Consider the following 72,089-nt stretch of genomic DNA (forward strand, 5'->3'; position numbering starts at 1 on the left):
CTGTCTCTCCTTGGATTGCAATTACCTCTTGAGGAAAGGGAGACAAGGGGAAATAAAGAGGAGACGTGTAGGGACTGAGTAATAGGAGATTTAGACAGGCAGTGGCTTTATCTGGCGGTACAAGAGTTCACACCCATGCACACACACACATATATGCACACACACATACACGCATACACCCATACACGCACACACACATACATGTACACACACAAAATGGGATAAAACTTTTATTTTTTACAGTTCTAACACCTTGTTAGCAACCAGGCAGCCAAATAAATGTGTCTTGGTCAGGTCATTTCTCTCTCGCCCTCCTCTCTCTAACATTACTTCTCCGACTACAGTACGTAGCAATCAGCCATTCAATCTGATCTCTTCTGATATTCGCTCTCCCTCAACCACACAATCCCTTCAAACAAACGCCTTTTAATGAAAATGCATTCCAGAGTTGTGTGGATTTAACCGGATTTTCTCCACTCTTTTTCTAGGCTTCGGGGAAAGTGCTGAGGCTCCGGCAGCCCACTTTAAGAAGTGCTGACACCAGAGGATAGGAATGAGGACTACAGATCAGCTTAGGAGAACACCAGTCTACCCAGTCAGCCACGCGTTATGGAGCAGCAGCACAACCCACCAGAAAAATAGGGCCTCCTGTTGTGCATACCAAATGGCACCCTATTCCCTATAAAGTGAACTACTTTTGACCAGAACCTTATGGGCCCTGGTCAAAAGTAATGCACTACATAGGAAATAGGGTGCCATTTGAGACACAACCTTACTGAAATACCAGGATAAATTGTGCACCTATTTCGGGAAACTGGGATCGTGAGAGCTTTAACCTGGCACATTTGACATGCTCAAGTGTAGATCCAGCTCGAAGTATTACAAGCATCACAGGCAGTCGTCACACTGTGGCGTCGTCAGTATCGCCTCATTTCTGTGCCCTTGTCGAAAAATGTTACCTTTGAAATTAATGGATAACGAGTAAGAAAACATTTGATCATTTGACACGGTGTTCAAACAAACATTAGGACTTAAAGTGCTTCAAATAGTTAAACTGTGAAATATCACTCTGTGCATTTTATGCATTAGGTTATGTACATATAACATCCATTACAGACATTCAGGACGGGAGGGGTCAGCTGTACGGTATACATATGGACCTAAATGAAGTCTGGATTTCGAGACATTCCCAGACGACAATAATACCGTGCAGATGTATTGAGAGGACTTGGCGACACAGGCACATTAGTTCCATTGAAAGGACAATGGCTTTGATGGGAACCAATCAAGACCATGAGTCCTGATGAATGCCACACAAATCAATGTCCTTTTTATTCACAAAGCTGCAAGGTAACCATGATTGTTATGGACTGTTTATAAATGGTTTATAAAGACTTTATAAATGGACATGTCATAGAATAGGTACATGTGCTGGTAGTTATAGATAACTATACTGAAGCAGTAAGGCACGAGGGGGTGGGGTATATTAAAGCAGTAAGGCCCGAGGAGGTGTTGAATATGGCCAATATACCACTGCTAAGGACTGTTCTTATGCACGACGCAACAAGGAGTGCCTGGATAGAGCCCATAGCCGTGGTATATTGGCCATATATCACAAACCCCCAAGGTACCTTATTGATATTTTAAACTGATTACCAATGTAATTAGAGCAATTTTTTTAACGTCTTTATAACCAGGTGTGTCATAGTAACGGTACATTGATTAGGAAGTGAGGGGTTATGTCACATCGGTGGCCAACAGATCTCAACATTCCTCATGGTCTGCTGATATGAAGAGTGACAGGGGTTAATGCAGCAGCGACACATCGGTCCAAACCACAGTCCCCCACGGCAGCCAAACTAAACCCAGTTCAACCCTACTGCTGTCCCTGTCTCGCCCCTGCCAAATCCTCAAAGGCTCAGGCCTAGTTTGCAGTGTGGAGACGTCAGAATATTGACCTCCTACACAGCTGAGAGGGGATGTTCAACCCTGGAGGACTGTGGAGTTTGCACAACAGGGTCCGGGGTCTACCATTGACAGAGAACTAAACAAACTTCAAAGAATAACCCCCACAAAGGAACATTCACTGACAAAATTGGTTAGAATTATGAAAATGAAATGAAAATAAAGGTTCACATGAAGAACAAAACTGAAAAAAACTCAACTTTACAAGCCAATAATGAACTGAATATGAACAATAACACTCACGATACATCAACATGTTGACAACATACATTACAACATGCCAAGTCATGCTCTCAATAATGAGTCCTGGAGCGGGGCCTAAAGGGGGATTGGACAGTGAGATAAAAAAACTAAATGGAGGACACTAAAGGGAGAACATCACATCTTCATGCCTCTCACTTTCAAGATGGCCGATGTCGGTCTGGACAGAAAAAGTCAGTCTTCGACTGGTCCAGATGTTTTCTTGTCCCATTGTCATCCAGACGCAAGCCTGGTTCCTTGACAAGCCTCTCCAGACAGAACCCATTCCCATTGGTCCACACTGGACCGCTTCCAATCTTCTGACAGCTCCTTTCCATGGGTCAACATTAGAGTGGTCCTTTGAGCCATAGCCTGAAAGACAAAGGAAGAGAGCACATCCCCCTTGAGGTTAGTATAATTAAAGAACCTTTGGACACATCTTAGCTCCATAGGGAGCACTGGTGACATATATCCAGGTAGATAATATTCTAGATAGTTTATTATTCAGACCCTGCTAGGGCGTTAGTCAGATCTCCCTCATGATCGCTACAGTGGTCGTGGGTGAAAGGTCACATCAAATAGACAAGGCCTAAGATGACAGCAGAAGACGCCACCGTGCAATTCCCCAGAGTCTTCCATGAGCCAGGATCCCCCCCTATTCAAGGGTTTTCGGCAAGGGATTGGAAAGGTCGCCTGGCAACACAGGTCAACGCTTTGATCCGATCAGAGGAAATCTCAAGGCCTTTTTATGCATGAGAAGAAGTTGGCTGCCATTTTGAATTTCAGAGGTGAAAAGCTGGGCCAAAGGGTCCCGAAGGGAGCCGGCAGCTCTTCATTATTCAATCAGCAGCGTCGCTTAGATGCTGATGGACTAAAACAAGATGGGTGGAAACAAAAAAGGACCCATGATAACAGTTATTAAACTGCATATTTTATCAGGCCCCCCATTAGAAAGTCAATTGTCGGTTATGTATTCATGCAGGCAGCGAAAGGCTCCGAGAGAGACTGACCCCTATGCTTGACCTCTCTACGGCTTTGAACTTTTTTTTTTGTGGTGTCGACTCCCTCCCAGAATGAATGCTTTGATTCGGCATCCAGTTGCAGAAGTAAACCACATTACATTTTAGGAATGTAAATAATAGAAAGTGCTTTTGTGAAAAATTCATTGGATGCTCCGGCGTTGCCACATAATTATTTAGAGAGCATATGTAAATACCTCTTACGATTATGGAGGAATGCATGCCATTTCCTCTTCAAAGCCATAACCATTCATTTCGTTAGCGGAGATAGGAGTTCCATAAAGAAAAAATGCCGGACAACTATAGAAATTGGTTGCTCCATGGTTGTGAACTGCGGTGAGAGAACATTGTATTTTCAAGTGTTCCAAGTGCTCTTTAGCCCTAGTATAAAGGCCTATTTATCTTTCTATTAAGCATTGTTTAAGTCCATTTGTCTGAGAGCTTCAATTAAAACAGTTCTTGAGTTCTCAAATGAAAACGGTTTATTGAACCCAAACTTTCACAGGCTACTGTCTGGCCGTAGCCCACACCAAACAAACCCTTAAAGAAACAGCAACAAGTTATACAAGAAAAGAGAGAGAACAAAGAAAAAGCCTGGTCTTATAACTTGCAGTGCTCAACCCCCTGCCCAGCCCCCCCCCCCCCCCCCCCGTTCCACCAACCACAAGGACTCCTGGCACTAACACATTTCAGGCATTCACTTGACTGGCAGACAGCAGGGGGACTGGCATGCTGGACCCCGTGAAACCATGAGCAAATGGATAAATGGGTCCTAATTACCACAGAACAACAGCACATCAGAACACAGGCACATAACTGTCCAAGCGGATTGCTGCTATATAAAACAAAAAAACTGAAATGGGCATATTCTATCATATGAATCAAGATTTTTTTTTGCAGATCTTCACATGGTCTTTAAGACTGTCAGCTGTGTATGTTTTGACTCAGATATTCACATGATCTTTTTGCCTGTCAGCTGTGTATGTTTTGACTCAGATATTCACATGGTCTTTAAGACTGTCAGCGGTGTATGTTTTGACTCAGATATTCACATGGTCTTTAAGACTGTCAGCGGTGTATGTTTTGACTCAGATATTCACATGGTCTTTAAGACTGTCAGCTGTGTATGTTTTGACTTAGACCCTGTACGTCCTCAGACAGACACAATGACAGAGTGACTTTCTTCCCCTCTCTGGAGAAGGGGACGTGTTAGAGGAATGACTTGACTAGCGGGCAGCCTTGCTACTGCTTCTTCAAACTGTGTGTGCAGCATGATTGCGCTGGTGCACATATAATTAATTGTCATAAATCAAAGGTTATATGATGAACACTCTTTGCGCTAAAATCTACATTGAATAATTTGTCCAACCAATGGAGATGGTGTTATCCATTCCCATGTGACCAAGTGAACCGACGTTGACAAAAACATTTATAGAAAAACATTGTTTTTTACAAGGTACCATAATCATGCAAATGAATATGGTTTGATATAAACTCTGTCAAACATCAGTAGCTAGACCAAGACTACCGCAAAACAAGATAAAAATGCAAATAACGACAGTATTTTTGTTGAAGTTACCGAGGAAAATAATTAGCTAAGCACACAATAGGACAAAGATATACTACAAAGACAGCCCAACTATCCCTTGGGAGAGACACACGGCTTCAATTAACTGACAGATAAGGACAGCATTAGGAATTCTATAATGTGTTGGCTGTAGCCTCCACTGCTTTCAACCTCAACCATACAGCAGCTAGCTAGCTAGCGTGGCTTCCCATCAATCGTGTCCTCTGAGTGTTTTGATCTGCTGGATGGTATGTGTCCTTGGAGATACACGTCTCTCTCCTCCTCCAACCTCTTTGTTTCCAACACCTGATTTTCCTTCCTGCATTGAAGCCAGCTAGCTGATCTGCTCTCTGCTGCAGCGGCTTCCTGCATATGGCTTCCGGCTTATTATGCAGTGAAGGTCACATGACTGTGGTGACTTTAAAGATGCATAATGCTGAGTCCGTGGAAGGGGATGCACGCACACACACACACGCACACACACACTACGTCTTTGGAACCGGGTCTAACCTAACCATGTAATCTCAGAGCCTCCTCTTCCGGCGGCCCACAGCCAAGTCATTCCGACAGGCCGACAGAACTCCCCGACTGCCTACGTCAGCCGTTTACATGGTTCCCCTTGAACATGGAGGGTCGTTTCCTGTAAGCCAGACAATATGCATGAATGCCCCTTCGTACTCCTGCTCCCCCTGTGAAGTAGTGTTCAGGTTACATTCCTCCAGGCTTAGCCCCAGCCTTCCCCCAACCTGCCAGACCCAGACACACACACACACACATAGATCTGTAAACTGTTTACACCCCAGTTCTCCCACCTGGAGGAGGGCCAAGCCAAACCTCCCTCTAACCCAAACCCAGAGCTCCACTGAGCATCAAGGCACCTCGGATTTCACCGTCGGGGAATCAGGAATACTTGTGTTTGGAGACACTCTCCATGATAGGGGGAGATAGGAAGAGGGGAATAGGACATGGAAGTTATCTTCCTAAAAAAGGAAGAGAAAGCAGGAAGTTTGGTCTTCACAGTTTGAGCTTGTTTTTTCAGTAAGAGCTGGAAATGAATTCCATCATGTATTCTCAGGTTTGGAGGGTATCTGCCTTCCCAATGCTTTGATTTTGATGGAAGCTGCTGAGAATGGAGAGAGGCAACATAGGTGTTCCCTTAGACATCACTGTCTTCAAAGTCCCATAAGAACCTCATATACTGCATTTACCACCACTTTAAACATTCCGCTACGTCAAACCCTATTTGGTCCACCACATGGTAATGCATGTTGAATTCTTGACATATTGTGCAAGTGTGATGTAAATCTACGACGGAGAAATCTCCCTCCCATACTCCCTGCATAGAGTTTCTTAGAACGAGCTAAACATACACTATTACTAAAAGAGGGAGAGAGAGAGGGGGAGAGAGAGAGGGATGTCACGAGAGCACGGGAGTGAAAGAGTCAGAGAAAGAGGTATGTCGAGAGGGGGAGAAATAGAGAGAGGGAGGGACGGGGAAAGAGAAAGATAGATTTACTGAGAAAGGGAGGGTGAGAAGAAGAGAGAGATGGAGAAAGAAAGGGGGAGTGTGGAATCAGAGAGGGAGGAAGAGTCTTGCATACATGAGGAATGAAAATGACTTTTCTTAACACATTTGCAAGGCTGCCACTCCCTTAATTCTGTGTCCAATTTGCTGCATCTTTGTAATAACGAGGAACTGTGGCAAAGAAAGACATTTTTATGGCTGGGGAGTGGAATTAAGAGAAGAAAAGGGAAAAGAAAAGAGGAGAGAGAGAAACTAGCATGTCCTGCAGTGACATGTACACTACCGTCCAAAAGTTTGGGGTCACTTAGAAATGTCCTTGTTTTTGAAAGAGAAGCACATTTTTTGTCCATTAAAATAACATAAAATTTATCAGAAATACAGTGTAGACATTGTTAATGTTGTAAATGACTATTGTAGCTGGAAACGACAGATTTTCTATGGAATATCTACATAGGTGTACAGAGGCCCATTATCAGCAACCATCACTCCTGTGTTCCAATGGCACGTTGTGTTAGCTAATCCAAGTTTATCATTTTTAAAAGGCTAATTGATCATTAGAAAACCCTTTTGCAATTATGTTAGCACAGCTGAAAACTGTTGTCCTGATTAAAGAAGTAATAAAACAGGCCTTCTTTAGACTAGTTGAGTATCTGGAGCATCAGCATTTGTGTGTTTGATTACAGGCTCAAAATGGCCAGAAACAAAGACGTTTCTTCTGAAACTCATCAGTCTATTCTTGTTCTGAGAAATGAAGGCTATTCCAGGTGAGAAATTGCCAAGAAACTGATGATCTCGTGCAACGCTGTGTACTCCCTCTAACCAGAATAGAAAGAGGAGTGGGAGGCCCCGGTGCACAACTGAGCAAGAGGACAAGTACATTAGAGTGTCTAGTTTGAGAAACAGATGAACAGCTTCATTAAATAGTACCCGCAAAACACCAGTCTCAACGTCAACAGCGAAGAGGCGACTCCGGGATGCTGGCCTTCTAGACAGAGTTCCTCTGTCCAGTGTCTGTGTTCTTTTTCCCATCTTAATCTTTTCATTTTATTGCCCAGTCTGAGATATGGCTTTTTCTTTGCAACTCTGCTTAGAAGGCCAGCATCCCGGAGTCGCCTCTTCACTGTTGACGTTGAGACTGGTGTTTTGCGGGTACTACTTAATGAAGCTGCCAGTTGAGGACTTGTGAGGTGTCTGTTTCTCAAACTAGACACTCTAATGTACTTGTCATCTTGCTCAGTTGTGAACTGGGGCCTCCAACTCCTCTTTCTATTCTGTTTAGAGCCAGTTTGCGCTGTTCTGTGAAGGGAGTAGTACACAGCGTTGCACGAGATCTTCAATTTCTTGCCAATTTCTCGCATGGAATAGCCTTAATTTCTCAGAACAAGAATAGACTGATGAGTTTCAGAAGAAAGTGCTTTGTTTCTGGCCATTTTGAGCCTGTAATTGAATTCTCCAGATACTCAACTAGTCTAAAGAAGGCCAGTTTTATTGCTTCTTTAATCAGGACTACAGTTTTCAGCTGTGCTAACATAATTGCAAAAGGGTTTTCTAATGCTCAATTAGCCTTTTAAAATGATAAACTTGGATTAGCTAACACAACGTGCCATTGGAACACAGGAGTGATGGTTACTGATAATGGGCCTCTGTACGCCTATGTAGATATTCCATTACAAATCAGCCGTTTCCAGCTACTATAATCATTTACATCATTAACAATTTCTACACTGTATTTCAAAATAATTTGATGTTATTTTAATGGACAACAAATGTTATTTTCTTTGAAAAACAAGGATATTTCTAAGTGAACCCAAACTTTTGAATGGTAGTGTACATTGAATACAAATCAGAGGCATTGCCTGCTTTACTAGCTAGCTGTGGCGCTGCAACTCATTTGCAATGCATCAACTGGAGCTCAATCAGAGAAAGGCCCTGGTGCATAAAAAGGCGTGCTGCTCTCTGAATATTAGCTAATGTTAAATTTGCAAGTCTTGCGAGACAGAGAGAGACAGAGAGAGAAAGAGAGAGAAAGAGAGAGAGAGAGAGAGGGAGAGGGAAAGGGAGAGGGGGGGGATTTCTTGTGAAACCTCTCTATGAATCACTTTGTAGTGCTGGATTGATGGAAGTGATGCCTGGGTAGGGATTACTCTTTTCATTACAAACCCCCATCTGGTACCAAGACCACGTCTGTCCAGCCTTTTGCCTTTAAAGTGCCGGCTTGGGTTTCACATCAATCTATTCCTATTGCAGCTGTGCTGGGGAAATAAGACAGACCCACACACGCATATACACATGTATTTACACACACGCACGGATACACACACTCATACACACATGTATGGCGCACAAAAACCCATCCACCCCTTCCTTACACAAGCATCTGCACTCATACACACACGTGCACAGCATTTATAAACACACACCAAAACACAGACATATGTCCCCATCCCCCTCCCCACCCAGTCACAAAGACACAAAGGGAAAACACAAGAAAAGGACAGCACTGATTTTTGAACCGTGCCTATTTCCAACTTGAAAGAGGCAGCCATAATTAAAACCAATGGGCACCATCATGAAATAAATGAAAAGCAATCCATCCGCCATGCAGCCCCCCCATCCCTTCTTTTAACTGAAGCATTGGTCCAGAGCCCCACAGATGTTCTCTCCCCCTTCCTCTCTCAGATGTGTTAGGCAAGGCAGAGAGACAGACAGGAAGCTGTCATTAGGTCAGACCTCAGGGAATGGCCTCCCTATAGACCACTGTTTCTTTTTCTTCTCCACCCTGTCTTTGGTCATTCAAAATGGCCACCACTCTTTGTGTATCACGTCGCCCGGACAGCTCGACACTTCATTAAAACCCCACTTGTCATTAGATAAAGCGTTGTAATGGCTGAACCCTGCACCCCTAAATCTACGCTGCATGCCAAATTACACTCAATTCACTCAATTCCCTGAATGGCTCTGGTCAGAAGTAGTGCACTATGTAGGGAATAGGATGCAGCTATAGTCTCTGTTGTAAATGGCGGTATGACAACTGGAACATGACTATGAGGTAGTATACCAGGTGTCATCATCATTCACCACCAACTCTGCTTTCTTATTTCAAACAATAAACTGAATTCATCCGTCCATATAACAAAGGCAGATGGTTCCCTATACATGGAACCATGTAGTATCCTCCTAGTTGAGCCAGTTTTGAATTATTCACGATTCATATCAAGTGGGTGGGAGAGACGACTGATGCTGCTAAAGAATGGTCCTTATTGGTGGTAGTTACATGCCAATGTTTCAACATATGTCGGTTTAGAGAGAGAGAGAGAGAGAGAGAGAGAGAGAGAGAGAGAGAGAGAGAGAGAGAGAGAGATGCACCTGTTCTATAACTAACTTATAGTCATTGCACAGCTATGGGCCACCAATTAGCCTAATAACATGCTAGTAATTGAAGCAGGATGTAAATATTCGAATTGTTATTTTTACAATAAAGAGATCGAAACTGTCATGGAGCATTAAAGGAATATTGATGAGCAAGAGGGATGGGGAATTAAAATAACATTAATCGACAAAAATATGTGTTACACTGACTGACTTGCAAGTACTCGAAAAGGAAACATTCAGATCCCTCTAGTCTGCTCTGGCAATGAAAATTATTCACGAAGTAGAAGTAGTGTATTAGGCAAGACATCTACCATTTGTAACAAATGCTATTGGATTTCACACGTGACATTGGCGAGGCACAATTCCCTTTGTAATTCTACTGTCTAAATTGGCTGCTAGGGACGGGAGCTCTTTATCTTGAACTGTGTCATCATAGATCTATAGTCTCATCAGAAATAAGAACGTATCCATTATCTCATCATCTGCCTGTCCTGAGCAGTCCCAGACCAACTGGATATGAACAAAGAGCTTAATATTACATTCTGACTAGATAAAGGAAAGCCGATTTCATTACATTTGACATTCTTTTTAAATTCACTACAATTAACACTGCCTTTTGATTTGGTTTTCTATACATGGAGGAAATATTTTGTTAAATTCTTATTTATTAGGGTGTAGGTGAATGTGAGCTCTCGTTAGACCAATGCATCAGTTTTAAACAAAGTACAATTCTCTAGCCTTTCCCTGAAATAATGATTGGCGTAACGAGCAGGTACACCACTGGTCAATTGGAGCTACTAGCGTCTAGGCGCTCCTGTCTTTGTGGTGTCAGTGTTTGTCTCTTCACTGAACTGGACACCACAAATGGACACCACAGCGCTGTGGGCAACCATTAGTTAACAGGAGAAACATGCCTTAAAGAGGCAACCATCGCCATCACCTCCTCCCTTGTCAGGAGAGTCTGGACAGCCCCTTGGTGCTCAAACCGGTTTGCAATCTTGCTCGTTCTCTTTATGTCTGCATGTTAACAATGTGGACACATTGCACATAGTTGCTCTAACCATGCTCTCTCTGAGCTTCGTCTGTGGTCTCGCTCTATTAAATGAAATGGAAGAAATATCGTATGCATTCAACTGATGAGCAATTAGCCAGCCAGAAGAACCCCTCCCCTGCAATCTGCACGTGCAAGATGCATCAGGCATACGTCAAGCCAGGGGTTCAGAAACCAACCAACTCCTTCAAGGTGCGCTGGTATCACTGGCATCATCTGAAGTGTTCTTGTTTTGGTTTGTTCCAGGGAGGAATGTACATTAACTGTATGGAACACGATGTTCCCATTGCTTCCCATTGCTCTGGGGACTCTAGGTCTTTCTGATCATGTTTGGGTTCCTTTAAACACAGTAATTTACGGGGACCCCAGCCCTAGATCAGAGGTCTTTATGTGGGTTAGCTGGGGGGAACCGTGGGGTGGGTGGGGGAAACATGGTCGGCTACAGCGCTGGAAGTTCTGAATGAAAACAGCATGGCATTTAATGGGCTGACCTCTGGGTGGTCCAATCAACCTCAAGATGACATTTACTGACACATGGCGTCCATGGCGATTGATGATAGACTGGGTAATGGCTGCTTATTATCCGTCCTCTTCAGATGGTTCAAATGTTGATTTATCCAGATGACAACATCGCTTGATTACATGATGCAAATTAAGGAATTCCAAACAGGTTGAGCTGGTTTTCTCTGAGTTTTGTGGCTTTTTGACAGCTTCATCTAGGCTTGGATTCATAAGCCTTATGGTCTAAGGCTTAGGGAGTAAAACGGGTACAAATATCTCACACTCCCCAAACCAAAGACTTATGAAGAAGTTTGTGGTGAATAACTGAAATGCATATTGACTCCATATTTTCCATAAGATCTTGGTTCTGGCCGGGACATACCATTCTTTATTGCTAAAGGGGGACATTGGTGCATAAATCAGAAAATGTCTAAAAACAACTCACTTCCTCCTCAGACCCAAAGTCATGAGGTACATGCTGTGGAGTGCTGCTCACCACATCTGACCTCAAATCTCACAAACCTAGTGTTACTAATCTGCATCATAAGACACCTCTGGTCTTCCCTCCTATATGGGTTTCCTGGTAAAACCCCTCAGCGTGTTGCAATTGACCTGCTGCCCAGAGTTCGAAGCCTTTAAGACCATTATGAAACGTCCATCGTAAGAGACTGCTGTCAGTGCTTATTAACGTTGAGGGACCAAACCTGTTACACGTGGCACACAGCATCAAAGCAATTGAAAACCCATTTCCTGTAACAGGAATAACACTGAGTAAGCAATTCTTCAATGGAGTAGCAACCATTCTGGACATGAGTTTCAACTACTGGCCAGCATGCTTTCGTTTACAAAATGACATCTACAACTTGCTCTGTTGTATCTCTCCGCTACTGTTCAAGGTTATGTGTCAATCACTGGTGGATGGAACTATTTTTAAACTGTTAATAAGTTGAATGGAGGCTGAATGAAACCTGAATGGAGGTTGAATCAAGGTTGAAGCATGTTTTTCTGTCTTTGCCCTTGGCGACAGTGATTGCCATCTAAAACGACATAATAATCCAGCAATCAGCTCAGAGTGATAGCTATGGCTTTGGGGCTATTTCTCCAAAACCAACTTCCCATTATTGCAGTTATCTCCCGTGTCCAAATGGCCTCAGTATCTCTAACCGGAGGTCCAACTGACCAGCTTAGACTTAGCCTCATGCTGTTATGATGTGTTTTGTTGCGAGGCTGAAGAGAAAAGACTTGGGAGATAAGCTTAAAGTGACTTAGACTTTAAAACACACTGTTTTAAAAATGCTGAATTGGAAAAAAAAGTTATACCCTTGCTCTATCTCACCAGCAATGTGGCCTTCTTCAAACTCTAAAAACGTATAGGGAACATGTGCTCTACAATCATTTCAGTCACAAGATGTTCTTGCTAGTCAATCTATCAATCATTTGAAAGCATTTGAGAGACATTTTGAAGAACTTAATGAATGGGGTTACGTGGTCCAAAATGTTCAACATAATCCCAACTTCAAATAGAGTCTTCGGCTATCAGTAGAAAGCACCAGGATTTAAAATGTGTGTCAAATCACAAGTGGTTCGTGAAATGGCAGTCTGTAATTTCCTGGAACTCTGTGCTACTGAGCTCTCACCCACTTCAGAGAACCATCTCAGTGTGGAGCCACCGCCATTCGCAAAACTGTCCAACAACACAACATAAAAAAAATTATTGGGCCTCCCGGGTGGTACAGAGGTCTAAGGCACTGTATCGCAGTGCTAGCTGTGCCACTAGAGATTGTGGGTTCGAGTCCAGGCTCTGTCGCAGCTGGACGTGACCGGGAAAACCATGTGGCGCCGCACATTTGGCCCAGCATCGTCCGCGTTAGGGGAGGGTTTGGCTGGCAGGCATCTCCTTGTCCCGTCGTGCACTAGCGACTCCTGTGGTGGGCTGGGTGCAGTGCACGCTGACACGGTCGCCAGGTGCATGGTGTTTCCTCTGACACATTGGTGCATCTGGCTTCCAGGTTTAGCGGGCATTGTGTCAAGAAGCAGTGCGGCTTGGTTGGGTGTGCTTCGGAGGATGCACGGCTCTCGACCTTTGCCTCTCCCGAGTCCATACGGGAGTTGCAGCGATGAGACAAGACTGTAACTACCAATTGGATACCACAAAACTGGGGAGAAAAATGGGTAAAAGTAAAAAAATATATATATAAAAAATAAAACAATAGATCCACAGATATCCAGTCAGGATCCAATAAAGATGGTTTCTCCATGCTGACAATATCCATTTCATTTGGAGGTTTGAAGAGTCAGTCTGACAAATGGCTTCCCACAGAGATCCCATGATGGAGGGATTGGGGATGGAAGGGGGGAAGTCGAGGAGAGGGGAGGTCGGGCAGTATGGTGCTAAACAGACCTGCTTATGGAGAGAGTAGCAAATTGTTATCGTCTTATGACCAAGTCCGTATTCCAAACCCATTTCAAAACCTCCAAGGCGGCCGATATTTAATTGTGGGCAGCTGTGATTTAATAAGAAGAATACGAGGCGCGTTTTAAAAGGATGATGACAGCAATGGCTACCTGCAGTGCTCAGAGAAAAACAGAGGGCACCCCCCCTAAGCGCTCCATCTTTTACAAGGCTACAAACAGCTCAGCTTTGGCTCGGCCAGTTTTGAAGACAGCCCAAAGACGAAAAATAATAGGAAAATGTAGCCCAGGATTCTGAATAAAAGGCCTGAATCTCACTTCACTGGGATAGTTTTCTGTTCATTTGGCTACCTGTGGTTTCTGCATATTAGCCTATTATACTATAGCTTTACAACCCACTGTGAAACCAACACATACAGAATTGTGTAAAGTTTTTACCTGGTTTTATAAAAACATTTATTTTATTTTTCCATTCGCATCCGTAAAACCACCTGCAGGAGTGGTTTACGAATTTGGGAAAAGTACACCTGAAAAATCCCCACCAGAAACAATATTTCCACAAAAACATTCCCGCCAATACTCATAGCGATACACAGTGACCGCGCAGTATCTGTATTTTTACATAAGTCGATCATGAAAAGAATTGTAAACAACGCTTTGACCATCGTATTGATAGCAATGATGAATTATGACATGAACAGCATCAGACACGATATTGGACCCCCTACCTGGCAGCCCCTCATCCTCGTCCCCCGCTGGGTTGTGTTTTGTTTATCCATGGCGGCTCCATTAACTGCCTCCCCCAAATCGTCCATTTCGTCCGTAGGTGGTCCAGGATCGGGCTGTCCTTCTCGGCATTGTGCAACTGGAATAGGTGCGTCCTCTCCTGTTTCATACTGCAGTTTTAGACTCCACGATCTGATTGGACAACGAGGAGCGAGACTTCATCAGCAGAACATCCCTGTCGTCATGACAACTTGCCAATATCCCAATAGGGGTGGAGGGGTGAAAAAAAACATGGTTGCCTTCTTGATTCAGAACGGAAGACGTCAACGGTAGTTTATTTCTACATCATCGTTACCTCATTTCTTGTTTTCTTTCCCAACCTCGTTGCTAATTTCCTGGTCGGTCTGCTCTTTGAGAGTTACTAGGCCAATGTGCTACTGGGTCTGAAGCCAGCAGATGTCCCATCGGAGTTCCTTAGTCCCATTCCTCGCTCCCCAGGATGCCCAATCGGCTTAAAATGATGCCTATAATCATTAATATACGCTTCAATCACTCAGTGGAGAAAAGAAGGAGCCAAAAACTCCACAACCAGCTACTTTCACCTGTAACCCAGTTCTCTCTATGAGATTGCATCATTGAACTTGGTTATAATACAGGGGATTATTCAATAGCGCTTATAATATCCATGGAACCATTACAGTGGCTGTATATCTTGTGTTAAAAATAAACTTGTAAAAAGTTCCATCTACTTCAGTCTCTATACCCCCCCCCCCCCCCCCCCCCAAATTGGTGTTCCCATGCTGGGATCCTCCCTACCCTTTAAGTCTCCCCCCAAATCTCTCTTTAATAACTTGGGACTGATTTCCAGTCAAGTGCAAAGCATTCGGTTAGAATGCATAAGTCTGATAAGTAAGCATACATTTGGTGTTTCGGTAGAAACAACCAAAAAGAAAAGATGAGAAAGAAAGAAAACCCCAAGGAAACCAAGCCAAATAAAGCAAAAGAGCTAAACAAAAAAAGAAGAAAGAACAGAGAAAAGGAGTAGAGAAAGAAGAGAGAAAGGAAAAAGTAAAGCCATGGGGCATTATCTCGTTGTCAGCCACGCTATCCGCGGTCCAAACAGATGTACATTTAGCGGGCGAGACACCTGCTGTGCTGCTAGCCTGGCTAGCTCTCTGATTAGCAGGGGGAGACGGCTGGTTCCCAGGGTTCCTTTCCCAGTCTCCCTCCACGATGACCTTGGCTGCTCCCGCAGCGCTTCTCAGCTATGGCTCCCATGCTAGAGCTGAATGGCGGCCCGGGACGCAGGGCCTCGCCCGAGCTGCTTTGATACTAATCCCCCTACATTGTGCTAGCACGACACCCTACCTGGTCCGTTAGCCTAGAGGCGGCGCGGCGGCCATTGAAAGTAAGGTGATGAATGAAGGCGTAGCTGCAGGAAGCCTGGCTCCCCATGAAGCCTATGCGACAGTGCAGGCCACAAAGCTGCTTAAAACAGTCACTAGCGTTTTTCCTCAGTTTTGGTGGATTTCGGGTATAAGAAAAAAGATGCCCCAAGTATTCCTTGCTGTCCTGGGCTTTTGGCGAAAGCATATCATTCTCTGAATATGACGAGCGGGAACGGTGGTCAGGCTTTTCGAAAAACGTAAACAACGAGTCACCAGCCATGCTTAGATGCAAAGTATACCTGGAGACACTGGTCAACACATCATTGCATACACACCAAGACCAAAACTGACACAAACACGCGCATGCAGACAGACACACACTAACCTGCACACTCAAGACAACTGGAAAGAAATGCATAATGCTGCTAACAGTAGGAGCCGGCAGAAATGTATCGAGTGTGGCAAGGGACAGTGGATGTACCTCTTAAAGCGGTAGCATCCTTTTTTTTTAAAGACCACCGCCCCACTGTTTTTAGGGATGCAAGAGAGGACCGACCTGTTTCCAGCTAAGCCACAGAACCAACCTTAACCATGACCCTGTTGTCGCAGAATCGTATGGATTGTCTCGTCCTTTATCGTCTACATGCATTCATATAAAGTCAAGGAAAATACTAGAACTGTTTCGTGTACGACCATAACTCGCTAATGTTTACGGATATTCCACATGACACCATGAGAACCTCCTGAGATCCATAAAGTCTATTCATTACTGTTCATCAGTCCTAGCCAACAAAAGAGGGGTTTGATCGCGTTTGGAATTCACCATAGTGGGAATATAAAAGCCCACTCATTCCATCATTCACACATCTAGAAGAACCGGGGCTGGCAGCAATGCTCGATTCTGCCAATTCAGATTTCGCCCGGTGACACGGAATCGCAAATCTGTCTCCAAATACATTTAGACAGCGGTAAAAAAACAAAAAACACAACCATTTCATTGTAACGTCACCACGCTGTAGAGAGAAGAGAGGACTGCTGGGTGCCAGACTCTTAAGGGGCCCGAAGCCGAATTGAATGCCTCTTGTCAGGGGGCCCTGATGTGATTACCGCCCCCTGCTAGGGCAGGGATAGTGAAGTTGTCTGGAGCTGGCAAGGAGACTCAAATGGCACCACGGGATGCCCTCTCGCCTGGAAGCCTGCTCTGGACGCAGCAGGGGAGGGGGGCCAGGGTATCCACCATCCACACCAGGGAGTCTCTACCTCTCTGTTGTGTGTGTATGTGTGTGCGTGTGTGTGCGTGTGCGTGTGTGTGCGTGTGTGTGTGTGTGTGTGTGTGTGTGTGTGTGTGTGTGTGTGTGTGTGTGTGTGTGTGTGTGTGTGTGTGTCTCCTACCCCCATTCATGACCTCTGAATGTCAGGTCAATGTCGTATGTTGTTGGGACAAAGGCTTGTTGTTCTTGAGAATCACTGGAGATGTTACTGATCATTTAATGATATTGACTGACTACCTTGCACCAAATCTGAGGCTTTACATGTTTAAGTAAAAACCCAGTGGAAAAGATTATTAGTTGAGTTTTGATTCATTGTATGCCTCCTTCCAAAACAATTGCCGCCATAACCTGAAACACAATATACCATATACTATGTGTATAAAAAAAAAGTAGTTGAAAAAACAACAACTTGGAAGACTCATAGATGAGACAACTCCCGCTAGCTCTTCTAGGCCTAAACCTTTCTCTATTTTTTTATGAATACACCAATGTTTTCCAGCAACACTGAGACGTGTTTATTCTTATCATTATTATATTTACCCTTGAACGTCTCTCTCTGGCCTGCAGACTTTGAGAACAATATCTCATGAATAATTCATGCTCGAAAATTATTCCGATCACAATGGAATGTTTACATTTAGTCCATGACGCACGCATGTAAGTGAATAACGCAGCAAGTAAAACATCTCTCATCATCACCTTCTCTGAATTACTCCCTAGGTAGACATCATACTGGTGTAATAAGATGAATAATAAGATGAAACACCATATGAAATCAGGGGAACCAGTGGCATACAGTAAGTGACATATGATCTTACAACCCCTGTGTTACTTCTCCCTGCTTCTCTCTAGCCCTCTGACCACCTACGTGGTGTATGGATCAGACGGATAAAGTATTTTGGGTTCCGGGGCATTTCAGATGTTTTAGCTGATACCCCTACGTCTCTGTGCTGCAGTCCCTCCTGAGGCGATGTAAAATAAGACTTCAAAGCGCTCTCCGAAATAGTCCTGACACAATCTCATTTCCTCGTGTTACAAGGAGGGCTGCTCAGACTGGAATGTCTCCCTCTGACTCTGTCCTAAGTAGCACCCTATTCCTTATATATAGTGCACTACTTTTGACCAGTGTCCTATTGTCCCTGGTCAAAAGTAGTGCACTATATAGGGAATAAGGTGCCATTTAGGATGTAGACTGGGTCTGCTCTACCTCAGAGCGACTGACTGCTGCATGATGACGGGAGGCCATTTTGACAGAGGCGATTAAATATGGACACTTGGACATCTGCTTAAGGCAAAGCCAGATGGGAGGAGAATTTACAAGGGCCTGGCTGGGTCACGTTGGGTCTGGGATGAAAAGGAAATGGGAGAGGCTCATTTGGTAAGTGGCTATAATGAGTGACGGCCCACAAATGACTGGGAAGTATGACATTGTACAGATGACATATTAGCGGTTAAGTTTCGGTCTGTAGGATTGGAAGATGTGATGATATTAGTCACTGGCAGTTGATTTGCAGTTGATTTATTGTATCTAAAGCATGCCTTTCTTGATTAATCGTGTATTTGTATGTGCTGATTTGAATAAATAGGCCTTGTGGGTAAGATGAAGCTAAACCTTACATCTACACACACAAGATTTCTAAGTGTTTCTTAGAATGCTGTTTGCATAGTGTGTGTTTGAATTTTGAATAAAAAAATAAATAAATATTTCACCTTTATTTAACCAGGTAGGCAAGAAATTATGAAATTATTAAATGAAATTATTCTGTTTGGGTTTATACTAGCAAACTGGATTAAACATGTCTGACACTCTCCTTGACTGGAACTCAGTCACGGCTTTGACACACTTATTACGCAGGAATTCGACCAGAAATTACAGCTGCCACAGATCTGACGCTCATTAAGTCTCTCTATCCTTGATGGACCCTTCCCATCGAAGGCAGTCCCTCATTTTCTACTTCTCAAAATGTGTTTTTTCACTTATTTCAGTATGGCTAAAATGACAGCCACAACTTAAATGGCATTCTCTCTCTCTGCTTCTCTCTCTCTGCAGTCAGTGGTATAAGCTGGTAACCTTGAAGGAAGCTATAATATTCTAGGGAAATTGCTACATTTGATTGAGAATGTGTAGTTCAAAATGGATGCCATCAGCCAAATTGGCCTACAGGTATTGAGTTGTTGCCAGGGCAACCTCGCCCTGAAGCGAATGGAAGTGAACGGTTAATGGAATTAAGCTAATAGGATTGGAGCAGTGTATTTCTCAAAACCACGCAGACATTGAGATAATGTCCAGGTAAGGACTTTAATTGCAATTGTACCACCATCAAAGAACCATTTGGCCAAAAAAAAAAATGTATTTTTCCACCAATTACACATCATTATCAACATGATACGTTTCAATCATACAATGAAATGAGTTGAGATTACCAATCAAGATAAAGTGATTGATAAGTTGGGATGTGATGCATCTCATATATTTGGAAACTTGGGTGAATTATATGTACTGTATGATAATTATTGGACTAAGCCTTCGCAGTCTCCAGAAATCCTATTTCCCTCATATTTAAATCAGCCTGCACCAAATCTGAGGCTTTACATGTTTAAGTAAAAACCCAGTGGAAAAGATTATTAGTTGAGTTTTGATTCATTATCCAAAGATACTGCAATAATGAATGGAGAATAAGTGAGACATGCAATTCTCATCCATCTCCTAAGACATGCCAAACTCTCGACTCTAACTCGTCCAATGGAATGCGGATTTTTCATAGATTTTCATAACTGCTTTTGAGGTTTAGATTGAGATCTCACCACTTGATCTATTTGACACTGCGTGATAAACATATTCTCAACAGGAACGAATTCTGTAGCAGCCGGCGTCTTGAGCTGATGTGTAGATCGACAAATACTGTAAGGTTCTGTATTTATTTTCTTAGTCAAACTTATGTTCGGTTTCGTTGTGTTCTTGAACGTAGCCCTGTCTTTCAAGTTTGTTCATTGATTTAACATGTGTTAGCTACTCACCTGGTCTCATCAGCTCCTTATTTAGTTCAGTTCATTCTGTTTGTGCCTTTGTGAGGTATTGTCCATTTTGACTCTACTAAGCCTTTTCCCAGCTCATTTGTGAGAACCAGTTATAGCCTTCAGTCTTAGTTTTGATTCACCTGCCTGTTTGCCTACCTGTGTATGACCATTGCCTACCTGTGTATGACCATTGCCTACCTGTGTATGACCATTGCCTGCCTGTGTATGACCATTGCCTACCTGTGTATGACCATTGCCTACCTGTGTATGACCATTGCCTACCTGTGTATGACCACTGAAAAAACGTGTTACAAATAACATGCTACTATTGTCTGAAGGTAGCTCTTTCCTGCAGTCAAATGACCTAGTGGCCTCATGGGTGGAATGTTATACATATTTTTTCATAATTAATAAACGTTATAATTTTTTTTTACGCAGGGTTTGGCCGGGGTAGGCTGTCATTGTAAAATTAGAATTTGTTCTAAACTGACTTACCTAGTTAAATAAAGGTTGACATGGTACAGTTGTCTTCTTTTCTTTTTATCCCATAACCATGTGTGTGAGGTGTATACTTTTGTTTCAAAGTAGATTTGTTCAAGGTTAAAGAAGGACATGTTCTTTTACTACTCATATCCTTGCTAATTTCAATCTCTTCAACACACACACACACACACACACACACACACACACACACACACACACACACACACACACACACACACACACACACACACACACACACAATTATTAAGCTGGTGCTAGCTAGCTGCACTCTGAGAAAAAAGGTGCTAAGTAGAACCATACAGGACTCTTTGGTTTGTCCACATAGTGGAACGCTTTTTGGTGCTAGGTAGAATCCTTTGCAGAGGGTTCTATCTAAAACCCACTACGTAGGGTTCTTCAAACAATCCCCTATATATGATTCTACCTAGAACCCTCTATGAAGGGTTCTACCAAGAAACCTTTGGTCTTTGGAGAATTCCAAAGCCTTTAGCCTTTAAAATGTAATTATTTATGACAATACATTGCATGTATCATAAGGCCTTTCTTTGAGGGCGTAGTTATACCCTAACAGAGCGGTGTTAGGAATCTCCTGATTTACAGGCCACGGACAGGCCTGCAAATCACATTATGCTGGCATGTAAAGTGATTTGTAATTCCTATTGGAATCCAGCCAGAGTTAGGATATCCAACAAGTGGAATTATTAATCACCCACAACCTGCATTCAGAATGACTGCCAGGGAAAACTGAATACTGAGACTACCTCAATCATCTAAACTGGAACAACCATCTCAGTAACTGGTGCAATAAATCAAATTGCTAATAGATTGGATTAATTTAGATGTTATTTATCTTTGTGTAGCACACAAGTAATCAACCAATCAATGTACATGCAAAAACACAGATATGACAGTAAAACAAACAATTCTGAGACTCTTCCTGTAATAGAGCATGCTGGGAAATAGTATATATGGTTATAATGTATGTAGAACCCTTCTTGCCTTCCAAAGAATCATCAAAGAACACTTTCTTCCAAAAACGGTTCTTAGGATGTTAAAGGTTCTAGGTAGAACCCTTTGCCTTACAAAGAACCCTTGTCTTCCTAAAAGGGTTCTTCTGATCAAAATGGTTCTTGGTAGAACACTATCCCTCTGCAAAGAAACCTTTTGGAACCCTTTTTCCTAAGAGTGTAGCTTCATGGACCATCTCATAATACCCCCAGTGTTATATGATTGAAACCATGTTGAGTTACTATAAGGACCACTTTAATAGTGAAGACTGTGCCTCACCAAGGGGCTGTTGTTGTTTACGAGAGTGTGCCGTTTCTTTCATAACCAACATTATTCAAAACAGGATGCTTTTTTTGAAATAATTACTGCGGCATTCTGGGGGGATGTTTGTAATTTCATACGCTCATACAAAACAATTCCGTTCTTCTCGGCACCAGATGGAACATATCATTTCAAAATGCTTCAAGATAGGACATTTCATTGTTCGCATTCTTGTCTAGTGATCACTGTACTAACGGAATGGATCACTACTGTATACGACAGAATCTCAACAGAATCTCAATAGAATCTCAATAGAAACTCAATAGAATCTCAATAGAATCTCAACAGGAACTCCCACTGACTCTCAGATGCTAAAACGGCTGTGGGCTGTACTTCCCATTAAAATATCTTAGTTTCCCCTAGTTATTATCAAATAGCCTTGGGAGGTGATGGAGGGTGTGAACAGGGATTCCTGCATGGAGCCCTCATCAAGTGCATTCACAGGAGGGACTAGTTTGGATTCACAGCCATTCTGTAACCTCTGATCTGGGTGCATCTGAAAAAGACCTCATGATAGAAACAGTATGCGGGAGGAAATTGAATGCAGCTGTCCCACGTTGTTTGTTTCTGTGTTGTTCATCCCTCTTTCCCCCCCTTTTCTTCCAACTTTAAGTTAGGATTCGGAAGAGGTACCTTCAACTAACAGAGCTGAAGGTTGAACTTGAGGATAAAGTCAAGCAGCAAGACAGGTGTCTGGCATGTGCTTTGTGTAGATCTGATTGGGTGGCACAAAACCACCAAACCCCACTGCATGGTCCCAGGGGGTGTAGGCTTCACATCTCAGACAGCTATGATGGTGAAGGAAGGCATTTCTTCGCAAGCGTGAGGCGTCTGAGATCATAACTCACTTCATCACAAGTAAAAGTCGATCTCCCAGTCATCTGACTTGTCTCAGTTTGATCTGTGGGAGGGCTTCAGTGAGTAACAACACTGACAAATTTCCACATTACCCCCCGAATCCAAAACACAGCTAGTGGAAACAAACAACTTGACTTGTTTACGCCAACTTTCACAATTGTCAAGGTCCCCCCCACCGCCTCCCTTTCCCCCTCCCACTTTCCCTAACACTATGTTGTTCCTTGAGCATTTCTGGTAAACAAGTAACACATCCACTCAACAGTAGGAGGAGAGAGCACATGACGGAGTTGACTTGTTTTCATTGTCAATCATGTTAACTCTTGTAACATAATGACTTTTGGCTACAGCATGGAAATGGCTGGCACATCAGTCCTAGTACGGCATCACTTTTCGATTAACCCCTAGTGGGACAGACATGGTAAACGTATTCCAGACCGAGAGTTAGCGGCGTAGGATGATGTCTCTGAAAAGTTCTCGAACCTTACCCTCATAGTAGGGTTTTGAGCCTTTCTTTTCCGCCAGCTGTTAAATGTCAACTGCCTCAGAGCGTCTCCCCACCTGTTCTGGACAGTTTCACCACACTTCCTTCCTGTTGAGTACACAGCGGCCACATTTCCATTAGAGGTCCCATATAATCAACTCTGTTACTTCCCATAAACTACGCTACCTCATATCAACTACGTTACCCTCTGTCAACTGTTATCAGCAATCACTAGCGTTGAATACAGATCAACTCCTGTATTTCTCAGCAGCTCTGCTACGTCCAGAAACCTTATTCCCATTCCATTAGCACTAATGACAGTAGAATAGTGGTGGCACAAATATGAAGAACTGGATCAGGAAAAGGAACATAAAGATTCGAATTCCAATGATGGTATCAGGATGTTTCACTGATTTCCATTTGAAGTTGAGTTTTTCCACCTTAATAGACTACGCATAAGTAAACAGAGGAGGCATTAACTGTCATGGTCTCGGCAGATGACCCTTGTGTTTTGAACACAAGACACTGCGGTGACACACGCAACGCCCGACTGAGCAAAGCGCTCTGTCATCATTTCCCTCCGATACGGTTTCTCTCAGGTGGCACTCGTCGTTGACGCAGCAGCTCCTTTTGTCACCGTTCAAACAGGCATGGTGTGACACCCCTCATCTTTTTAGAAGAGGAACACAGTCTTCGCCCTGACTGACACTAGTCAAACGCACTGTCGCATCTCCAGAAGGTCTGCCGTTGAGAAACAATTTCTACAAAGCAGTTGTCATGTCACTGATGTTTTGCCTGGCTTCTCCTTCCTACCTCCATGGGCGGCAGATTGAATCCTACTGCATTGGGAAGATATTCCATGAAGGAGAAAAAAAGTTGTTCTTATCCTCAGTTCAAAATCACTAACACTTTCTTGTTCAGAGTAGTCTAACACTCGATCAGCATAATAACACAACTGCCCAACCGGGCTTGAGTAATATGAACTAAAGATCTGACAACACATGTTTATTCTCTAAACGTAGGGGATTAAAACACATATCACCAATTACTCAACATAGTACTGGGGGGAGAGTATCACTGATTCAGTAACTGAAAATGGCATGGTAAAGTACTAGAAGGGATTGTAAATGTTCATTCCAATGATGCATGCTTTTAAAGTTACTTACATGTTAAAGCGCAGTGAAGAGCACTTACAACCATTCAGTTACAGAGCATAATCGTAACTGTGGACCACAACACTGTGGAGCCACAGTTAGTCCTACATCTGGCCTTGAATCCTGTCTATATCATAGATACATAACAAGGGATGGGGAAGAGGGGGAGAGGGGGAGGGAGTGATGACGCTGATGTACTCACTCATGTAAACATTTAGATCAAAAACCTTAACAACATGAAATACAACTCTCTCTTCATTTTGCTGACATTTGTCACAAATATGGCCGCCGCGCCCCTCTCAAATGTGCCCTCCCTCCCCAAGGGGAACCCCCCCCCCTCCTTTATAGTTCTCTTTATGTTTTTAATGCACTGCCAAACAGTAGACAGCAACAATAACAGGAAATACTGCCAAGAGCGAGAGAAAGAAAGACCTAAACTTCAGGACCTTTCCTCTTCAGACCTTTTTCTTTGTAATTTTGGTGTCTCATGTTTGACATCAAATATCCTGAAGTTTTTTTCCCTCAATGCTGTGTACTCTGTAATTATTAATCTGACTTGCAAGATGACTGCCTTCAGGGCAAAGTCAGACACAAAAGGCCCCTCTCTGATGTGGAGCAACACAGAAGAACACAAAAGAAGACAGTGAGAGAGAGAGAGAGGACAAGAAGAAAAGCAGAACTTTGCCACCAAACTCATGTGTGAACTTTCTGACAACAGTTGTAAAACTTTAGAAGATAGAGAGAAGAGAAGCAAAGAAAAACTGAAAAGCAGAGAGAGAGCGAGAGAAAGAGAGAAAGAGAGGGTGAAAGAGAGTGAGAGAGACAGAAAGAGAGAGAGAGTGAGAGAGAAAGAGAGTGAGAGAGAGAAACCGACTTGAAAACAAAGTTCCAAAAGCTGTGTTGTTGTGACAGTGCCATGGCGAAAGCAACAGTGACTGGATGCAGTAACGAGCTCCTCTTACTTCTTCCAGACACACTCATCTCCCACATATTTCTTCTTATCACCTTGAAAAGATTAGTCACCATTCACTGCTCTGCTGCTTCCCATCGCTGTGGATTTCATGCCTGTGTACTGTGGCAGAGTTACACCAGAATGACTTAATGTTACACTGAATGACTTCACCATGTCACTGCAGTAGTTGGCTTTAGACAAGCCAGACACCATTCTCCTCATAGACTGAATCCCAAATGGCATCCTATTCCCTCTATATAGCAGGGTTGGGGTCAATTCAGAATTGACCCCAACCCTGCTATACTGTGTAGTGCACTACTTTTGGCCAGGGCCTATAGGGCTCTGGTCCAAAGTAGTGCACTATGTAGAGAATAGGGTGCTATTAGGGAAGCAGTCATAGATCCTTGTCTCTATGACTCAGGTGGATGGTGACTCCTGCCCTATAGCTGTTAAATGTGTCCATTGGATGATAGGTTGGTTTTATGGTCTATCTACCCTAACAGCTAGTTCGACTGATAGAGTTTCTCCTTGTTGTGCTTTAGCTTTGTTGAAACACTGTTATGCTCTTACATTAATGTACAAATGTAATTCATGTACATTTAAATTGCAATGCATTTATTTAAGTTAACCAGGTCTTTCCTGAGCAGTCTTCACCATTAAGACCATTGAGAAATGAGCTCTTCTGCCTTGCCGGTCTTGGCAGTGCGCTATGTAGGTGGCAGAGAGGCAGAGACGACACTGCAGCCCCTCTGAAATCCCATTAAGTGTTACTCCCACCAAGCCATGTTCACAATTGGAAACAGGAACAAGAACAGGTGGAAAGTCTGTCAGTCACTCTCACTGGCAGGAGGAGGAGGAACCTGCTGGGGAGAAACCCGACAGAGAACATGGGTTGAACTGTGATTATGGTAACACTGTTTTGCGGCGGTAAAAATGAGAAGGTAAAAATGTGTCGTTCTGCCCCTGAACAAGGCAGTTAACCCACTGATCCCCGGTAGGCTGTCATTATAAATAAGAATTTGTTCTTAACTGTCTTGCCTGGTTAAATAAAGGTCAAATGTAAAAAAATGGGGTGTTTTGTATGTGGGGTGTGTCTTAACATTGACCATCATTACAGTCTAAGAGGATGAGTGCTGAAGTAACACAAAACAAATTATTTAATGTATCTGAAGATATAGATATAAAAGAAGAGAAAGACAGTGAGAAGAAAATAATGAGATAAAGAGAGATAGAGAAAGAAAACAGAGAGAGCAAGAAAAAGACAGACAGAGAGAGAGAGATGGAGCCACGGAAGTGAACAGGGAGGGAAAGTTAAAGAGGAATGCCAGCTCCCATGTGGCCGCCTGCTGACTTAAAATGGTTTCTGGTCAGGGGAAGTGGCAGAAGTAGATGCCCAAATTAGAGAGGAACCCGTCAGATCCCTGGAAACCCTGTCATCCTCAGAGCACTGGCGTTCCAGACCCAACGACATGGGAGTGGGTACCGCCTGACGTTGTTTGGTTCAGATGAGATGGGAGGGCCCCAGCTTCGTGGCGAATTTTCCGAACCTCAGAAACCACAATGCACTTTAGAAGACAGGGCTCGTAGATTCGGACAGTCAGAGTCTATCGATCACAGGGTTGATTTCTGTTTCTTGTCTCTCTGTAACAAGTCAGTTGGTTGGAGAGACAGGCCCCCACAGTGTTGAGATGTAAGTTGTTGTTTATTTGCCAGGCTAAGAGCGTTTCATGATTTTTCAAAGTAGAGCTACACACTGAAAAAAATACTTTTTGGGGATAAACATAAATAAATTACTTCAAGTGGTAACACGTAAATTAGTATTTTCAGGTCAAATAAATACTTTAGATAACATTTTATTATTATGTCAATGATACTTGTATCATTTGATTACAATCAAATCCATAATTCACCTCAGTTAAACCTAATTCAACTGCAACTCAAACATTTCCTATTTTTCAAACTTGATTATTTGCTTTACTGAAAACTTAAATACTATGCAATTACAGCCTCATAATTAGGCTTAAAGAAAATCATTGGATTGGAGTAATTTAACAAATTGAATGAATTTCCTGCAAATTAAAATATTAGGTTTGTTCAAAAAGTCCTCAAAATGCACTGTACTCAAAAAAGTACTCAAAAACATTGTACTCAAATTGCCCTGTAAAAAAATGACTCTTTGGTTGACCTAAAAAATATATTCATATTAAAGTAAATAAATCAGGTTCTCAATTGAATAAACAACCAAATACAGTATGATTCAATATCAAGTGTTATATTTCATTATTAACAAACCTATATTTGAAGTTGCAACCTATTTCTTTCAACACTCAATATGCTTTCCCCTTTCGTTAAACCTAATAAATAACATAAATACAAACTAATATTTAATGTAATCACAAACTATATATATTTACGCAAATATCATTGCAGATGCAGTGCTGGCAGTGTACAAACAAAACATTACCTGGTGAATACAACAGAACAGATTAACTTAAATGACATTCACTCCGATGGGTGGCTAAAAAGAACAAGCTGAAAGCCACACCCCAGATATGCTGCCATTACACTGCCACCACCGCTAGCACACAAAAAATAAACATTAATCTGACAAATACGTTGTTTGATGCCAGACAAATTGAATAGGTTGAACGAACCTTGCCAAAGTGTACACCAATCAGTAAAAGCGCTTAACCTGTCTGGGCTAGGGGGCAGTATTTTCACGGCCGGATGAAAAACGTACCCAATTTAAACAGGTTACTACTCTGGCCCAGAAACTAGAATATGCATATCATTAGTAGATTTGGATAGAAAACACTCTGAAGTTTCTAAAACTGTTTGAATGGTGTCTGTGAGTATAACAGAACTTATATGGCAGACAAAAACCTGAGAAAATTCCAAGCAGGAAGTGGAAAGTCTGAGAATTGTAGTTCTTCTTTTGATTCTCTATCAAAACTACAGTGTCTGTGGGGGACGTTGCACTTCCTAAGGCTTCCATTGGCTGTCTAAAGCCTTCTGAAAGTGGTTTGAGCATTTTCCTGTCACTGGGCAGATAATAGGAGCTCCGTTTCTGAGTGGACTGCCTGGCAACAAAGGGATTGGATATGCTCGGTCCCACAGGTGCGCCCCTCCTTCTTTTTCTTCTTGAATGAATATGCTATTGTCCGGTTGGAATATTATCGCAATTTTACGTTAAAAATACCATAAAGATTGATTTTAAACAGCGTTTGACATGCTTCTAAGTACGGTAATGGAACATTTTGACTTTTTGTCTCTCGTTCCGCGCTCGCGCGTTATGCCTTTGGATAAGTGATCTGTACGCACGAAAAAAACAGAGGTATTTGTACAGAAATATGGATTATTTCGAACAAAAACAACATTTCTTGTGGAAGTAGCAGTCCTGGGAGTGCATTCTGACGAAGATCAGCAAAGGTAAGAGAATATTTCTAATACTAATTCTGAGTTTAGGTTGCCCCGAACTTGGCGGGTGTCTGAATAGCTCGCCGTGATGGCTGAGCTATGTACTCAGATTATTGAAAAATGTGCTTTCTCCGTAAAGCTATTTTAAAATCTGACACAGCGGTTGCATCCAGGGGTAGTCGATCTATAATTCATAAAATAATTGTTATATATTTTGTCAACGTTTATGATGAGTATTTTTGTAAATTGATGTGCACATTCACCGGACGTTTTGGTGGGAATACATTTTCTGAACATCACGCGCCAATGTAAAATGCTGTTTTTGGATATAAATATGAACTTTATCGAACAAAACATACATGTATTGTGTAACATATGTCCTAGGAATGTCATCTGATGAAGATCGTCAAAGGCTATTGCTTCATTTAGCTGTGTTTTGGGTTTTATTGACACATGTCCTTGCTTGGAAAATGGCTGTGTGATTATTTTTGTCTATGTACTCTCCTAACATAATCTAATGTTTTGCTTTCACTGTAAAGCCTTTTTGAAATCGGACAATGTGGTTAGATTAACGATAAGTTTATCTTTAAAATTGTGTAAAATAGTTGTATGTTTGAGAAAGTTGAATTATGATATTTTATGGTTTTTGAATTTAACCACCCTGATATTTCACTGGCTGTGTCCCGCAGGTGGGACCATTTAAGCTAGGCCTCCAACTCTTCTGTTAAGCTGCCGCCACTACATTGCCCCTACCCCTACCGCTATTCAATGCGCATGTGCATGTAGATAACTGTACCAAGTTATCTAGCGGAATAAACTAAGTTTGAGCCTATTCCTGGAAACATTGAACCACTGTGGTTGACATCAATTATAATTTCTAAAGTGGAAGTTGGAAGAGTTATATTTGAGTGTTTCAGTGAAAGGTTAGTGAGAGAGGCCCTGCTCTCTCGCTTCCCCAGTTGTTTAATTAATTTTCAGTCCAATCTCCTTTGCATTAGCGTAGCCTCTTCTGTAGCCTGTCAACTATGAGTCTGTCTATCCCTGTTCTCTCCTCTCAGCACAGGCCATACAAATGCTTCACACTGCGTGGCTGCTGCCACTCTAACCTGGTGGTCCCAGCGCGCACGACCCACGTGGAGTTCCAGGTCTCCGGCAGCCTCTGGAACTGCCGGTCTGCGGCCTACATGGCAGAGTTCATCTCAGCCTATGCTACCCTCCAGTCCCTCGACTTCTTGGCGCTGACGGAAACATGGATTACCACAGAAAACACTGCTACTCCTACTGCTCTCTCCTCGTCTGACCACGTGTTCTCGCATACCCCGAGAGCATCTGGTCAGCGGGGTGGTGGCACTGGAATTCTCATCTCTCCCAAGTGGACATTCTCTCTTTCTCCCCTGACCCATCTGTCTATCTCCTCCTTTGAATTCCATGCTGTCACAGTCACTAGCCCATTCAAGCTTAACATCCTTATCATTTATCGCCCTCCAGGTTCCCTTGGAGAGTTCATCAATGAGCTTGACGCCTTGATAAGTTATTTTCCTGAGGATGGCTCACCCCTCACAGTTCTGGGTGACTTTAACCTCTATGGGCTAGGTGGGACGCTTGCGTCCCACCTACGTAACAGCCACTGGCAGCCTGTGGCGCGATTTTCAAAACCTTAAAAATCCTATTACTTCAATTTCTCAAACATATGACTATTTTACAGCTATTTAAAGACAAGACTCTCGTTAATCTAACCACACTGTCCGATTTCAAAAAGGCTTTACAACGAAAGCAAAACATTAGATTATGTCAGCAGAGTACCAAGCCAGAAATAATCAGACACCCATTTTTCAAGCCAGCATATAATGTCACCAAAACCCAGAAGACAGCTAAATGCAGCACTCACCTTTGATGATCTTCATCAGATGACAACCCTAGGACATTATGTTATACAATACATGCATGTTTTGTTCAATCAAGTTCATATTTATATCAAAAACCAGCTTTTTACATTAGCATGTGACGTTCAGAACTAGCATACCCCCCGCAAACTTCCGGGGAATTCGCTAACATTTTACTAAATTACTCACGATAAACGTTCACAAAAAGCATAACAATTATTTTAAGAATTATAGATACAGACCTCCTCTATGCACTCGATATGTCCGATTTTAAAATAGCTTTTTGGTGAAAGCACATTTTGCAATATTCTAAGTACATAGCCCAGGCATCACGGGCTCGCTATTTAGACACCCGGCAAGTTTAGCACTCACCATAATCATATTTACTATTATAAAAGTTTGATTACCTTTTGTTGTCTTCGTCAGAATGCACACCCAGGACTGCTACTTCAATAACAAATGTTGGTTTGGTCCAAAATAATCCATCGTTATATCCGAATAGCGGCGTTTTGTTCGTGCGTTCCAGACACTATCCGAAATAGTAAAGAAGTGTCGCGCGCATGGCGCAATTCGTGACAATAAAATTCTAAATATTCCATTACCGTACTTCGAAGCATGTCAACCGCTGTTTAAAATCAATTTTTACGCCATTTTTCTCGTAGAAAAGCGATAATATTCCGACAGGGAATCTCCTTTTCGGCAAACAGAGGAAAAAATCCCAAAGGCGGGGGCGGTCGGGTCATGCGCATAAGCCCAGTGTCCCTTGATCGGCCACTTGAGAAAGGCGATAATGTGTTTCAGCCTGGGGCTGGAATGACGACATTCTGTTTTTTCCCGGGCTCTGAGAGCCTATGGACGACGTGGGAAGTGTCACGTTAGAGCAGAGATCCTTAGTAAATGATAGAGATGGAAAAGAAGTTCAAGAAATGGTCAGACAGGCCACTTCCTGTAAAGGAATCTCTCAGGTTTTGACCTGCCATTTGAGTTCTGTTATACTCACAGACACCATTCAAACAGTTTTAGAAAATTTAGGGTGTTTTCTATCCATATGTAATAAGTATATGCATATTCTAGTTACTGGGTAGGAGTGGTAACCAGATTAAATCGGGTATGTTTTTTATCCAGCCGTGTCAATACTGCCCCCTAGCCCTAACAGGTTAACCACCCTACGTCTACCTTTGACTCATTTCTCTCTGCCTCCTTCCTTCCACTCCTCTCCTCTTTTGACCTCACCCTCTCACCGTCCCCCCCTACTCATAAGGCAGGCAATACGCTTGACCTCATCTTTACTAGATGCTGTTCTTCTACTAATCTTACTGCAACTCCTCTCCAAGTCTCCGTCCACTACCTTGTATCCTTTTCCCTCTCGCTCTCCTCCAACACTACTCACTCTGCCCCTACTCAGATGGCATTGCGCCGTCGTAACCTTCGCTCTCTCTCTCCCGCGACTCTCTCCTCTTCCATCCTATCATCTCTTCCCTCTGCTCAATCCTTCTCCAACCAATCTCCTGATTCTGCCTCCTCAACCCTCCTCTCCTCCCTTTCTGCATCCTTTGACTCTCTATGTCCCCTATCCTCCCGGCCGGCTCGGTCCTCCCCTCCTGCTCCGTGGCTTGATGACTCATTGCGAGCTCACAGAACAGGGCTCCGGGCAGCCGAGCGGAAATGGAGGAAAACTCGCCTCCCTGCGGACCTAGCATCTTTTCACTCCCTCCTCTCTACATTTTCTTCCTCTGTTTCTGCTGCTAAAGCCACTTTCTACCACTCTAAATTCCAAGCATCTGCATCTAACCCTAGGAAGCTCTTTGCCACCTTCTCCTCCCTCCTGAATCCTCCTTCCCCCCCCCCTCCCTCTCTGCAGATGACTTCGTCAACCATTTTGAAAAGAAGGTTGACGACATCCGATCCTCGTTTGTTAACCTGTTAGGGCTAGGGGGCAGTATTGACACGGCTGGATAAAAAACGTACCCGATTTAATCTGGTTACTACTCCTGCCCAGTAACTAGAATATGCATATAATTATTGGCTTTGGATAGAAAACACCCTAAAGTTTCTAAAACTGTTTGAATGGTGTCTGTGAGTATAACAGAACTCATATGGCAGGCAAACACCTCAGAAGATTTTATGCAGGAACTGGCCTGTCTGACAAGGTGTCGTTCTTCTTGTCTCTGTTTATTGAAGAGTGAGGATCTTAGCTATAACGTGACACTTCCTACGGCTGCCATAGGCTCTCAGAAGGCGGCAAAATGCTGAATCGTGACTTTGCAGGCTCCGGCTGAAAAAAAGTAGCGCGTTTGGGTAGTGGCTGGTTACAGTACTGTGAGACTCAGGCTCGTGCCCGCGTTGACTGAAAGCTTTCTTTTCCTTTGTCTGTTTACCTAAAAGGATATTCCCGGTCGGAATATTATCGCTTTTTTACGAGAAAAATGGCATAAAAATGGATTTTAAACAGCGGTTGACATGCTTCGAAGTACGGTAATGGAATATTTAGATTTTTTTTGTCACGAATTGCGCCATGCGCGCGACCCTGATTTACCATTCGGATAGTGTCTTGAAAGCACGAACAAAACGCCGCTATTCGGATATAACGATGGATTATTTTGGACCAAACCAACATTTGTTATTGAAGTAGAAGTCCTGGGAGTGCATTCTGACGAAGACAACAAAAGGTAATCAAACTTTTGTAATAGTAAATCTGATATTGGTGAGTGCTAAACTTGCCGGGTGTCTAAATAGCTAGCCCGTGATGGCTGGGCTATGTACTTAGAATATTGCAAAATGTGCTTTCACCAAAAAGCTATTTTAAAATCGGACATATCGAGTGCATAGAGGAGTTCTGTATCTATAATTCTTAAAATAATTGTTATGCTTTTTGTGAACGTTTATCGTGAGTAATTTAGTAAATTGTGAATTCGCCGGAAGTTTGCGGGGGGTATGCTAGTTCTGAACGTCACATGCTAATGTAAAAAGCTGGTTTTTGATATAAATATGAACTTGATTGAACAAAACATGCATGTATTGTATAACATAATGTCCTAGGGTTGTCATCTGATGAAGATCATCAAAGGTTAGTGCTGCATTTAGCTGTCTTCTGGGTTTTTGTGACATTATATGCTAGCTTGAAAAATGGGTGTCTGATTATTTCGGGCTTGGTACTCTGCTGACATAATCTAATGTTTTGCTTTCGTTGTAAAGCCTTTTTGAAATCGGACAGTGTGGTTAGATTAAGTCAAATGACACCACTGGTCCTGCTCACATTGCCCTACCCTATGCTTTGACCTCTTTCTCCCCTCTCTCTCCAGATGAAATCTTGCGAATTGTGACGGCGGGCCGCCCAACAACCTGCCCACTTGACCCTATCCCCTCCTCTCTTCTCCAGACCATTTCTGGAGACCTTCTCCCTTACCTCCCCTCGCTCATCAACTCATCCTTGACCGCTGGCTACGTCCTTTCCGTCTTCAAGAGATTGAGAGTTGCACCCCTTCTCAAAAAACCTACACTCGATCCCTCCGATGTCAACAACTACAGACCCGTATCCCTTCTTTCTTTTCTCTCCAAAACTCTTGAGCGTGCCGTCCTTGGCCAGCTCTCTTGCTATCTCTCTCAGAATGATCTTCTTGATCCAAATCAGTCAGGTTTCAAGACTGGTCATTCAACTGAGACTGCTATTCTCTGTGTCACGGAGGCTCTCCGCACTGCTAAAGCTAACTCTCTCTCTCCTCTGCTCTCATCTTTCTAGACCTATCTGCTGCCTTTGATACTGTGAACCATCAGATCCTCCTCTCCACCCTCTCCGAGTTGGGCATCTCCGGCGCGGCTCACTCTTGGATTGCGTCCTACCTGACAGGTCGCTCCTACCAGGTGGCGTGGCGAGTATCTGTCTCCGCACCACGTGCTCTCACCACTGGTGTCCCCCAGGGCTCCGTTCTAGGCCCTCTCCTATTCTCGTTATACACCAAGTCACTTGGGTCTGTCATATCCTCACATAGTCTCTCCTATCATTGCTACGCAGATGACACACAATTACTCTTCTCCTTTCCCCCTTCTGATAACCAGGTGGCGAAACACATCTCTGCATGTCTGGCAGACATATCAGTGTGGATGACGGATCACCACCTCAAGCTGAACCTCGGCAAGAGGAGCTGCTCTTCCTCCCGGGGAAGGACTTCCCGTTCCATGATCTTTCCATCACGGTTGACAACTCCATTGTGTCCTCCTCCCAGAGTGCTAAGAGCCTTGGCGTGACCCTGGACAACACCCTGTTGTTCTCCGCTAACATCAAGGAGGTGACCCAATCCTGTAGGTTCATGCTCTACAACATTTGCAGAGTACGACCCTGCCTTACACAGGAAGTGGCGTAGGTCCTAATCCAGGCACTTGTCATCTCCCGTCTGGATTACTGCAACTCGCTGATGGCTGGGCTCCCTGCCTGTGCCATTAAACCCCTACAACTCATCCAGAATGCCGCAGCCCGTCTGGTGTTCAACCATCCCAAGTTCTCTCACGTCACCCCGCTCCTCCGCACACTCCACTGGCTTCCAGTTGAAGATCACATCTGCGACAAGACCATGGTGCTTGCCTATGGAGTTGTGAGGGGAACGGCACCTCCGTACCTTCAGGCTCTGATCAGTCCCTACACCCAAACAAGGGCACTGCGTTCATCCACCTCTGGCCTGCTGGCCCCCCTACCTCTGCGGAAGCACAGTTCCCGCTCAGCCCAGTCAAAACTGTTCGCTGCTCTGGCACCCCAATGGTGGAACAAGCTCCCTCACGACGCCAGGACAGCGGAGTCAATCACCACCTTCCGGAGACACCTGAAACACCACCTCTTTAAGGAATACCTGGGATAGGGTTAGAAGTAATCCTTCTAACCCCCCCTACCCCCCCCCCAAAAAAATTACAAAATAATAATATATATATATATATATATATATATATATATATACACTGCTCAAAAAAATAAAGGGAACACTTAAACAACACAATGTAACTCCAAGTCAATCACACTTCTGTGAAATCAAACTGTCCACTTAGGAAGCAACACTGATTGACAATACATTTCACATGCTGTTGTGCAAATGGAATAGACAACAGGTGGAAATTATAGGCAATTAGCAAGACACCCCCAATAAAGGAGTGGTTCTGCAGGTGGGGACCACAGACCACTTCTCAGTTCCTATGCTTCCTGGCTGATGTTTTGGTCACTTTTGAATGCTGGCGGTGCTTTCACTCTAGTGGTAGCATGAGACGGAGTCTACAACCCACACAAGTGGCTCAGGTAGTGCAGCTCATCCAGGATCGCATATCAGTGCGAGCTGTGGCAAGAAGGCTTGCTGTGTCTGTCAGCGTAGTGTCCAGAGCATGGAGGCGCTACCAGGAGACAGGCCAGTACATCAGGAGACGTGGAGGAGGCCGTAGGAGGGCAACAACCCAGCAGCAGGACCGCTACCTCCGCCTTTGTACAAGGAGGAGCAGGAGAAGCACTGCCATAGCCCTGCAAAATGACCTCCAGCAGGTCACAAATGTGCATGTGTCTGCTCAAACGGTCAGAAATAGACTCCATGAGGGTGGTATGAGGGCCCGACGTCCACAGGTGGGGATTGTGCTTACAGCCCAACACCGTGCAGGACGTTTGGCATTTGCCAGAGAACACCAAGATTGGCAAATTCACCACTGGCGCCCTGTGCTCTTCACAGATGAAAGCAGGTTCACATTGAGCACATGTGACAGACGTGACAGAGTCTGGAGACACCATGGAGAACGTTCTGCTGCCTGCAACATCCTCCAGCATGACCGGTTTGGCGGTGGGTCAGTCATGGTGTGGGGTGGCATTTCTTTGGGGGGCTGCACAGCCCTCCATGGGCTCGCCAGAGGTAGCCTGACTACCATTAGTTACCGAGATGAGATCCTCAGACCCCTTGTGAGACCATATGCTGGTGCGGTTGGCCCTGGGTTCCTCCTAATGCAAGACAATGCTAGACCTCATGTGGCTGGAGTGTGTCAGCAGTTCCTGCAAGAGGAAGGCATTGATGCTATAGACTGACCCGCCCGTTCCCCAGACCTGAATCCAATTGAGCACATCTGGGACATCATGTCTCGCTCCATCCATCAACGCCATGTTGCACCACAGACTGTCCAGGAGTTGGCGGATGCTTTAGTCCAGGTCTGGGAGGAGATCCCTCAGGAGACCATCCGCCACCTCATCAGGAGCATGCCCAGGCGTTGTAGGGAGGTCATACAGGCACATGGAGGCCACACCCACTACTGAGCCTCATTTTGACTTGTTTTAAGGACATTACATCAAAGTTGGATCAGCCTGTAGTGTGGTTTTCCACTTTAATTTTGAGTTTGACTCCAAATCCAGACCTTCATGGGTTGATAAATTGGATTTCCATTGATTATTTTTGTGTGATTTTGTTGTCAGCACATTCAACTATGTAAAGAAAAAAGTATTTAATAAGATTATTTCTTTCATTCAGATCTAGGATGTGTTGTTTAAGTGTTCCCTTTATGAGCAGTATATATAGATGTACTATTGTAAAGTGGTTGTTCCACAGGATATCATAAGGTGAATGCACCAATTTGTAAGTCGCTCTGGATAAGAGCTTCTGCTAAATGACGTAAATGTAAATGTAAATGTGTTGAAAGCAATTTAGAAGCTTTCATTCAATTAAAACAAACCAAAACGTAATTTTCAATCATTCCAATCAATTAAAGCACTTCAGATGAACAACAGCGTCTTCCCACTTTTTCAGTGCAGTATACAAGATGGTGGCTTAGCTCGAAAGTCTTTTGAGCTGAAAGGTGTTGGAAAATGTGGACTTTGGTTTGAGTCCTCTCAAAAAATATATTTTTTTTAATACTCACTGAGCTACAGTTTGATATTAAATGTACAATGCTGTCTATCTTTAAAAACATAATTGTGTCAACATTTTTGTGTATGCTTCCTCGCTGCATCGGTTGTATGATATAAAGCCCTTAGACTTTGCATATTTGCCACTAATTCATATCTATACTGTACTACAACTCAAATAGGCAAGTCTGTGTCTCGGAATCTTTCATCTCTTTGTATTTCCAGCTCGGCTCCATAGGCATGCAGCTAACTAGAGGCAATACGACGACTGCACAGTATATTCACAATGTACGGAGCCTGATCTCCAGGACATCAAACATTCCTTAATGTGTCCTCCTTTATTACAGAGGATCATCACATGCCTGGTTGGACTCAGACCAACCACATCACCTCATGTACTGTAGCTGTGGATGATAAACGTGATCCACAGCTGGGGCGTTGCATGCCATTCCAACTGGGGTGTTGAACGCCGTTCCAAAATGTCTATATTAGAAACAGAACTTTGTGATTCACCCATTCCATAGTGTGCGAGTGGGAGGAGGAAAGAGGAAATATGGAGAATGATGTGTAAGAACATACTGAATCTGTGGAATTATTTTGGGAGGGAGCAAGACTCATCCTGAGTGAACTCATCCAAATGGAATGACATCCAAACCAAAGCCAGATCAAAGGAAGTATGGAGAGGGGCAGAGACAGAGAAAGAGAGCACGCAAGCGAGAGAAATGCAAAAATACTATTCATCGCCATCAAAACAGCCCTCTTTCTTCCTCCTATGAGACTACAGAGAGACAGTACTGTCAGCTCTGTGCTGCTTTGCTCTACACCCATGTGTATATACACGCATACATTAGGAAAATGACAATCACGACAATACAAACGAGAGATGGGAACAAAAAAATTCCCGCCATCTCATTGTCCCACACACCAAAGGAGGTCAAGGGAGCCAAGACGAAATAGAGCGCCGACACAAAAAGACGAGACAGCTCGCCACACATCAGCTGAGGGAAGGGAGGAAGGAGAAAAAACAGACCTTGCTGTAATGAACCAATCTTCTGCTTGTTGTTTACAATCAACAAGAGTATGGATTTGAATAGGGGATGGGGAGTGGAGAAGAGGGATGGAGAGGAGGGGTGAAGGAGCTTATGTTATCTGTTAGGCTCTGCCTGTCCAGGGCATTACGAGTCCTGCATCGCTCATTTCATGGCAAGTGCACTGGAACAGATTATTGCTGGCTGAAGAGAGAGAGAGGGAGAGAGAGAGATGTAGAGAGAGAGGAAGGGGAGTGAGAGAGGCCTGGTTTTGTAGTCAGAGACGAGGAGGAGAGTGAGCTCACTCCAAATCCCTGATTATGCACACCCCACAATTGCCTCACATTAGCCATCGATTTATTTACTTTATTTATTTACTCTGGCATTCAGCAGGTTTCTTTCTCTCCCTCCCTTCCCTCTCCGAAATCATATCCTGGCTGTGCCGCCGTTTCTACCAAAAGTTCTCCAGCCAGTTGAATAGGCAATTGGACTCTCCATAATGTTTTCTACAGATGCTGTCAAATCCTCTGTGACTAGCACTGATTGCCTCGCTCGCATCCGGAGTTGCACCGTTAGCTCGTCTCATGCAGAGTTCATATATACACACCAAGCCTCCAACTCCAACACTCTCTCCTTCCATTTTGTCGCACAAATTTTCTGAAAATGCATCCCGAAACCGCCAAAAAGTAATTTTTGGGACACAGAGGCATCCTCCATCCTTTGACAGTTCAAGTTCCTGTTTTGTAGCTTTTGGGGGGTCTTCACTTGAAGGTTTACTGTCCAAGATTCCATAGCAGGTCCAGCACAGGAGGAGCCATTTTGTGGGTTTCCCTGGCATGTGTTGATCCCCCGACACTTCCTGCTGCCTCCTGTGCTCAGTGAAAGACGATATGACAATGGACCACCGGGAGAGGGATGTCTTCACCCAGCGGGGGCCGTCAACTGCAGTCATTTGGAGGCCTAAACTTGGCTCAAGGGCTGAGAGATGGAGCTGGAGGGCTGGAGGGGGTAATACAGTTATTGGAGGGACGCGACAAGGTTGACCTCTTTCACCCTTGGCCTTTCTCAATCAGTTTCAATGGCAATGCCAGAAATGTGTCGTTTCCCTCTTCAGGGCTGGAGCTATATCAAGTTCAGTAGGGATTAACTGTCCTGGGAACACTTCAGATGTATGACAAGACCAGGGAAACTAACTGTCCCCATATTGTTGCACTAATGCAATTCCACAAAATACACAACATGCGCAGCAGCAGATTAGCAAAAAATAAAATAACACATTATCCAATTTACTTCACACAATGTTGCCATACATTCAATGCAGTTAATAAACCCTACAGGAAACCCCTAGAGTATAGCCTATAAAATAACATGTGACTGAGTTGTCATTGTGACTCTTCAAACAGCCAATAATGTTATAGGCCTATGCACAATTCACTACATAGGCATTTCTGTCACAGACAGGAAGTCTGTTAACAATTCAGAGGCATGAAGGAAAATCTTCTCCTGTCCTAGAGCCTAGTCTATTTTCCTATCCAATCCCACTGAAACCCAAAATCCTGACTCTCGCATGAAAATCAAAGCACGTCTCTTGCCTATGCATATGAAAATACTGCTACAACACCTGCTTCTCTGCCCTGTCTCCTACTTACTACCCACATGAGAGCTTCTGTTGAGCTCTGTGTCGAGATAGCCTACTACTGAAATGCGCTGAATTAATTGAGGAACATGATACGCTAGGAATTTATGAACGGCTTGTTTCGCAATTCACAATGTCATTGCCGATCAAAGATAGTTACTCTATCATTACTAAATATCAGCTACAGAGTCACACTACCAGCCAAGGTGGAGCAGCGCCTCTTATTAAGGGAGAACCCTGGCATAGTGACCATATCTTGGTTTTAAAAGCTTTAAAATGGGCACTTCCGATTTTTGCAGTATTTCCCGGGACTATAGGGATAAATATGACTTATTCCCGGTATTGAAACTTGGTAGATTTTTGGGAAAATGTTGTTCCCTAGGGTTCAGGTAGTGGGTAATTAAAGTATTCCAAGGCATTCCAAGGTTAATTTCACTTAACTAATGAACTAACGAGACTGCATCACTTAAGCACCTTATTGTACCTTATTGTACATATACTTTATTATTCTCAACATTCCACGTTCATGTGATGTTAGCATGCCCACATACTTCCCCAGTGAAGTCCATCGCCTAGGTTTAGACCATCCACCATTGTTCGCTCCCCCTCTCTCCTTTGTATGAGCAACCACCACAGGGGTGTGTAAGTAAGGGAGCTATACACAACTACCGCCTCATTTTCCCTTCTTCTTCTTCTTCTTCTTCCTCCCCGTCGAGGCGGTACACAAAGCATTCAAAGATGAGGTCTTATCTGAAGCCGGTGGAAAGGTTTTAACCCCGGAGCCTGGCCCGGGAATCTCAGAGGGCTATTCTGCCTCTCCCTCGCCTTCTTTATGGAGGATCCTGAAGAGAGCGCACAGTGGGCTGCATATTTGTGTTGCTGTGTGCCCACTTTATATTGTGCCCCCTGCTTAGAGCGACTACGCAGCACAGAGCAAAGGGGCCTGCTGGAATGCCTATAACGCACTGTGGAAACTGTGACTGCTTTTGATTTAAATGGTTTCAGATGCGCCTTTGGAGGCGCGCAGCGAGAAACAGCTGGCTGCTCTGGCTATTGATATGCACAAACGAACAGCGCGAAGGGTCTCCCCGGGTTCAAAAACTGGCAGGACCTTGAAAAGTCACTGCCCTCTTCTCCATCTTATCAGCTTATCATGTAATGATGTGTTATTGATGTGTTGCCGATGCGTTTCCTGTATGTTAACTGCATGGGTCCATCAATTAGTCCACCAACTGCAGTACTTATTAGTAGGAAACAGCGCTGCTATGGCGTCAGCTCAAAGTGTGAAACTTGAAACCCAAAATGAAAGCTTTAAGGAGCTACAACAATGACAACAACAATTCTATCCTCCACTGAATTTGCCACAATAATTAAATGTGCCTCCTTGGAAACTCTTCAAAAATACTTTCAATTACTTTTGATTAGAGGTGTTTGTACAGCAGTGTGTCCTTGGGTCATCTTAGAACACAGACACAGCCCGTACCCCTAAAATCACTATGGTTCCAATGCATTATTCTCATTGAGTGATTCATTTTAAGCAAAAAAAGTTTAAGGGACTCAATATTTTTTCCCACTTCAAAACTCTGTCTTCTTTTGCATGCGCTCAGGGGGAGGTGAGAGATATATTCTTTGAGTTCCAATGAAGTTACATTTCCTTCTGGGTCGTTTGGCTTGGCCCTCTGCTTGGACTGACCCACAGTGGGAGGGGGGGGGGGGGGGGGAATCTAAGAATCAGCAGCCGGCAGGAGTAATACTGTGAGACAGTGAACCCTCCTAACCTAGAGAGAACAGCCAATCGGGGCTCAGTTCTAGTCTGTTCACCTATGACCCCTCCCTACAGTGCCTGGGGTTGATGCCGCTAAACTCCCAACACTAATCAAACCACGTCCACTGAAGACAAAGGAAAGGCTAGCCGATAGTTCTAGCTTATTATCACCTGCAGACTGTGTCACGTAGAAGGTGATAGTGTAGCTATAAGCTAACACACTGCAGTGATACAGGCTTCAGCATATTCAAAATGTTCTCTGACCCACTCATTTTCAGACCACATTCGCTTTGGTCAGTAGAACTGGCTTTATCAGTTGGATGTTGTTGTTAGGGCAGTTCCCCTCAATGTGAGATACTCTATTACTACTCAGTGAATAGTCATCAACCCCCCTCTCTCTCACACACACACACACACACGCACAAACACGCTCCTCCTCCCCCGTCTATACCTGCAGACAGTGTGGAGAGGAGATAAGGCTGAATCAAATTCGTGTCTCCATATTGATTTCATGCCAACCAATTTCACCCAATCAAAAAAGGTCACTCCGTGTTGAAATAAAAAAAGGAGACAATTGCATGCTGGGTAGCCGTCAAGCAGACATATCCCATGAGTGAGACAATTTTAAAATCCATGGCTAACCAGCCTCTTCAGCAGAGGAAATTGGAAAACAATATTGATATCTGATCACTTGAATACCTCAGATAGCAGTTTGTGAAAAGCAGGACTTTTTTTGTTGCTATTTTCTGCACTCTGAGGACGCGTGTATAGACACTTAAAGGCATGCTTGTGTTTCATTTGTTTCTTTAGTATACGGTGCGAAAGAAGACACTTTATACTATTGTGGTTTCTCCATTCAACACAACACAAAACCTAACTCTCTGTGCTTTGTCTTCTTTTGAAGCTCAGAAAAATATGATCGACAGGAGGAAAACAGAAGACAGAGACTTTGTCACAAATGGCACTTTATTCCCTACATAGTGCACTACTTCTGATCAGGGCCCTATGGGGGCTCTGGTCAAAGTAGTGCACTACATAGGGAATATGGGGCCATTTGGGATGCATGAGAATCTGTGGGCTTGTGGGCAGATTTCAGAGCAGTCCTCTCCTCTCCTCTCTCTGGCTGTGTGATGATGGTCAAGATAAATGTAGGCTCTGGAGGGGGTTTGTGATGTGTCTGCTTGCTTCCCAAATGGCACCCCATTCCCTACATAGGGCACTACATTTGACAAAGACAAAAGTAGTGCACTACGTAGGGCTTAGGCTGCCATTTGGGATGTCGTTTCTGTCTGTTATGTGATCCTGCTCTGTTGTTTAGCTTTGACCCAGGTCACTCCTACATGCATTAATGAGCTGACGCAGCGTTTGATGTTGCCCTTCAAATCTCCTCTGGTGCTTTGGCCCTCAGTGTCCACCTCCATCCCCCAATACACACACCCCCGTCTAGGCATCCGGGCATCCACCCACTGGTCCTGCCCTGCACTACCGTACAGCGGTCTGCTGCCCGGTTCAGTAGTGGACTTGGGGCATCACTGCACCTTGAGACACAGCATGGTTTTGAGAAAGAGAAGTGTGTGTGTGTGTGTGTGTGTGTGTGTGTGTGTGTGTGTGTGTGTGTGTGTGTGTGTGTGTGTGTGTGTGTGTGTGTGTGTGTGTGTGTGTGTGTGTGTGTGTGTGTGTGTGTGTGCGTGTGTGGAGGATGTTTTCTCTCTTTTTCAATTTTTTTGTTCTCCTCATGATTTTTTCCCCCTCTTTTTTATTGCCAAGCCCAAACCCCCCATTTTTATTTAGGCAGCCAGCGCGGACAGCCTTCCAAATGCACAATTGCTTTGCTCTGTGAGGCTCGCTCTCTCATTTCCCGGTATGCTAATTTCCTATGATGATCAGAGGGACGCAGGGATAAAAGTACTGGGCTTTAAGCACTTTGTAGTTTTTATGTTGTTGCCATAGTAACATGAAACTGGAAACCAAATCAATGTACCGGCTCTCATTTGCATGGAAAAATGGAGAACCGAAACAGAACCAGAGAGAGAAAGGAGAAAGCAGATGAGAGAGAGAGAGAACAAACCAATGCCATCCCTCTCTGCAGTGCACCGTCTCCAGAGGACAAACCAGTTTAAAACAACAAGAACAACTACCCATATTTACATATAGAGAAAACACATTCTCCACACTGTCCACCACACTACATGTTATTTCTTGAACTGCATTGTTGGTTAAAAGGGCTTGTAAGTAAGCATTTCACGGTAAGGTCTACACCTGTTGTATTCGGCGCATGTGACAAATAACATTTGATTTGATGTTTCCTGTTAAAGTGAACTAATACACAAAGTAGGATATACGTAGCTTCACTGTTCCCTCTATAGGACAGCTCCTCTGCTTTAGTCAACACCAAAACACTCCGAACCTCATTTCCATCCTATTCAGGCAATGTTCACTTGATATGTGCCCTGCATGCGATCGCTGGACTTTGAAGTTGTGCACAGGGCTGTATGGCTATGATTAACACAACCCTCCTGCCCCACACAAATCTCCTCTCGCTCCAGAACTTCGCTAGGCTGACTGAGCTATGAGCTATGAGCTACACTGGTATTTGCAGTACAAGCTATCCCAAACACCGAAGCGCTTCTTCTAATATTTCTGCCTCAGAATCTCCATCTGAGTCCCAAAATGGCACCCTATTCCCTATATAGTGCACTACTTTTGACCAAGGCCCTATGGCACTATAAAGGGGTATAGGGTGACATTTGGGATGCTGCCTCCGTCTCCCGGTCTTATTAGCCTACTGAGTGCTTAATGAGTTGGTAATTAGCTCGGTGCCAAAATGTGACATTCACTGTATCTCGCCACATCAGAATTTCAGATTGAGTCTCCTCGCGCCCCTTAATGAACTGGCTAATTTATTCACCCCAATCTGTTTGTCGTTTGAGGTAGCAGCTAGGCTCCTGCTCTGGTAAAGACTGTGTGTACCCATGCATCAGACGATTTGTCGAATGCGTCTCACTACAGTACATGATAGCCTGGGATAGGGAAAAGGATAACATTGCCTTCAGCCTAGACGCTGATCTAAGGTTAGTTTTGTGTTTCTCTCACCTACTGGTTAAGGTTCATTGGGGGGAGGGTGGGCTGATCCTAGATCTGTGCCTATGGGCAACTTTTACCCGGAACGATCCTCTACCCAGAGGAGAGAGGAGGAGTGCAGTATGGAAAGAAGGGAAGAGGACAAAGAGGAGAGGGGGCTCAGAGTAGGAGTGCTGATCTAGGATCAGTTTTGCCTTTTGGATCATAATTAATCAGATTATATGAACAGGAGGAACCTGATCCTAGATCAGTACAGCTAATTTGAGAAGCTTGACACATACAGAAGTAGAACAACTAGATGGGACCCCACCTACAGTACACAAATGGGCAGGCATACATCTTTATTAGTTCTGGCCTGTGATTTAAAACTACAGTCTGTGATTTAAGAGAAAGACAAGGAACTCATTAAAACACACCCTAATCCCTTAGATATTAAAAACAATCCAGTGCTATGACATTTCTAAGTATATGTCCCAAATGGCACCCTATTCCCTTTATAGTGCACTCCTTTTGACCAGAGCCCATCAAACATAGTGCACAATATATGGAATAGGGTGCCGTTTGGGACAGAACCAAGGACTTGCATCCGGCATCCCCTTAGGCATAACAGCAAGGGGTTAACCCAGTACAGCACAGTACATAAGGGCTGCATACCAAATGGCACACTATTCCCTATATAGTGTACTACTTTTGACCAGGACCTATACGTCTCTGGTAAAAGGTAGTGAACTATATAGGTAACAGGGGTGCCATTTTGGATGTACCCTAGGAGAATGGAACTAACCCAGGTTGGCTGCAGCCCAAGGCAACATGGTGTTTGTTAAAGGCTGGCGTGTAATTACCCAGAACACCCTCTGATTCCGCTTAGCACTCTTAATCTTTACAGGGCTCTGAGATGTATGGGAGCCATTACAGTAGTGACATCAATAGTTATTTTTTTCATCATGTTGCCACATAGGGCCCTTGAGTATCAAATGGCTTCCCAGCTAGCACATGATGTTCTGAGAACCATATGTTTCTCAGAGCTTGGTGAGAGCATGGTTGTCCTATTGTTATTTTGCATACAACCTTCCCACAAAGTTCTAGGAATGGTGCAGGATTCCTAGATAGCAAATAATGTGGTGAGAACCATAGGTTCCTTAGCTGGGAATTTAAGTACTTCAGCATCACATTTTCCGCAGGATTCCAGATGGTTCTATTTAAGGTCATGTTCTCAAAACATTGAGTACATTTTTATAAAAACCACAAGAAACCATCAGTAACGTTCAAAGAACATTATTTAAAAACATCTACAATCCATTCTCAGCATCAACAAATCTTTCTCGATCCTCCATCTTGTTAAGTGTGTTCAGGTGTGTTTGTCGCACCCACTAACACCTGATCTTAATGAGTGCTTGTTTCCCTTGAAACGGGGTCTGTTTGAGTAACCTAAAATGAACAGCTTTATATGAGTAAAATGCTAGAACCATCATGGTGGTACAGTGGACAAATTTTATGTATAGAGAACAGAAGGTCATATGTTTAAATCTCACTGATGCCGTGCCACAATAAAAAAGAAATGTGTTTGTATGACTAATGCCTAAGGAAATTAATTTCCATGCGTCCTATCTGTGCTTGGAGTTCTAAACAATTAACCCAAGCTAAGCTAGCAGTGTTATTAAAATACTTATTGAAACATGTTCTCAGAACCTTATTTAATTACCTTCAAATGACCTATAATTTCCTTTCTCATAATGTTAATTAAACCTCCCAGGAAAACTTTCAGGGGAACCATAGTAAAATGTTCTTAGAACCTCCCTGCAACCTAAAAATGTACGTTCTCAGAACAGGCAAAAACATCAATTCCATTCTCTGAAAGTAAAAAAAAAAAGTCCTGTTTTACCAGTCAGGAAACGTATGGCTTTGTTCCCAGAACCAATGGGAAACCAAAAAACATACATTACCACAACTTCCAAGGGGGGGAAAGGGGGGGGGGGGGGGGGAGATTGGCAAACCAACCAAGAGGAATGACAGAATTCTACTCATCCCAAGAGGGAATATCACAGAATGGATGGATGGAGTCAGAAGGAGAAGTGGGAAGAATATCTGCTCCCCAAATGGCACCCTATTCCTTACAAAGTGCATTACTTTTGACCAGAGTCCTTTCCCAGACAATGGGAAGGAATGCCCGGATGAAGTCCAGGTTCCATTCTTGACATATAGGCAGCAACATTTTCGGCTGACGCCAGCTTTGTTTCCCCCTGCCAAACAGCTTTGCAAACTAAATGAGCCTGTTTAGCTGATGACTACAGAGTACACTCATTAGGCTGGTTGAGAGAGACCACGTGCTAGCCGGGTGTGATATGTCTCAAGCCCCTGCCAAGTCAACAAGCGTAAACACAGATGACATCATACATGGGAGCTCATCAAGCATGACAACAGCGGGTACGCTTGGAGATGGGAGGATAGACAGAGCAAAGCTAGAAGTGGTTTGGGCTAACCGACACCCTATGCTGGAAACCATCTTTAAACAATCACACACTGCTGTTAATATCACAGACTGGCCCTTTAAACTGCTACAAATTGAATAAATTCCTATTGCTGTTATATTGTAGGACTGCTGTGTCAATTCATTCATTCAGGACCCTTCAGATTTCGGCTAACAAGGCAGGCGCCTCAGGTGCTTGATAAGAGCGGAAGATGGAGCTTGGTGCTGTTGCCTATAGGTGTGCTAATCCAAGAACCCTGACAGGTGTACACACACACGCACACACACACACACTTCCCCCTCTCTCCTTTTACAACTTAATTGACACACTGCTCAGTCATCAGCCAATGCTTTGACACCAGGTGTCAACCCTGCGTTGCACACATACCTGTCCCCCCTCACCACCTGACTCGCTGAATAGAGGGCCCTAATTAATTTGGGCTTTGGTTCCTCTCTTCCCTCTTTTGAAACAGCTATGTGTTTGCTTTGATTCGTCAGTAGTGCATTTGATCTTTAGTGAGGCTGTTAACAGCACTACTGTATTAGACCATAGGGCTCTGGACGCTGATCCGTTCCCAATTACCCTCCCCTCTACTTAACCCCAGCCCCCAGGGGTAATGGCAACCCAGCGCACCCTCGCAACATCAATAACGGCAGAGAAGAGAGTGACACTTAAGAGAGGAAGTGGCTCAGCCCTAAATTATTTTTCAATGTGGCACCTGTGTCTTGCATTCCCCAAATGGCTCGCTATTCCCTATACAGTGCATTACTTTTGACAAAGGTCTATAGGTTTCTTATCAAAAGTAGTCCACTATGTAGGGAAGAGGGTGCCTCTCTCTCTCTCTCTCTCTCTCTCTCTCTCTCTCTCCTCTCTCTCTCTCTCTCTCTCTCTCTCAATTGAATATAAGGGGTTATATTGGCATGGGAAACATGTTTACAATGCCAAAGCAAGTGAAATAGATAATAAACAAAAGTGAAATAAACTATAAAAAAGAATAAAGACCTCTCTCTCTAATATCTATATTTTATGAATGTAGTTCAACTTCACAGGCCTTTGCACTGAATCCCTGTACAGATCAAGGATGCATCCCAAATGTCACTTTGTTCCCAAATAGTGCACTACTTTCAACCAGAGCACTATGGGCCCTGTTCAAAAGTAGTGCGCTATAAAGGGAATAGAAGCGCCATTTGGGAAGTAGTTCTAATCTGATCTGGTCTCTACTAACGGCTCCCTTTGATGTCTCTGTGAACCTTTTTCCTCCATGTAAAATATATCAACGTGACATGTCGCAGCATGATTTCTCTCAGCAGATTATTTCTCATGCGGCGGGTACTTTAAAAGGAGCAACAATGTCACACGGTCATCCCCAAGTCAAATCTCTCACATTCCTTTGTCTCTTTTTCATTTTGGGCTCTGAGATAAAGTCTTAGCTATAACCAACCCATGTTTCCATTTTAATGTGAGTAAAGTCATACCGTATAAAAAACTAATTGTGACAACTGTGATGGAAACAGGTAGTTTCGGTACAATTTTATAGATGGCGACAGATCGTTTGTTCATTTGACATGGTGGGATCTTTTTGTGTCTAAAATTAATTATGCGAGAAATGGTGGTGGAAACGGCTTTTTGTGCAAATTTTGATATTATAACCATCGTGTTGAAGTAAACTTGGAGTCACACGATGATATGGTGTGTGGTCCTTCCACTAAGACATGGGAAACCATGCAGTTTGTTAGGCTACAGATGATATAAGATATATGAGTCAATCACCACCTTCCGGAGACACCTGAAACCCCACCTCTTCAAGGAATACCTGGGATAGGATAAAGTAATCCTTCTAACCCCCCCCTTAAAAGATTTAGATGCACTATTGTAAAGTGGTTGTTCCACTGGATATTATAAGGTGAATGCACCAATTTGTAAGTCGCTCTGGATAAGAGCGTCTGCTAAATGACTAAAATGTAAATGTAAATGTATATAATTCATGATGAACTTCACAGGGTGGTGAAAGTGCACGGTGATCTTGATGCTCCTTTCCAATAAATACCGATGGTCTTATTCTGGTGACATGATGATCGATGCTTGACTGCCGTTTAACAAATCCAAATATTCTCGCTCTCGTCCATAATAATCTCATCATGTCGACTAGCCTACTGTATCTGCGAGCTGTTGGCTAGAGCGCACGTGCCGAGACCAGAGTAGGCACATTTGCTATTTAACGCAACAGTTTTTGTGACAAAACTATCGGTAGAGTTTAGAAACACAATGAACTTCAGATTTTTATTTGGTACATGAAAACTGACTTTTATCAGCAACAAGTACATTTGGTTGAAAGACACCACCGGTGAGAAAATTCACATATTTTCTTTATGCAGATTTTAGAATATTCGTATGAAAATCTGTCGCAAATTGGATGGAAACCTAGCTACTGAGGCCCTTTAGGGGAAACCGTGTGAAGTTGTGAAGTCAGAACGGTCCCCAACTGTACAAGGATCCCAATAACCTTCGTCATATCAAATATAGCAGCCTGCCTTCAATATGTTCACTCATAGGTTATACTTACTGCACATCTGAAATGTGTTGGTTGGCTGGGGCCTCAAGGCCAATACTCAAATACCAATGGGGATAAGCACAACTTTCAGAGCCTTCGAACCTTGAAGTTAGTTTTTCAAGGCATCTAAAGCCATGAGAGAGTTTATATATAGATTTACAATTCCACATAATATTCCTTTCAGCTGGTGCTTTTGCTTTGCTGTTCTGCTGCCCAGGAACTCACTCAGCCCAAATACACCCTGGAGCCTTTTCTAATGAAAAGACACGATAAGGGGTTAAATGTCCTCAACACACACAAGCACACACAAGCATGCACAGACACACACCACACACACACACACACACACACACACACACACACACACACACACACACACACACACACACACACACACAGAGATTCTAAACATCAGAGGCTACTCATTGTCCATCTTTGAGTCAGGAACAACAGAAGTTCCCCATAAAAGCCTGCAATATTGATGGAAGATTTAAACAATGGACAGAGATGATACAGTTTTCTGTGTTCGTTGATGGACTGGGACAAAAGCCCCCCTTTTATGAAAGCCTGACTACTTATATTGCAAAAATAAGTGCCTGACTGTCATACATGTCCCCCCTATCCTAAGGGTTAATTACTATTACATACGTATATAATACAGAGCCAAGATATCAATAAACTGGCAGTACATGTGTTAGTGTGTCTCTCTCCCTCTACGTTTTCTCCCCACGTCCACTACACTTGACTGCTGCAGCAGCTGAGATGTCTGTGCTGCTAAGAATAGCATCACTGGGACCAGAAGGCCAGGGGACGACACTGCCTGTGCTGGGCCCAGCAACACCCTAGGGTAACACTTTATTTTAATGGTCCATAATAAACCATTTATAAGGCATTTACAAACCATATGCTTCCCATTTAAGAATCACTGCTCCCACATTTGTAAATGTTAGTATTTAGTTATTCACAGATGTATATACATTTCCTTAAACATCTCGTGTTGTGTGCTTGTTCTTTTACCAGGTACTGCAGGAATGTCTACCAATGGAATGACCATCTTTTTGTGAGAAATTATACTTGTCACTCAAAACAACTATTTCAAAAGTATAAACAGCACTCACTCTAGATTAGAGACTGCAAAAATACTTTACTAATGATTAGTAAATGGTTTATTCATGTGGGAGTATTGATTAATAAATGTTGAACTCACAATTTATAAATGCTTTATAAATTGTTTATAACGGACCCTTAAAATAAAGTGTTACTATCCTAGTTGTGAATGAATAAACACATATACTGAACAAAAATATAAATGCAACATGCAACAATTTCAAAGATTTTACTTAGTTACAGTTCATATAAGGAAATCAGTCAATTGAAATAAATGTATTAGTTGTTCGGACCTCTGGCAGTCTCTATGGGGGTGCCACAGGGTTCAATTGTTGGGCTGACTCTTTTCTCTGTATATATCACTGATGTCGCTCTTGCTGTGGGTGATTCTTTGATCCACCTCTACGCAGACGACACCATTCTGTATACATCTGGCCCTTCTTTGGACACTGTGTTAACAAACCTCCAAACAAGCTTCACCGCCATGCAACACTCCTTCCGTGGCCTCCAACTGCTCTTAAATACTAGTAAAATGAAATGCATGCTCTTCAACCAATCGCTGCCCACACCTGCCCGCCCAACTAGCATCACTACTCTGGACGGTTCTGACTTAGAATATGTGGACAACTATAAATACTTAGGTGTCTGGCTAGACTGTAAACTCTCCTTCCAGACTCACATTAAGCATCTCCAATCCAAAGTTAAATCTATAATTGGCTTCCTACTTCGCAACAAAGCCTCCTTCACTCTAGCTGCCAAACATACCCTCGTACAACGCCGATCCTTGACATCGGCGATGTAATTTACAAAATAGCCTCCAACACTCTACTCAGCAAATTGGATGCAGTCTATCACAGTGCCATCCGTTTTCTCACCAATGCCGCATATACTACCCACCACTGCGACCTGTATACTCTCGTTGGCTGGTCCTCGCTACATATTCGTCGACAAACCCACTGGCTCCAGGTCATCTATAAGTCTTTGCTAGGTAAAGCTCTGCCTTATCACAGCTCACTGGTTACCATAGCAACACCCACCCGTAGCATGCGCTCCAGCAGGTATATTTCACTGGTCATCCCCGAAGCCAACACCTCCTTTGGCTGCCTTTCCTTCCAGTTCTCTGCTGCCAATGACTGGAACGAATTGCAAAAATCACTGAAGTTTGAGACTTATATCTCACTCACTAACTTTAGGCGTTAGCTGTCAGAGCAGCTTACCGATCGCTGCAGCTGTACACAGCCCATCTGTAAATAGCCCATCCAACCAACTACCTACCTCATCCCCATATTTGTTTTTGTTTTTCTGCTCTTTTGCACACCAGCATTTCTACTTGCACATCCTCATCTGCACATATATCACTCCAGTGTCAATTGCTGAATTGTAATTACTTCGCTACTATTGGCCTATTTATTGCCTTACCTCCTTACTTCACTGTATAGAGATTTTTCTGTTGTGTTACTGACTGTACGTTTGTTTATCCCATGTCGCACTGCTTTCCTTTATCTTGGCCAGGTCTCAGTTGTAAATGAGAACTTGTTCTCAACTGGCCTACTAGGTATAAAGGTGAAATAAATCAAATCAAATCAAAAAAAATTGTCCCTAATCTAGAGATTTCACATGACTGGGCAGGGGCGCAGCTCCCCAGTGGGTGGGCCTAAACCCTCCAAGGCCCACCCACTGGGGAGCCAGGCCCAGCCAATAATAATTTGTTTTTCCCTACAAAAGGGCTTTATTACAGACAGAAATACTCCTCAGTTACATCAACTGTTCGGGAGGCTGGTCTCAGATGATCCCGCACGTGAAGAAACTGGATTTGGAGGTCCTGGGCTGGCGTGGTTACATGTGGTCTGCGGTTGTGAGGCTGGTTGGATGTACAGCCGAATTCTCTAAAACGAATTTGGAGGCAGCTTATGGTCAATAAATTAACATTCAATTCTCTTGCAACAGCTCTGGTGGACATTCCTGCAGTCAAGCATGCCAATTGCATGCTCCATCAAAACTTGAGACATTTGTGGCATTGTGTTGTGTGACAAAACTGCACATTTTAGAGTGGCCTTTTATTGTCGTTAGCACAAGGTGCACCTGTGTAATGAACATGCTGTTTAATCAGCTTCCTGATATGCCACACCTGTCAGGTGGATGGATTATCTTGGCAAAGGAGAAATTCTCAGTGAACGGATGCAAAAAATGTGCACAAAATTTGAGAGAAATAAGCTTTTTATGCGTTTGGAAAAAGTCTAATATTTTTTCACCTCATGAAACATGCAACCAAAACATTACATGTTGCGTTTATATTTTTATTCAGTATATATTAGACAAATAAGAAAAATCACTGAATAAATACCTTATAGATGACCATTGGCTTATATAATACCATATAACAGCCTGTAACGGCTGTCGGGAGAGAGAGTAGACCAAGGCGCAGCGGAGTTAGTGTTCATCATGAGATTAATTTAATGGACGAAAGAACACTATACAAAACAAGAAAATCGACAGCCAAACAGTACTGTCAGGTGCAATACAAAACAGAAACAATTACCCACAAAACCCAAAGGAAAAACATGCTCCTTATGTGTGACTCCCAATCAGCAACAACAAACTTCAGCTGTGCCTGATTGGGAGCCACACACATGGCCCAAAACAAAGAAATACAAAAAACCTAGAAAACAAACATAGAACGCCCACCCAATGTAACACCCTGGCCTAACCAAAATAAAGAACAAAAAACCCCTCTCTATGGCCACACTACATATTACAAATTAGTGAATTTCAAGTGTTCCCCTTTCCCACTTAGCTAAGAGTTTAAATATTAGGCTACATATATTTCAATAGAAGAGAGAGACTACCAACCTCTTAAGGATCCGCCTCTTTTTTTTCAATTTTCATCTAAAACAACATACCCAAATCTAACTGTGTCACGGGTATCGTCGGTGAAGGAGGACCAAAATGCAGCAGGACTGTGTTTGTTCATTTTGAACATTTATTAAATCAAAACGAACACAAAAACAACAAACAAGAGAACGAACGATCCACTGACAGTCTGGCAAGGCACAAGGCTAAACACAGAACAATTTCCCACAAACACACAGACAAACACACCCAACTAATATAGGACTTCCAATCAAAGGCAACACCACACAGCTGCCTTCAATTGGAAGTCCACCCCAATTAACTCCACATAGAAACACACTTACTAGACTACACATAGAAATACATAAACATAGACCATAAACCAAAAACCCAGAAATACTAAATCAAACACCCTTTTACCAAAACACCACCCCGGACCACATAAAACAAATACCCTCTGCCACATCCTGACCAAACTACAATAACAATTAACCCTTATACTGGCCAGGACGTGACAAACTGCCTGTAGCTCAGGACCTGAAGCAAGGATATGCATATTCTTGATACCATTTGAAAGGAAACACTTGGTCGTTTGTGGAAATGTTAAATGCATGTAGGAGAATATAACAATTTAGATCTGGTAAAAGATAATACAAAGAATAAAACATGCGTTTTTTTGTATTTTTTTTACCATCATCTTTGAAATGCAAGAGCAGGCCATAATGTATTATGCCAGACCAAGTGCAGTTTAGATTTTGGCCACTCGATGGCAGCAGTGTACGTGCAACGTTTTAGACTGATCCAATGAACCATTGCATTTCTGTTCAAACTTTTGTATCAAGACTGCCCAAATGTGCCTAATTGGTTTATTAATACATTTTCAAATTCATAACTGTGCACTCTCCTCAAACAATAGCATGGTATTCTTTCACCGTAATAGCTACTGTAAATTGGACAGTGCAGTTAGATTAATTTAAGCTTTCTGCCAATATTAGATATGTCTGTGTCCTGGGAAATGTTCTTGTTACTTACAACCTCATGCTAATCACATTAGCCTACGTTAGCTCAACCGTCCCGCGGGGGGTTAATAGTTTTGTCTGTATGATACAGTCAATGGCTGCATTAGGGAACTGGCAGTCTCTCTCTCTCCCTCCCTCTCTATCAAATTCAACATACTGTACTGTAGGTATAATATATATTTCATACAATATACAGCCAAAATATTATTTCTCACAGACACAGCACTCTGACCAATAGAACCACAACTTTTAGAAAATAAGTCAGTTGATTTCACACATTTAGCAGTGTCGGCCACAAGAGCCCGTTTTTGGTCTCTCTAACTTTTTCAGCATCACCTTTCCGTTTTTCTGCTTTGACTGAGTGATTGACAGAGTCAGAGCGGGTCTCATTCTCTTTGATGATGCGCGTTTCACTGAATGTGAATGTGCGCCACTTCAGCTCAGCCAATCAGAAAACTGTCCGGCTGTTACCCACTGGTCATTTAGATCAGTAGAGCGAAAGAGAAATAGCGCAAAAGTAATGAAAAGAAAACAGGCCCTTGGACCTCCGGCCGTGTCTATTGTTGGTGGGATGGGGGACAATTTCAAACAGCCCACCCCAATAACAGATTGTCTGACCTTTCTGGCATCACGTCTGCCAGTATCACAAGTATCACAAAATGTGCTAGCAGCTAGCGTAACATCATTGGTTAAGGGGGACATCAATATGATTTTCATGAATCACTGGACATATACCCACAGCAGTACATGGTATTTATTCAGTGATTTTTCTGGGCGTAAGTGCAATGGCCATGTAAGTATAAGACTAGGGTTTTGTTATGTTCCAGCTAACACTAACTACTGGGGTTTGCATCCAAAATGGCAATGTAGTGCACTACTATGGGCCCTAGTCAACAGGGCTCTGGTAAAAAAGTAGTGCACTATATAGGTAATAGGGTGCCATTTGGCATGAAGCCAGCGTCCACATGCCCTTTCAGTCAAACAAGCACTTCTGAGGTTGTAACTTCCAGTGAGCTATGACATCATCCACATTGTTGCATTGTATACCTTTGAGGCATTTTTACCTTTCATTCTCTGCGTGGAAGATAAGACCGGCCCGTAGCATGCCAATAAGGGAGAAGAAAAGAACAGCCCCCAAAAGAAAAGAAAGAAAAATAAACCGATTTTCAAAACACTTTCATATCAAGACATCAAATGCTCGTGGACGATGCCGCAACATACAGCAGCCTCACTTGAATTGACATATTGACTACCAACTTACGATAAGAAGGAGGAGAGGAGAGGGGATGAGGAGGTGGTGGAGCAAGGAGGGCTGTGAATGAAGAAGATCAGACTAAGCTAACAACAATAACGTAACGATAGAAAGGCTTATTTTCCCTGACAGACGGCTCTTTCATCCGTATGTGCCTTGAACTACACCCTGGTTAATTATTAAACAGGGGTGTTGCTCTACGGTTTTGGCCCCCTTTTGATGGTGCTCAAAATGGGCTTCTGCTGACAGATAGTGGCCATTGGCGTCCGTTTACCATATATCCTACAACAGCAGATGAATACTAAATATTCTCAGTGTGATACTTCTTAATGATAAGCTTAAAACATTCAAAGGCAATTTGCATCCCGTTTCAAAGACTTGTTCACTTTTGGAGGTCTTTCACTTTTTTCATCCCCCGCCTGTAGCAGGGAAAAAAAGATAGTACATCTTATGAGGTATCTATGTGTATCTATATACACACACATACATACAGTTGAAGTAGTCAGGAACAGGAGTGATCTAGATAAAACAAACATAATTCTGTGGGTGCTTTCACTTAGGAGAACACCTATCTTAAGTCTGTGTGGTTGCTTGGCGTTATTGATTGAGATCCCAAAAATGAAGACTCAATTATCATTTGAATATTGACTTTACAATAGGACATCTCATAAAAACACAATATAATAATACACAAAGCAAAAATATTTTTTTGTACATACAAATCATTAAAATCCAGACGGAAAATATTTACACAAGAAGCAACCTAATATCACACAGTCAAACTCTCAGTCATTTAGTAAGTTCACCATTCTGCCTTGGCTTTACATGGCTTGCTCATGTAAAGGGTTGGTCTGGAAGCAACTCTGAAACTAACTGGACATAGGGCCTTTAGAAGGTGGATGGATGATTCTCTATGTAAACAAACACAGGATGGATACTGATTACTTCATGATCCTTCTTCTTCTTCTTTTTCTATGCTATCATGGCAGTCAGCAAACAAATGTTTAAGGTGCATGGCACCACCTACTGTTCTGTAGTATGTGATCAGTCATGGTCTGCCTAATTCTGTATTCCTAAGAACGACAAAAATCAGAACAAGAAGAATTAAAACATATAATAATAAATCACTACTAACTCCACCCCCCCCTTTACATTTTTTTGAATAAACATAAACCCTCCCAAGCCCCCCCAACCCATTACACTTGATCTATATCATGCTGAAACAATCCACCCTTAGGATTATTCTGCATGTTTACAACCATTTCAACAATCACATCTGTTACCCCCAATAACTCTTTACCATATCCACACTAACGTTCAACCTGGCATTTCTGCTTTCTACAACCCGAGTCATGTTGATAACTTCATAGCTTTCATTGGTAAGGTTAACTTCATTCACTATCAAAGTGTCCTTTGACACAGCAGATTCATGAGCGCAAGATTTCTGAACAGGTCTCGATACCATGCCAGGTACCATGCCAGGTACCATGCCAGGAACAGCAGAACTACCAGCCCTGACATTACGTCCACTTATTAAAGGAGCAGCCATGGAAGGTCCATCATTCCACACTGTAGTTCCACCAATCTGTCTTACAGCCTCTGCATAGGATACATAATGACTGATTCTATATCTCTGAACCTCTCTAGCCTCTCTCTGCTCCTGGCATCCACCAAATGCTTCACTATGTTCCCTCCCGCAGTAACCATGTTCCCCTCCACACTTGGCACATCTTTTCTTTCCTTTACACTGAACAGCTACTTCTTTGTCATTTAAAACACCGCAACGGGGATGGGACAAATTCTCTGGCATCGAAAACTAAGGAATCCTATCTGTACTTTTCCAGGGAAAACCTTCTCAAACCTCAGCATCACTGATAAGCTTTCAGTTCTTTGACCCTCTTTCCTACTGATCAACCTTTTGGCCTCAATCACTCTGCCTCCCTTCACATTTTCTTTAATATCATCTGTGGACATAGATATTGGGTCCCAAGTGACGACTCCCCTCAACCTAGCATAAGCACCAGGGACATGGCTTTTAATCTTCTTACCATTAAGGTTTTCTATTTGCAGAATCTTCTCTTGCTGAGCCTGGCTAGCACGAAATATTAACAATCTACCATTTCCAATGAACCGGGCTAATTTGACTTCACCTCTCTTTCTGTAGAACATTGGTTAGTCGGATAGGGTGTAAATGAGGCAATTTGGTCTCATTAAAGACTATCACCACTTTCCACTCTCACACATTATTATTCTTGCTTCCTACCTTGGCCCTCATTATGATTTCTTTACTAGACGCTCCACTGTTTTGAGTCTCATTTCACCTTTATTTAACAAGGTAGGTCAGTTGAGAACAAGTTCTCATTTACAACTGCTACCTGGCCAAGATAAAGCAAAGCAGTGTGACAAAAATAACACAGAGTTACACATGGGATAAACAAATGTACAGTCAATAACACAATAGAAAAATCTCTATACAGTGTGTGCAAATGAAGTAAGGAGGTAAGGCAATAAATAGGTCAATAGTGGCGAAGAAACTACAATTCAGCAATTGACACTGGAGTGATATATGTGCAGATGAGGATGTGCAAGTAGAAATACTGGTGTGCAAAAGAGCAGAAAAACAAAAACAAATATGGGGATGAGGTAGGTAGTTGGGTGGATGGGCTATTTACAGATGGGCTGTGTACAGCTGCAGCGATCGGTAAGCTGCTCTGACAGCTGACGCCTAAAGTTAGTGAGTGAGATATAAGTCTCCAACTTCAGTGATTTTTGCAATTCATTCCAGTCATTGGCAACAGAGAACTGGAAGGAAAGGCGACCAAAGGAGGTGTTGGCTTTGGGGATGACCAGTGAAATATATCTGCTGGAGCGCGTGCTACGGGTGGGTGTTGCTATGGTGACCAGTGAGCTGAGATAAGGCGGAGCTTTACCTAGCAAAGACTTATAGATGACGTGGAGCCAGTGGGTTTGTCGACGAATATGTAGCGAGGACCAGCCAACGAGAGCATACAGGTAGCAGTGGTGGGTAGTATATGGGGCTTTGGTGACAGAATGGATGGCACTGTGATAGATTGCAGTAGAGTGTTGGAGGCTATTTTGTAAATTACATCGCGGAAGTCAAGGATCGGTAGGATAGTCAGTTTTACGAGGGTATGTTTGGCAGCTAGAGTTAAGGAGGCTTTGTTGCGATATAGGAAAACAATTCTAGATTTAAATTTGGATTGGAGATGCTTAAAGTGAGTCTGAAAGGAAAGTTTACAGTCTAGCCAGACACCTAGGTATTTATAGTTGTCCACATATTCTAAGTCAGAACCGTCCAGAGTAGTGATGCTAGTCGGGCGGGCGGTGTGGGCAGCGATCGGTTGAAGAGCATGCATTTAGTTTTACTAGCTTTTAAGAGCAGTTGGAGGCCACGGAAGGAGTGTTGTATGGCATTGAAGCTCGTTTGGAGGTTTGTTAACACAGTGTCCAAAGAAGGGCCAGATGTATACAGAATGGTGTCGTCTGCGTAGAGGTGGATCAAAGAATCACCCGCAGCAAGAGCGACATCATTGATATATACAGAGAAAAGAGTCGGCCCGAGATTTGAACCCTGATTTGAACCCTGAACCCATAGAGACTGCCAGAGGTCCGGACAACAGTCCCTCCGATTTGACACACTGAACTCTGTCTGAGAAGTAGTCAGTGAACCAGGCGAGGCAGTCATTAGAGAAACCAAAGCTGTTGAGTCTCCCGATAAGAATAAGGTGATTGACAGAGTCGAAAGCCTTGGCCAGGTCGATGAAGATGGCTGCACAGTATTGTCTTTTATCGATGGCGGTTATGATATAGTTTAGGACCTTGAGCGTGGCTGAGGTGATCTCTCTTCTTCCTATGTCTTTCCACTTCAGACCATTCTGGTCCTTGACCCACATCCTCCCGTCTCCATATCATCAGAACTGACTTTTCGCATTCCAGCACAGCTGTTGCTTCTCCAACCTTTTCTCCATTTCATCCGTAATACTCACCACCATTTCGGCTGTCAGACTTCCAAACTTCTCACTCACCAACAATTCATTCACCAAGTCGGAGGTCTCACTGCAAAAACTGGCGCCAAACCAAAGATTATAGATATACTGACAAGATACATGTCTCTCCCACAGCCATGCATCAACTCAACTACTCCTGTTCTCTTCCAATAATTAAAAAACATCAGGGGTGTGTTCATTCATCGGATTCCGTTGCAAAAAGTTGTCTGTTTTGCTCACGGAAACCGTTTATCGTTTACTCGAGGAACCAAACTGAAGCAAACAGAGCAAATGGAACAAAAGAGGGAGGGATCAACCTGCATTTGTCCAATAGAAACTCTTGTTTTCAATGCTAAATGTTTTCTGTTTGGAGTAAACGTTTTTGCAAAGCAATCCAACTAATGAATACACCACTGACCAATCAGAATAGAGCAAGGTAGTTGCAAGGTGTATAATCAATTACCAATACAATTCCAAACAACTGAATCACCATATTTTAAAACTACACAACAGTGACTTAGAAATAATAATATCTCTCATTAAATAATCCTACTGTACACTTGTGTGAAGATTAGCTGCATGTGAGACTTATCCACATCTGAATGACAACACATCTGGGTAGCATTCATTAGTGCACGTTTTGCAATGGAAAACGAAAGCAAGCATTCGGACAAGCCTGTCAGGTAATCCCTCCCTGTTTCAGTCCTTTTTCTTCCTTTTAGTGCCTAGTGAACCTGCGTGGTTCTCACTCACTGTGACCAGCAGAGGCTGCTCAAGGGCTCCTCTCACAGTGTGCTGATGTGCATTTGCATTAGTGGCTCTAAATCTATGGTATATACACCTGCTTAAAATGCCCTCAACCATGGTCCTGCACATGTGACCTCTCTCGCTTATATAACGTTATGACGGGAATACATCTCTGCTTAGATCTGCTTAAGATGTGAAGAGTTTGAAGCAGTAGAAGATTTACAATAATGTGCATGTGTGTTCAATTAACAGCTAAAGAAGGAGTGGCATTTCATGTTTGGACATGTTTGATTTCAGAATGCTTCTCCAAATCACTGGGAATCAAAATGTACCCATTTTTTTATTTAACCATTATTTAACTTAGCAAGTCAGTTAAGAACAAATTCTTATTTACAATGACAGCCTACCCCAGCCAAACCCGGACGACGCTGGGTCAATTGTACGCCACCCTATGGGACTCCCAATCACAGCCGGATGTGATTCAGCCTGGATTCAAACCAGGGACTGTAGTGACACCTCTTGCACTGATATGCAGTGCCTTAGACCGCTGCACCACTCAGGAGCCCATCATTCACCTGATGGATGATTTTCTTTAAATAATGAACACAGAAGGTCCGCTTTAGTTCAAGGCAACTACTGTACTGTAGACCAATGTATGCATTCCAAATTGCACCCTATATGTGGAAGAGGGTGTCATTTGGGACATACACATTGTATTGGTACCAGGCTGTGCCAAATGGGGGAATAAACTGTGGGATTGGCGACCTCTTTTCCTTTTTCTCCCGCCTTTCCCTTTAAGTCAGAGCCCGCAGCACACGGTCGGCGATGCCCTCTGTATCTTTACTGCTAGTCTTGTTTGGTTTGGGACATATCTGGCATAGCTGCGGTCTCGTTAATTCTTTCTACAACTCAGCGCATCTGGAGAACGTCCCGCGCACCTCGCAGGGAACTGTCTGGAACCCACTGCGGAGGGAACAGCAGAATGCTAGCCCGCTGGTCTAGAACACTGTGCTATAGGTACTACTCATATTTTCACAGCACCTCAGTGATGCCGAATCTTGTACAAACAAACCTCCTCGCTCCATCGCAAACCTCTGCATGAGCTTGCTTAGGGTCTCCGGGGGCTCTTTCTGCTTGTTTCCATACATGGTTTTTACTCTCCGCAAAACTCTCACAGCAAATCTGTAGGGAAAAGGGAGAAATTTTATGCTGTAAACATCAATTTTGGAATCAGAGGGACTACTATTCTATCGGCCCTTTGATGTGCGATTTTAAATAGATTGCTTCAATAAACTCAATTTGAAGCCGCAAACAGCACAATACCTCATTGTTCTTAAGAGTTGGACTGATCTAATCTTAGAAGGTCTTCAGAAGTCTCAGAGAAGAGGACACATTGTCATCCATCACGTTTGATGCAACAAACTCGTGATGGCTTTTAATCAGATTTCCACTAGATTAGCACGACGAAAATGAAATCTAGCAGATCAAACATGATGAAAGAGTTGTTTTTAGTCTCACACACATACACACACACAATCCTCTTTTGTCATTGAAGTAATAACTGGAAATGTCCTGTGGAACTGTGTTATCCTACGGTAGAATCATCCATCTGGTGGAATGTGTGTCATCAGCAAATTGGATGGAGATGTTTCATGATAAATGGTTTTATGTCAATGGTTCAGACCACAACCTTTGGTAAGGGCTTCCAGGCTTAATTTGTGAGTATACAGTGTTTGGTGTGTTGGAATAGTACGGGGTGATATTAGTGTTGGAGTAAAATATCAATACAAGTACATATCAGAGTATTATTTTTGATGATATATCATATCATTTTGACAATATCGCAATATTATTTTTGCGCTAGTTGGCTGTAACTGCACCAAAAGTCCAGTGTTTTTCCTTCATAGATTGTTCTCCATCTTCTTTTTAAACATGGAGCCAATTTGTTTTTATTTCCATGACTGATCAAAACTTGTTTTCTCATGGCTCTCTCTCTCTCTTGTCTATTATGGTGAGCAATATGTTTGGAACACCGAGTCGCAATAAAACCACGTTATCAAATTGCAATACATATAGAATCGTGAGAATCATGAGAATTGCAATACATATCATATTGGCACCAAAGTATTGTGATAATATCATAATGTGAGGTCCCTGGCAATTCCCGGCCATAGGTGATACTAGTGCAAGATAAATTGAATTGTTCCACCAAAAATGTATTAAGGTCAATCAATACACAAAACCCCAGCTAATTTAACAACACAATACACTTTATTTCAACCAGGTAACATGGCGAAACATAGCTCTTCCTCCCAGTCGTCAGTCACTGTACAAGAATCCCCTCAGCCTTGTAAGAGTTCCGAGTTCACTGGAGCTAATCAGCCAAAGACACACCCAGCAAAACACAACAAAACACAACTCTACCATCTATCTATGGGCACAAGCAAGAAATGGATTCTGAAAATGCCACCCTGTGACTTTTACTGAGCTAATCTATTCTATTTAATGTACTTCTAAGGCTTGGCTGGGCACTGAAGACACAAGCTGGATCAGTCCTTTATAGCTGTGCCAAGATGAAAGGAGATAAACCACATAGTGGTCCTTGAATGACTTAATATATGTATTTCCTTCAAGTCTCCAACGTTTGAAATGGGATTTAGTAGGGGTAAGCATTTAGTAAGACTTTCCTGCTTGAAGAAATGTATATATTTTTCTTTCAAATGTTTTTTTTGTAATTATTTTTTATGTTGAGTTTTATGAGCTTCTGACGGTAGTTAGCGGTTGAACTATGAGATTTTCTGCACTAACGACGTCACTGAAAAAGGTTGTCTCACAGGTAAAACTAGTTGTAAAAAGCATTTCAAATCCAAGGTACTCCTAATCTGGACGTCAAACTGAAAAGACCAATACAATAACACTATGGTCGGTGAATTTAAACCAGACCATCTGAAAAGTGCCGGTCCTTTTGATGCAAATGCAATGGCGAAAAGGACTACAGATCAACCCAGCTGAATTCCACCCTTGTATATCTGGTGTACATACGCACACTCTCACACACACAAACACACACATACACACACTGACCCGTCTGGTCTCTCAGTATCTTCCCACTCTAGTATTGACTCTCTGGCCGATAGGCCTGTACTTTGGGGTGTCTGGTCCACAGAGGGGCTCCGACCCTGGGCCTCAGTCCCGGACATCAAACGGCCCTCATGGAGGATGTTAATATTTGCTCAGGTGCATCTCTGGGGTCTCTGCTGCTCTGAGCATATAAATACAGCAGGGGCCAAAGGGCTGTCTGGATGTGGTGTCTCTGTGAGAGAGATGAGGGGTGAATCCACACACACATGCATGTATGTACTCTCCCCCTCCCCCCCCCCCCCCACACACACCCTACTACACAACCACAGTCCTCTGTCCATATGGCCAGTCTTTGAACCCCCCCTCTCTCTCTCTTCTTCTCTTCTTTCTTCTGGGTGACCTTGTGATCTGTGACCTTCCTGCGGTCAGTGTGTCACGGTCGGGACAGCTGGGGACAACAGAACCCCCTCCGATCTAAACCTCTCCCCCTACCTCCATCCCTTCTATCTCATGGCTGTCTCTCCCTGCCTTTAAACTTCTGTTGCTACACTTCCCCGGGCCCCTAGCATGGGGAACCAGCCATTTCCAGACAGAGCCTCTCAATGAAAACCAGAGAAAATGTTTGTTTATTAAATTGTCAAATTAAATCAAATTGTATTTGTCACATGCGCCGAATACAACAGGTGTAGATTGACCGTGAAAAGCTAACTTACAAGCCCTTTCCAAACAATACAGAGTTAAATAGTATGAACAATTTTCTAAAAATAAAAAAGGAAATAGTAACACAATAAAAAAACAATAACGAGACTATATACAAGGAGTACTGGTATCGAGTCAATGTGCAGGGGTATGAGGTAGTTGAGGTAATTGAGGCAATATGTACATATAGGTGGGGGTAAAGTGACTAGGCAATCAGGATAGATAATAAAACTGAGTAGCAGCATCGTATGTGAAGAGTGTGAAAGTGTATCTATGTGTGTGTGTGTGTGTGTGCGTGCGTGCGTGTATATTGGAGTGTCAGTGTAGTATTTCCGAGTGTGTGGGAAGAGTCCAGTATGTGTGCATAGATTGTGCAATTGTGTTACAAATAAGGAGATAAGATTTTCCACCCTTATTATTCTCTGTCTACCTCACTAGGCCTTTATCTCTTCTATCAGTTCTACAATCCACACTGTCTCTACACGGCTATCACTGATTCTGGTGGCGGCCTACAACAGCCTAAAGCTCCATCCCTTGTGTTATTTTTCCTCTCCCCTGAAGTTTGCACACACATGTATACACATGTACACACAGACATACACACTGTTTTTACATACAGGGGAAGCCAACAGCGGCGTAACGGAGGCTGGAAGTAGTTTATTCTGTGTTGTGTAAATAAGATCTAAACCCCGGCCTCCTTGCTGCCAGCCAACGCAGATAGAAGGATGTGGAATCTCGAAATTCCATCCAAGTCATGCAGAGCAATCAAACTTAAAGGAAAATCCACTCAAAAAAACGATATTTTGCTATTGTTTTTATTAGTTCACTGTTGATACAGTCCAATTCTTTTTTGCATTTCAGCAGTAAAGTTTTCAAGATATTTTCACTGGCCATATCATAATGATGCAAAACAACATGATGATTCATTTTTGCATCTTCATGATGATGTGGCCGGTGACACTTTGCTTCTTGAAAGTCCAATATCTTGAACACTGCTGACATGCAAAACATTTTGGGACTGTATCAATAGTGGACTAATGACAAAAATACCAGCATGTGTAGCGCCATTAGGCTATCCCCATTTTAAAGTAGTCAATTTTCTTCTACTTCATTGGCTGATTGCTCCCAACGTATAGGAACTACTTTAAACTGGTGGAAGCCCTCAATGGCAACATCCATGCTAAAATGGGTTAAATCCATGATGAGCATTCTATCTATCTCTATGACAACAGGCACAATTCCGACAGACAGTGCCTTCGGAAAGTATTCTGACCCCTTGACTTTTTCCACATTTTGTAACTTTTTCCACATTTTATTACATTACACCCTTATTCTAAAATTGATTAAATTGTTTTTCCCCTCAATCTACACACAATAATGACAAAGCAAAAATATATATATTGTTTTTACATTTTTGCTAAAATAAAATAAAATGAAATATGACATTTACATTTGTATTCAGACCCTTTACTCAGTACTTTGCTGAAGCATCTTTGGCAGAGATTACAGCCTTGAGTCTTCTTGGATATGACGCTACAAGCTTAGCACACATGTATTTGGGGAGTTTCTCCCATTCTCTGCAAATCATCTCAAGTTCTGTCAGGTTGGATCTGGAGCGTTGCTGCACAACTTTTTTCGGGTCTCTCCAGAGATGTTCTATCGGGTTCAAGTCCGGGCTCTGGCTGGGCCACTCAAGGACATTCAGAGACTTGTCCCGAAGCCACTCCTGCATTGTCTAGGCTGTGTGCTTAGGGTCGTTGTCCTGCTGGAAGGTGACCCTTCGCCCCAGTCTGACATCCTGAGCATTCTGGAGCAGGTTTTCATCAAGGAACTCTCTGTACTTTGCTCCGTTCATCTTTCCCTCTATCCTGACTAGTCTCCCAGTCCCTGCCGCTGAAAAACATCCCCACAGCATGATGCGGCCACAGCCATGCTTTACCAAAGGGATGGTGCCAGGTTTCCTCTAGAAGTGACGCTTGGCATTTAGGCCAAATAGTTCAATCTTGGTTTCATCAGACCAGAGAATCTTGTTTCTCATGGTCTGAGTCCTTTAGGTGCGTTTTGGCAAACTCCAAGAGGGCTGTCATGTGCCTTTTACTGAGGAGTGGCTTCCGTCTGGTCACTCCATAAAGGCCTGATTGTTGGAGTGCTGCAGAAATGGTTGATCTTCTGATCTTCTGGAAGGCTCTCCCATCTCCACAGGAACCCTGGAGCTCTGTCAGAGTGACCATTGGGTTCTTGGCCTGACCAAGGCCCTTCTCCCCCGAATGCTCAGTTTGGCCGGGCGATCAGCTCTAGGAAGAGTCTTGGTGGTTCCAAACTTCTTCCATTTAAGAATGATGGAGGGCACTGTGTTCTTGGGGACCTTTAATGCTGCAGAAATGTTCTGGACCCTTCCCCAGATCTGTGCCTCGACACAATCCTGTCTCGGAGCTCTACGTACAATTCCTTCAACCTCATGGCTTAGTTTTTGCATGACATGCACTGTCAACTTTGGGACCTTTCATAGACAGTTTTGTGCTTTTCCAAATCATGTCCAATCAATTCAGTTTACCACAGGAGGACTCCAATCAAGTAGAAACATCTCAAGGATAATCAATGGAAACAGGATTCACCCGAGCTAAATGTCTAGTCTCATAGCAAAGGGTGTGAATACTTATGTAAAAAATATATTTCTGTTTTTTAATTTTTTAATTTGCAAAAATTAAAATGCTTTTGCTTTGTCATTATGAGGTATTGTGTGTAAAGTGCTGAGGCTTTTTTACTTATTTAATCCATTTTAGAATAAGGCTGTAACAAAAAAAAGTCAAGGGGTCTGAATTCTTTCCAAAGGCACTGTAAAGTCGTTTTTGTGTAAATTTGCCGAAATGAGACATGCGTCCACTTATATCAGCGCATTCGTAACAACCTAAACATAACGAAACTTCTATTAGATAAAATAAGCCTCACGTAGCAAATTAGCAATTCAATTTATTTTTACCAAATTCAACACTTTCATTGACCTCATCACTTCATGTGTTTATTTTCATGGACAGACTTGTCCATACATTATGTGTTTAACCTTTGTTCATAAGTAATAATAATTTGATGGAAATGGTTTTAATCATAGAGGTAGTTGGGGCATTTCACTAATTCAATGCCTTTTGAGAAATGTAGCATGCTAAATTTTTTTTTTGATTTAGCCTGATTTTAACATTCCGTCATAAACCTTACATGGCTACCTGACAACTTTACGGTTTTTACTTTTTAATTACCGTTTATATTTTTTGTTTTTCCCTCGCTCGACTATTTTTCATTAAACTTTTTCACTCCGGACGCTTTATCTGGACGTGGTTCGTCAGGACCTCCACCAGCCGAAGCTAAGTAGTAACATTAACATGATGCCTTCTAATTGCAGTTGCTGTACTCATAATATACAGTGAGGATAGCTGTGCTGCAAGCCCAGCTTCAGACGCAATCGTTAGGCAAGGGTAATTTCAGTGTAGGAAAGGATGAAACAGCGTCTGTGCCACCAGTAAGTACAGATAGTAGTATAAATCCCCTCACACAGTCCCCGCAGCCGGACAATTTTCTCATGGCTTCTGGAGGGAAATGCTGTAGGAATGCTCAACCAGTGTCGCTCATTCAGACGACAGAAAATTTCAACCAGTTCTCCCCATTAAGCAGCGAGTCGGAGTCAGAGGCCGAGCATTCTCTGGTCTCTACTCCTCCCGTTCCAGGGTCTGAGACGCCGAAGCCTCCCACCATTAGCTCTGACAAATTGAAAAACCTAGTCATTGGCGACTCCATTACCCGCAGTATTAGACTTAAAACAAATCATCCAGCGATCATACACCGTTTACCAGGGGGCAGGGCTACCGACGTTAACGGCTACTGACGTTAAGGCTAATCTGAAGATGGTGCTGGCTAAAGCTAAAACTCGCGAGTGTAGAGAGTATAGGGATATTGTTATCCACGTCGGCACCAACGATGTTAGGATGAAACAGTCAGAGGTCACCAAGTGCAACATAGCTTCAGCGTGTAAATCAGCTAGAAAGACGTGTCGGCATCGAGTAATTGTCTCTGGCCCCCTCCCAGTTAGGGGGAGTGATGAGCTCTACAGCAGAGTCTCACAACTCAATCGCTGGTTGAAAACTGTTTTCTGCCCCTCCCAAAAGATAGAATTTGTAGATAATTGGCCGTCTTTCTGGGACTCATCCACAAACAGGACCAAGCCTGGCCTGTTGAGGAGTGACGGACTCCATCCTAGCTAGAGGGGTGCTCTCATCTTATCTACGAACATAGACAGGGCTCTAACTCCCCTAGCTCCACAATGAAATAGGGTGCAGGCCAGGCCTGCCAGCTTAGGGGAGTCTGCCACTAGCACAGTCAGTGTAGTCAGCTCAGCTAACCCCAATGAGACCGTGTCTGTGCCTCGACCTAGGTTGGGCAAAACTAAACATGGCAGGGTTCGCCTTAAAGACCTCCTCCATTCCTGCCATTATTGAAAGAGATTGTGATACCTCACATCTCAAAATAGGGCTACTTAATGTTAGATCCCTCACTTCCAAGGCAGTTATAGTCAATGAACTAATCACTGATCATAATCTTGATGTGATTGGCCTGACTGAATCATGGCTTAAGCCTGATGAATTTACTGTGTTAAATGAGGCCTCACCTCCTGGTTACACTAGTGACCTTATCCCCCGCGCATCCCGCAAAGGCGGAGGTGTTGCTAACATTTATGATAGCAAATTTCAATTTCCAAATAAAAAACAACGTTTTCATCTTTTGAGCTTCCAGTCATGAAATCTATGCAGCCTACTCAATCACTTTTTATAGCTACTGTTTACAGGCCTCCTGGGCCATATACAGCGTTCCTCACTGAGTTCCCTGAATTCCTATCGGACCTTGTAGTCATAATATTCAAATTTTTGGTGACTTTAATATTCACATGGAAAAGTCCACAGACCCACTCCAAAAGGCTTTCGGAGCCATCATCGACTCAGTGGGTTTTGTCCAACATGTCTCATGCTTTTGTCACTTCTAGGTTAGACTACTGCAATGCTTTACTTTCCGGCTACCTGGATAAAGCACTAAATAAACTTCAATTAGTGCTAAACACGGCTGCTAGAATCTTGATTAGAACCAAAAAAATGTATCATATTATTCCAGTGCTAGCCTCTCTACACTGGCTTCATGATAAGGCAGGGGCTGATTTCAAGGTTTTACTGCTAACCTACAAAGCATTACATGGGTTTGCTCCTACCTATCTTTCCGATTTGGTCCTTCCGTTACATTTTTATTTTAGTCATTTAGCAGAAGCTCTTATCCAGAGCGACTTACAGTAGTGAATGCATACATTTCATACCTTTTTTTTCTCTTTTTCCGTACTGGTCCCCCGTGGGAATCAAACCCACAACCCTGGTGTTGCACACACCATGCTCTACCAACTGAGCCACATGGGACCGTTCATACCTACACGTACGCTACAGTCACAAGATACGGGCCTCCTAACTGTCCCTAGAATTTCTCAGCAAACAGCTGGAGGCAGGGCTTTCTCCTATAGAGCTCCATTTTTATGGAATGGTCTGCCTACCCATGTGAGAGATGCAGACTCGGGCTCAACCTTTAAGTCTTTATTGAAGACTCATCTCTTCAGGTCCAATAATTGAGTGTAGTCTGGCCCAGGAGTGTGAAGGTGAACGCAAAGGCACTGGAGCAACGAACCGCCCTTGCTGTGTCTGCCTGGCCGGTTCCCCTCTCTCCACTGGGATTCTCTGCCTCTAACCCTATTACAGGGGCTGAGTCACTGGCTTACTGGTGCTCTTCCATGCCGTCCCTAGGAGGGGTGCGTCACTTGAGTGGGTTGAGTCACTAACGTGATCTTCCTGTCTGGGTTGGTGCCCCCCCTTGGGTTGTGCCGTGGCGAAGATCTTTGTGGGCTATACTCGGCCTTGTATCAGGATGGTAAGTTGGTGGTTGAAGATATCCCTCTAGTGGTGTGGGGGCTGTGCTTTGGCAAAGTGGGTGGGGTTATATCCTGCCTGTTTGGCCCTGTCCGGGGGTATCATCGGACGGGGCCGCAGTTTCTCCCAACCCCTCCTGTCTCAGCCTCCAGTATTTATGCTGCAGTAGATTATGTGTCGGGGGGCTAGGGTCAGTCTGTTATATCTGGAGTATTTCTCCTGTCTTATCCGGTGTCCTGTGTGAATTTAAGTATGCCGTCTCTAATTCTCTCTCTTTCTTTCTTTCTTTCTTTCTTTCTTTCAGTTTCTTTCTCGGAGGACCTGAGCCCTAGGACCATGCCTCAGGACTACCTAGCCTGATGACTCCTTGCTGTTCCCAGTCCACCTGGCCGTGCTGCTGCTCCAGTACCAACTGTTCTGCCTGTGGCTATGTAACCCTGACCTGTTCACCGGACGTGCTACCTGTCCCAGATCTGCTGTTTTCAACTCTCTAGAGACAGAAGGAGCGGTAGAGATACTCTGAATGATCGGCTATGAAAAGCCAACTGACATTTACTCCTGAGGTGCTGACCTGTTGCACCCTCAACAACCAGTGTGATGATTATTATTTGACCCTGCTGGTCATCTATGAACATTTAAACATCTTGGCCATGTTCTGTTATAATCTCCACCCGGCACAGCCAGAAGAGGACAAGCCACCCCTCATAGCCTGGTTCCTCTCTAGGTTTCTTCCTAGGTTCTGGCCTTTCTAGGGAGTTTTTCCTAGCCACCGTGCTTCTACACCTGCAATGCTTTCTGTTTGGGGTTTTAGGCTGGGTTTCTGTGCAGCACTTTGAGATATCAGCTGATGTAAGAAGGGCTTTATAAATACATTTGATTGATAAAGAGTACATGTTCAACTTAATAAAAACACATATTCCCATCTCAAAGAGGTTAAATAAAAAATGTACTATATTAAGTGCTTATTAAGTGCCAAATAAAGTAACAGGGTTGATGATTTATTCTTAGAATCAGCCATGAATCCCCTTGTGACACGGGGAATGGAAGCTTATTGTGTGCAACAGGCAGTTGCAATTGTTAAAACATTTCTAGCCTGTTTATCTATGGGTAACAGGGTTTATGTGTTTTGCTTGACCGTTCAGTTTTCCACCACAAAATACCAGAAAATGGCCAAAAAGTGTAGAAACAGTTCACCTGCTTTTACTGTCACGAATCCCACCGAAGGTGGCTCCCCTGCCTGCTCGGGCGGCGCTCGGCGGTCGTCGTCACCGGCCTACTAGCCGCCGCTGATCCCTTTTTCCTTTTCGTTTGGTATGTCTTATTGTTTGCACCTGTTCCTCATTTGGGTCTTTTGATTTTGGTTA

At 43.3% G+C, this 72,089-nt stretch overlaps 1 long non-coding RNA gene across 1 annotated transcript; it reads right to left on the reverse strand.

The window, feature by feature from the left end:
• Nucleotides 1–217: 217 nt before the first annotated feature.
• Nucleotides 218–15,126, reverse strand: LOC106564886 (uncharacterized). The gene is made up of 2 exons (XR_001319558.1): nt 14,381–15,126; nt 218–2,577 (listed from the first exon to the last, which is right to left on the reverse strand). It is a non-coding gene; the product is annotated as an uncharacterized LOC106564886 (long non-coding RNA).
• Between the last annotated feature and the right edge of the window lie 56,963 nt (nt 15,127–72,089).

This window comes from Salmo salar, chromosome 12, assembly GCF_965601325.2.
Source record: "Salmo salar chromosome 12, fSalSal1, whole genome shotgun sequence".
Lineage (NCBI taxonomy): Eukaryota > Metazoa > Chordata > Actinopteri > Salmoniformes > Salmonidae > Salmo > Salmo salar.